Source organism: Amblyraja radiata, unplaced genomic scaffold (assembly GCF_010909765.2).
Source record: "Amblyraja radiata isolate CabotCenter1 unplaced genomic scaffold, sAmbRad1.1.pri S129, whole genome shotgun sequence".
Classification (NCBI taxonomy): Eukaryota; Metazoa; Chordata; class Chondrichthyes; order Rajiformes; family Rajidae; genus Amblyraja; species Amblyraja radiata.
In genome coordinates, this window is record NW_022630115.1 from 25909 (window position 1) to 97435 (window position 71527).

Genomic DNA, 71527 nt, shown 5'->3' on the forward strand with positions numbered 1-71527 from the left:
TCATTATTAAAACCATCTGGTCCCGGTGTCTTACCATTTTTCAGCGATTTTATTGTTTCACCTATTTCTTTAATTGTAATTTGAGCTCCTAATTCCTCTTGTTCCAAAAGGTCCAGTATTGGAAGATTACAATTATCTAGAATTTTTTTTATTTTACTATCTTCTATTTTAATTTTAGATGTATATAAGTTTTGGTAAAATTGGGCAAATCTATTATTAATATCTTTAGGTAGTATTAGTAATTCACCTTTCTCTGATTTAATTTTGGTTATAGTATTTTCCTTTTCTTGTTTTTTCAATTGGCGAGCTAAAAGCTTATGTGGTTTGTCACCAAACTCAAAATGTTCCTGTTTTGTAATTTGGAATAGTCTTATTACTCTTGCCGATAAAATTCGATTAAGTTTAAATTTCAGTAATATTATCTTATTGTGTTTATCTGTCGTGGAATCTTTGGCATTATCCAACTCTAACTGTCTGATTTCTTGTTCTAACAACAATTGTTCTGCCTTATTCTTTTTATTTTGAAAACTTTGATATGAAATTATAATTCCTCTCATAAATGCCTTAAAAGTTTCCCATAATAAAGAAGGCAAAGTACCTGGTATATCATTTGTATCGAAAAAAAGTTCAATTTGTTGTTTTAAATATTGATAGCCTTGCACGTCATTTAAAATATGTGTATTAAACCTCCAAAAAAAATTTTTACCCGGCATTCCCTCAAATTTTACTGAAAATGTCAACGGGGAGTGATCTGAGATACTACTAATGTGGTATGTTGGGTTGTTTGTATATGGCATTAATTTCATATCCACTAAAAAATAATAAATTCTTGAATAAGTTTTATGCACCGAAGAGTAAAACGAGTATTCCCTTCCAACTGGATTAGCAGATCTCCATACATCTATTATATTAGTATTTTTTATATATGTATTTAGAAGTTCGCTAGTTTTAGATTTTAAATTACTCTTCTTTTGTTTTGCTGATTTATCTAGATATGAATCTAAAACCCCCCTATTATCACATTTTGGTAATTAAACTCTGATATTATGTCAATAATTTTATCAAAAAATTGGGGGTTATCAAAATTCGGAGCATAAATATTTATCAAAGTTAGTGGGGTTGCATAAATTTCACCTGAAACTATAATATATCTTCCCTCTTTATCTGATATGGTATTCTTTAATTTAAAAGGAATACCTTTCCTAATAAGAATAGCTGTACCCCTAGATTTAGAAGTAAATGAGGAGTAGTATGTTTGGCCTATCCAATCGCCTTTAATCTTATTTGTGTTTGTTGTTTCATGTGTGTCTCCTGCAAAAACATTATGTCGCTTTTCAACGATTTTAGTTGGGCAAAAATTTTACCCCTCTTAATTGGTTCGTTGGCACCCCTTATATTCCAACTACAAAATGTAATTCCTCCATTCTTTATTTGTCTATCGTCTTGCATTGTAAATCAAGGTAATATTCCTGAATCATATGGTGCAATCAAATACCTCAGAATTTTAGGACTTGGGTGGTCATCCCGGTTTATTAGATTTATATTGCATCTCCTTCTTGTAAAGTGCCTTAGAAAAAGAAAAAAAGAATGTGATACACAATTACTTTCAAAAAAATTAAACAGATAAAAATCTTGATTGTAGAGATAGAGATAGATATATATATATAGAGAGAGAATGAGAGACAGTCAGAGAGAGGGAGAGAAAGAGACAGACAGAGAGAAAGCAAGAAACAGAGAGATACACACACAGACAGAAAGAGAGAGAGAAAGGGTGAGGGAGAGAGAGAGATAGCGACAGTGAGAGGGAGAGACAGACGGGGAAAGAGAAAGACAGAAAGAGGGGCGAGAGGGAGAGACAGAGAGAAAGAGAGGGAGAGAGAGACAGATAGACACACACAGACAGAGAGGCAGAGAGAGACAGGGAAACAGAGAGAGAAAGATAGAAAGAGAGAGATGGGGAGACACTGAGGCAGAGAGAGATAGAGGGCCGAGAGAGAGACACAGACAGAGAGAAAGACAGAATGTGAGCAAGATATAGAGGGAGAGAGAAACAGATAAACAGAGAAAGAGATAGAGAGGGAGAGAGAGAGTGAAAGAGACAGCGAGCGAGAGACAAAGAGAGAAAGAGACAAAACAGACAGAGACAAAGAGAGATGAGAGACAGAGAGATAAAGAGAGAGAGACAGCGAGAAAGATACAGAGAGAGAGAAAGACATAGAGAGAGACAGAAAAAGAGACAAAAAGAGAGAAAGAAGAGAGGGAGCAAGAGAGACAGAGAGAAAGAAAGAAAGAGACAGACATACACACACAGAGCTACACAGAGAGAGAGAGAGAGAGAGAAAGAATGAGAGGCAGAGTGAGAGACAGACAGACAGAGAGAATTGGGGAGAAAAAGAGAGAGCGAAACAGAGAGAAACAGACAGAGAGAGATGGAGAGAGAGAGCAAGGCATAGAGAGAGAGAGACAGAAAGACAGAGAGAGGGAGATAGAGAGACAGAGAGAGACACACACAGAGAGACAGAATGAGAAAGGCAGAGAGAGAGACAAACAGATAAACAGAGAAAGAGGGAGAGAGACAGAGAGACAAATAAGAGAGACAGAGAGAGAAAGAAAGAAAGAGACAGACACACACAGAGCTACAGAGAGAGAAAGAGAGGCAGTGAGAGACACAGAGAGAAACAGGGAAAGAGACAGTTGCAATCAATAAAGGGCTATAGGCCTATTGTTAGTTTATGTACAGGGACATATCTATCCATGCACTGTATACTTGTATTTATACTTATGCATCTTAAATATGTATGTCATGTTTTTGGCAATATAACAATGTATTTTTTTTATCATGCCAATAAAGTTTTTTAATTTAAATTGAAATTGAATTGACAGAGAGAGAGAGAGAGAGAGAGAGAGAGAGAGAGAGAGAGAGAGAGAGAGAGAGAGAGAGAGAGAGAGAGAGAGAGAGAGAGAGAGAGAGAGAGAGAGAGAGAGACAGACAGCGCGAGAGGCAGACAGAAAGTGAGATGGATAGAGAGACATAGAGAGAGGGAATAAGAGAGACAAAGAGAGAGAGAGAACCAGCGAGAGAGATAGAGAGAGACAGAGAGAGAACGAAAGAAAGAGAGAGAGACACAGAGACAGAGAGATTGAGAGGAGCAGTGAGAGACAGACAGAGAGAGAGAGAGATGGAGTGAGAGACACAGGGAGAAAGAGACAGACAAAGAGAGAGACAGAGAGAGAACGAAAGAAAGAGAGAGACACACAGAGACAGAATATCTGACTAAAATATTTGACAGTGTAATCCAGCCTATTGTGCTTTATGGTAGTGAAGTATGGGGTCCGCTCAGTCACCATAGTTATAGTAAATGGGAAAATCATACCACGGAAGCCCTGCATGCGGAATTTTGTCGGAACATCCTCCGTATCCAAAGGAAAACACCAACAAACGCATGTAGGGCGGAACTAGGCAGATACCCACTGATAATAAATATCCAGAAAAGAGCACTAAATTTTTGGAATCACCTTAAATCTAGGCCCCAGATACCCTCCAGTTTAAAGCCCTTCAAACACAAGAGGGGAACCCAGAAAAGAGTTCCCTGTGTCAGTAGGTACTGAGACTAACTACCCCTATTCAGTTAAAACCTATCCAGTTAAACCCTGACCGGCCCCAGATCAATACTGACCCCCAATCACCAGTTAGAGTGAACCAAGTTATCAAACAATGTAAAGAAACGTACTTGGAACATTGGGATAAAGAAACCAAAAGCCAAAGCAGATTAGAATGTTACTGTTCCCTAAAAAGAGATTATAAATTGGCAGACTATCTCTCAACTGTTAGAGACATAAAGCAGAGACAGACCCTCACCAAATACAGGGTAAGTGACCACTATTTGGCAGTTGAAAAAGGAAGACAGAAGAGATTCTGGCAACCAAGAGAAAACAGAATATGCGGCCACTGTTTGACAGATGAGGTTGAAACAGAGATGCACTTCCTCCTAAAATGCACAAAATTTGACAAAACAAGGAAAGCATACTTTGACAAACTCAGTGTGGCAACCCCTGACTTTAAAGAACTAGATGATACATCAAAACTAAGAATAATCTTTGGCGAAGGAAATACGGCACATCTTGGTGCACAATACGTAACAGCATGCCATAACCTGAGAGACGGTGAATGACCAACATGCACATATGTACGCACACACTAATCGACATTAACTAACACTAAGAAATTAATATTGAATTGCTAAAGTTGCTATTGTGTTGTACTGCTTACAGCTACTAGAACGTGTAGCAATCAATAAAGGGCTATAGGCCTATTGCAAGTTTATGTACTGCGATATATATATCCATGCACTGTATACTTGTATTTTTACTTATGCATTTCAAATATGTATGTCATGTTTTATACTTTGGCAATATAACAATGTTTTTTTATCATGCCAATAAAGTTTTTAAATTGAAATGAAATTGAGAATGAGAGAAGCAGTGAGAGAGACAGAGAAAGAGAAAGACAGAGAGAGGGAGAAAGCAGAGAGAGAGATACACACAGGGAGAGATAACGACAGAAAGAGAGAGAGGGGGAGAGCGAAGCAGAGAGAAAGAGAGGCAGATATACAGAGGGAGAGAGACAGGGAGAAAAAGAGAAACGGAGAGAGAGACAGTAAGAGACAGACAGAGAAAGAGAGAGAGGGAGAGGGAGAGAAAGCCAGAGACAGACACAGACAGAGACAGATAGAGAGGGACGTAGAGACCGAGAGAGAGGGGGACAGAGAGAAAGAGAGACAGACAGAGACAGAAAGGGAGAGAGAGAGAGATAACAAAGGGCACTATGAAGGCATGAGATGATTGGGCAACTTTCACAGGACAGAAGGAAACAAAACAGCAATACAGGCAGAAAAGATGAAGTATGAAGGAAAGCTGGCCAGGAATATAAAGAAGGACAGTAAAAGCTTCTTTAGATATGTTAAGGGGAAAAGAGAGGGAGAGGGGGAGCAGAGAGAGAGAGAGAGGGACAGAGAGAGGGGGGCAGAGAGAGAGGGACAGGGAGAGAGAGAGAGCAAGAGGGACAGGGAGCGAGAGAGCGAGAGGGACAGAGAGAGCGATAGAGAAAGAGAGAGGGGGGCAGAGAGAGAGAGAGACGCACGCACACAGAGACTTTCATAGGACAACAGAAGGAAACAAAACGGGCAATACGGGCTGAAAAGATAAAGTACGAAGGGAAGCTGGCCAGGAATATAAGGAAGGACAGTAAACGCTTCTTTAGATATATTTGGGTAAAAAGAGAGAGGGGGGGGCAGAGAGAGAGAGGGGGCAGAGGGACAGGGAGAGACAGAGAAGTGAGAGGGACAGAGAGACAGAGAAGGGAGAGAGGGACAGGGAGAGAGGGACAGAGAGAGACGGACAGAGAGAGAGGGACAGAGATATAGAGACTGGGACAGTGACCGAGAGGGACAGAGAGAGAGAGAGAGAGAGAGAATAGAGAGACATAGAGAGCGATCCAGAGAGAGGGACAGAGAGAGAGAGAGAGACAGAAAGAGACAGAGAGTGACAGAGAGAGAGGGGGGGACAGAGAGAGGGAGGGACAGATAGTGAGAGAGGGACAGAGAGCGAGGGACAGAGTGAGAGAGGTGGAGAGAGGGACAGATAGAGAGAGAGGGACAGAGTGTGCGGACAGAAAGAGAGGGAGAGAGAGCGAGAGATGGACAGAGAGAGAGAGGCAGGGACAGAGGGAGAGACGGACTGAGAGATAGTGAGAGAGAGAGGGACAGAGGGAGAGAGAGGGACAGAGAGAGAGAGCGAGGGTGGGGCAGAGAGAGAGATGGACAGAGAGAGATGCAGAGGGAGGGAGGGACAGAGAGACACAGAGAAATAGAGAGACACACAGGGAGACAGAGAGAGAGAGAGCTAGAGAAAGTGAGAGACACAGAGAGAGAGATAGGGAGAGATAAAGACAGAGAGAGAGAGACAGCGACAAAAAGAGAGTGAGCGATAGAAAGAATAAGCTGGAGTAATTGAGTGGGTCAGACAGCATCTGTGGAGAAAAGGAAAGGGTGACATTTTGGGTCGAGACCTTTCTTTAGTTTAGTTTAGTTTAGAGATGCAGCGCGGAAACGGGTCTTTCAGCCCGCGGAGTCCGCGCCGACCAGCGATCACCCCGTACACTAGCACTATCCTACGCACATTAGGGACAATTTAACAATTTTGTGGATGCCGATTAATCTACAATCCTGAAGTCTTTGAAATGTTGGAGGAAACCGGAGCACCCGGAGTAAACATCCACACAGGTCAAGGGGAGAACGTACAAACTCCACACAGACAGCACCCGTAGTCAGGATCGAGCCCGGGTCTGTACCGCTGCGCCACTGTGCCGTGCAGAATTATATAACGGTTTCCTCCGCCATAAACGCACCCAATATCTGTTAGTAATATCCTGTTTGCCAGTTTGTTGACCCTCTGTGTTCCGCTCCTGTAGGGTTTAGGAGCCGCCGCTGTGGATGGAGAGACGGGGCCATGAACGGCCATTGAGGTGCCGGTGAGCACCCCCATCTGCTCGGTGTGCCGCTGTGCTCGAGGGGCTTAACTTTGGTGCAGCACCACATGGCGGGGCACAACAAGGAGACGCGTTATGAGTGCGACGTGTGTGGCAAGGCCTGGCAGTACCCGAGCGAGCTGGAGACCCACCGGCGGGTGCACACGGGAGAACGCCCCTTTGACTGCTCCGAGTGCGGCAAGAGCTTCACCCGCTATGACCACCTGCAGCAGCACAACCGCATGCACTCCGACGAGAGGCCCTTCAACTGCTTGGAATGCGGCAAGAGCTTCACCCACTACAGCAACCTGCTGCGGCACAACCGCATGCACTTCAGCGAGAGGCCCTTCACCTGCTCCGATTGCAGCAAGAGCTTCAAGATGGCAAAACACCTGAAGGTGCACCGGCGGGTGCACACGGGCGAGAAGCCCTCTGGGTGCTCCACCTGTGGTAAGAGGTTTGCCCAGTTGTCAGAGCTGCAGAAGCACCGGCGGGTGCACAGCAGTGAGCAGCCCTTCACCTGCTCCGACTGCGGTAAAAGCTTCAAGTCGTCGCCGGACCTGAAGAGACCCATGTGCCTGCACACTGGGGAACTACCCTTCACCTGCAATGACTGCGGCAAGGGCTTCACCCACTCCAGCTAACTGCTGGTGCACCAGCGCACCCACACCGGCGAGCGTCCGTACACCTACGCTCAGAGCGGCAAGGACTTCACCCGCTCCAGCACCCTGCTGGTGCACCAGCGCACCCACACTGGCGAGCGTCCCTATACCTGTGCCAAGTGCGGCAAGGACTTCACCCGCTCCTCCAAGCTGCTGTCCCACCAGCGGGTGCACGCCGGCGACCGTCCTTTCCTCAGCCCGGTGTGTGGAGTGCGCTTCACCATGGCCTCCCACGCCCTGTCTCACCAGCACGTGCACACCAGTGGCCCGCCGTACGACTGCCCGTACTGTGGTGAGCAGTTTGACAGCTCGCGGGGGTTGCGGCAGCACCGGCGGACCCACGCCGGCGAGCAGCTGCTCCCACTGTGACAAGAGAGGACGGGGCTGCAGGAGCAGCAGCGGATACACACCGGAGAGAGACCCTTTGTGTGAACACGGGTTTCACCCGCATGTCTAGACTTTGGCAGCACCAGTGTACCCACAACGGTGAGCGTCCCTTGAGCCCGGTGAACCTGTCCTGTGATAAGGGCTTCACCCGCCTTGACCACCTGCTGGAGCACCGGCGAGTCCACACCGGCCAGCGCCCCTTCACCTGCCCGCTCTGTGGCAAGGCCTTTGCCCGCTCCTCCAGCCTGCTGGCACACCGCCACGTGGATAGATAGGCGCTGTTTAGGTAAACATAAAATGCTGGAAGGAATGGGTAACGTTTCGGGTCGAGACCCTCCTCAGTCTTGACCTGAAACGTCTCCCATTCGTTCTCTCCAGAGATACTGCCTGTCCCATTGAGTTACTCCAGCACTTTATGTCCTTTTTGTAAACCAGCATCTGCAGTTCCTTGTTTTTAAACCATTCTGGTTAACCATCTCTGCACCTTCCCCAAAGCCTCCACATCAGTCCTGTAATGGAGTGATCAGAACTGTATGCAATACTCCAAATGCTACCTGACCAATGTCCGGTTTCGGCCCGAAATGTTGCCTATTTCCGTCGCTCCATAGATGCTGGCGCGTCCGCTGAGTTTCTCCAGCACTTTTTGTCTACATTCGATTTTCCAGCATCTGCATTTCGTTCTTGAACACAATGTCCCTTAAAGCTGCACATATATATTCCACGCTCCTTCTCTACCCTTTTATCTCCTTATTTTCTCACGCCTGTCACTTACTCCACTCATCTGCCGATCACCCCCTCATCTGCTAACATCGTGTCAGTGTGAAGAAGGGTTCCGACCTGAAATGGCACCTACCCATGTTCTCCAGAGATGCTGCCTGACCCACTGAGTTACTCCAGCACTGTGAAATGTCACCTATCCATGTTCTCCACAGATGCTGCCTGACCCACTGAGCTACTCCAGCACTCTGTGTTAGAGCTAAAGAGTGATACAGAGTGGAAACAGGCCCTTTGGCCCAACTTGCCCGCAACGACCAACGACTAGTCCCAGCTGCACTAGTCCCGCCTGCTTGTATTTGGCCTCCAAATTTGTTCTATCCACTTACCTGTGTAACTGTTTCTTAAACATTGGGATATTCCCAGCCTCAACTACCTCCCCTGACAGCTTGTTCCATGCACTCACCACCCTTTGTGTGAAAAGGTTACCCCTCAGATTCCTATTAAATCTTTTCCTCTTCGCCATCAACCCATGTCCTCTGGTCCTCGACTCCCCCACTCTGAGCAATAGATTAGAAACATATAAAATAGGTGCAGGTGGAGGCCATTTGGCCCTTCGAGCCAGCACAGCCATTCATTGTGATCATGGCTGACCATCCACAATCAATAACCCGCGCCTGCCTTCTCCCCATAGCCCAGATTCTGTGCATCTAACTAAATTGTGTTCTGTGCAAGATTCCAGCATCATCAGAATTTTGTGTCTCCCTCACCTATATCCACCTATCACTTCTGAAGAAGGCACTCAACCCGAAACGTCACCATTCCTTCTCTCTAGAGATGCTGCCTGTCCCGCTGAGTTACTCCAGCATTCTGTGCCCACCTATCACTTGACAGGCTTTGTCCAGCCCCCATCTCTCTTTTCCAGCATCCTCCCCCCCCCCACCCCACCCTCTCCACTCAGTCTGAAGAAGGGTCCTGACTCAAAACGTCGTCTGTCCATTCCCTCTAAAGCGGTGGAGGAACACTGGGTCAGGCCGCATCTGTAGAGGGAAGGGAATCTAAGGCGACCACTCCCACCTCTCCTTTCCAACTTTCTCCACCCCCCACACCAAGCCGTCGGAAGAAGGGTCCTGACCTAGAATGTTGCCTGTCCATGCTCACCAGACGTGCAAATTACTCCAGGAGATATCTCTTTCTAAACCAGCATCGGCTGTTCCTTCTTTATATTTGTGAAGAAGAAAAAAATGGTTAAGTTGGTCTCTTGAACACTGAAAAGGGGGAATTTAATATGGGGAACAAGGAAATGGCAGATGAGCTGAACAGGTACTTTGGATCCATCTTCACTAAGGAGGACACAAATAATCTTCCAGATGTACCAGTGGCCAGAGGATCTAGGGTAGCGGAGGAACTGAAGGAAATCCACATTAGGCAGAAAATGGTGTTGGGTAGACTGATGGGACTGAAGGCTGATAAATCCCCAGGGTCTGATTGTCTGCATCCCAGGGTACTTAAGGAAGTGGCTCGAGAAAACCTGGACGCATTGGTGATCATTTTCCAATGTTCTATCTATTCAGGATCAGTTCCTGTGGATTGGAGGGTAGCTAATGTTATGCCACTATTTTAAGAAAGGTGGGAGAGAGAAAACAGGGAATTATAGACGTTAGCCCAGGGGTGGGGAACCTTTTCATGTTGGAATGTTGCATTGTTTTTTGTTTTTTTTTGGAAAATATTTTTTATTGGAGATAGGTACATAACCTAATTACATCATTACAGTCTTACATTTTTAAATTGATAATATTGTCAATTATTATTACATTGTCTCCAATACTTTTTGCCTTTTTTTTAAAAACTAGATAGAACTAAAGAGATAGATGAAGTAAAGAAAGAAAAGAAAGAGAAGAAAAACAAAAACAAAAACAAAAACAAAAAAACAAAAAAAAAGGGAAAAGATAGTTAAAGAAGAATGGAAAAATTTATTAAAAAAGACTTAATTCGAGATATATTCGTACATTTCAGAGTATAGTATTTCATCCATTCTTTATCCCGCGTGCTAGTCAGGTTCCTGTGCTGAACCATTCTGACCCTTTAAGTAATCAATAAAAGGAGACCATGTTCCAACGAATAATTCCTGTTTGTCCAACAGGGAAAATCTGATTCTTTCCACGTTTAAGGTCTCCGTCATTTCTATAATCCACATTTTAATTGTGGGGGCCGTAGGGCCTTTCCAAAATTTTAGAATTAATTTTTTTCCTGTTATTAAACTATAATCAATAAAGTTTCTTTGTGTTGTTCTAAGTGTTTGATTTAATTCTAATATTCCGAGTATTATTAATTTTGGATCTGGGTCCAATTGTGTGCTGGTATTAGATATTATACTAAAAATATTTACCCAGAATTTTTTAATTTTTATACAGTTTGCAAACATATGAGATAATGTAGCTTCTAAATGTTGACATTTATCACATATAGGTGAGATATGTTGAAAAATTTTATGTAATTTTGTTTTTGAATAATGTAACCTATGTATTACTTTAAATTGTATTAGAGAATGTCTGGCGTTTAGTGAACACTGATGTATGTGTTGCAAACTTTCTTCCCAAGTATCTTTCATTATTACTTGATTTAATTATTTTTCCCATGTTTGTCTGTGTAAGTCCGTCGAAGGAATGTCACTGTCTAATAAGATATTATATATATAAGATATTAATTTTTCTGTATTAGGATGTTTGTTCCAACATTCATCAAGAATTTCTGAATTTCTAATTCGAAAATTTTGGGAGTTCGATTTTACATAATCTCTAAGTTGAAGATATCTGAAATAATCATCTCCTCGAAGTCCATAAGTCTGTTGCAATTCCTGAAATGTCAGAAAAGTGCCTTCCTTGTAAAGTTGTCCCATATTTTTAATTCCATAATTCTTCCATTGTGTAAAACCCCCGTCCAACCATGAAGGCTTAAACAAAGGATTATTCACAATTGGAAGAAAAAGTGATAAATTATCTAATTTTAATGTCTTTTTTAATTGTTTCCAAATTCGTATAGCACTAAATATTATAGGGTTTTCCCTATAAATTTTTTTGTTTAATTTAGACGTAGCAAATAATATCGAACCGATATCAAAAGGTAAACAATCTTCCTTTTCCATTTTTAACCAGTCTGGTTGATGATCTATTTCTTCTAACCAGAAATTCATATTTTTAATGTTAACTGCCCAGAAATAAAACAAAAAATTGGGTAAAACCAAGCCTCCATTTATTTTTGATTTACACAAGTGTCTTTTGTTTATCCTATGATTCTTATAATCCCAGATAAAATCATTAACAATAGAGTCCAATTTAAAAAAAAAGTTTTTTGCCAGATATATCGGAATTGTCTGAAAAAGATATAATATTTGCGGTAAAAAAATCATTTTTATGGCATTGATTTTGCCTACCATTGAGATAGGAAGTGTTTTCCAGTATTGAATATTCTTATGTAGTTTGTTCAGTAATGGGGGGAAATTTGCTTTAAATAATGATGTATATATCTTAGTTACATAAATACCTAGATATTTAAATTTTTCATTTACTATTTTAAATGGAAATTGTTGTATTGTCTGTTTGTTATGTTCCCTTATTGGCATAATTTCACTTTTATTCCAATTTATTCTGTATCCTGAAAATGAACCAAATTGGGTTATTAGCTTTAATAAGTTTGGAATACTAATTTCTGGTTTTGTAATGTAAATTAATACATCATCTGCGTATAGAGAAATTTTATTCACTGTGTCCTTTGTGTTATACCCATGTATTTCCGGATGCCCCCTAACTCTTTCTGCCAGTGGCTCAATAGCAAGCGCAAATAATAATGGAGATAATGGGCATCCTTGTCTACAACCTCTAGATAGGCTAAATTTAGGTGACAACCTTTGGTTTGTAAATATTCTAGCCGTGGGATTTGTATATAACAGTTTTATCCATGTACAGAATTTCTCCCCTAGCTGCATATTTTCCATCACCGAAAATAAATAAGGCCATTCGACCTGATCAAATGCTTTTTCAGCGTCAAGTGAAATTATTGCTAGATCTTCATTAATAATTCTCTTGGAATATATAATATTAAATAATCTTCTTAGATTATAATATGAGTACCGTTTCTGAATAAAGCCTGTTTGGTCAGGGTGTATTAATTTATTCATCACTGTACTTAATCTATGCGCTAATATTTTAGTTAAAATTTTCTGATCTGTATTTAAAAGTGCAATTGCTCTGTATGATCCCGGGTCTTCCAGATCTTTATCAGCTTTAGGAATAAGTGTTATTATTGATTCATTTAAAGTGTCTGGAAGTTTCTGTTGAGTATATATATATACTCATACAGTCTTTGTAAACGTGGGCTAAGCAAATCATAATTTTTTTAATAAAATTCGGAACCTAAACCATCTGGTCCTACTGCTTTACCATTTTTTAAAGAGCCAATAGACTCCTCAATATCCTTTATCGTAATCTCCCTTTCTAATAATTCTCTATCGTTTGAATCTAAACCTTTTAAATTACATTTTATTAAAAAATCTGCTATTCCTTCTGATTGTGCTACGGTTTTAGTTGAATAAAGGTTATGATAGTATTGGAGAAATCTATCATTTATGTCCTTGGGCCTTTTTAATAATTCTCCTGTCTCTGTTCTAATTTTATGAATTGTTTTTTCCCCTTCCATTTTTCGTAACTGACGTGCTAATAGTTTTTGTGGTTTGTCTCCAAATTCAAAATGTAGTTGTTTGGTTTTTTGATAAAGTTTTATTACTTGTTCTGAATACATTTTATTTAATTTATATTTCAATACAGCAATTTAATTATGTTTTAAAGTAGATGGCATTCTCGCATTTTCTATATCTAGTTGCTTGATTTCAATTTCCAATGTTTGTTGCTTAATCCTGTTCTCTTTATTATAAAATGCTTGAGCAGAAATTAATGTACCTCGAACATATGCTTTAAACGTTTCCCACATAAGAGAAGTAGGTGTGTCAGGGTTGTCATTTACCTCAAAAAATATTTGAATCTGTTTAATAATATATTCCTGGCATGATCTTTCGTTCAAAATTTGTGGGTTAAATCTCCAATATGCTTGTTTCTCGGACATTCCATTTAATTTAATCATGAATGTTACAGGTGCGTGATCTGAGATTATAATGTTATGGTATTTTGAATTATAAATAAATGGGATAAACGTAGAGTCAACTAAAAAATAATCTATTCTTGAGTATGTTTTGTGTACTGGTGAGTAAAATGAATATTCCCGTCCAGTTGGGTTTTCTATTCTCCAGACATCCTTAATATTAGTGGTATTAATAAATGAATTTAGAAATACACTTGATTGAGATTTTACTTTTTTTTGCCTTGATGATCTATCTAAGTATGGATCTAATGTACAATTGAAGTCTCCTCCAATTATTAATTTATATTGTGTAAATTCAGGAATTTTTTTAAATGTTTTATTAAAAAACTTGGGGTTATCAAAATTAGGCCCATAAACATTAAGAAGAATCACTTTTTCTCCATTTAACTCTCCAACTAATATAATATATCTACCATATTGTTGAAGAGTTCTTAAAAGGTATTCCTTTACGAATTAGTATTGCAACTCCTCTGGACTTATGGGAAAAGGGGGAGTGATATGATTCAGCGATCCACTTAGCTTTAAGTCTATGTTGAGATTCCTTTTTAAGGTGTGTTTCTTGTAGAAATATTATATCTGTTTTGATTAAATTTAGATGTGCCAAAACTTTACCTCTCTTAATTGGTTCATTAATTCCCTTGACATTCCAACTACAAAATGTTATTCCCTGACCCCCTCTTATCATATTAACATCTTGCATATTGTTTCTAAGGTGGTCTATAACCGAGCAGAAGGTACAACACATAGAACCTGACCCTGCTCCCGAACCTCAAATAGATGACTTTAAAATCATATACATCGCTCTTCCGAACACATCTCCTTGTATTAGTCTTATTTTTCCATTCAAACTTTAAGTTATAAAAATATTTAAAGTGAAAAAAGTGATAGAGTTGGTTAGTATAGGGTGAAAGAAAAAGAACTACATCTACAATTAGTGTAGTTAGTGATAGCCACACTAACGTGGCTAGAATTCTAAAGACTTCCGTAGCCTTTGTAAAAAAAAAAATTTCCAGCTCCGTGCCCGAAGAAAAAAAAAAAAAAGATTATTTCTAACATTCAGATAACTTCTTTGGGAGTAACAAACTTATTTACATATCCATACATACACACACACGATATACACACATATATATATATATATATATATATATATATATATATATATATATATATATATATATATACATATATATATACATACCCATATGCATACATACAAAAGCACGTAACCCTGCAGAAAAGTTCAAAAACAGCAAAAATTCACAACGTTATTATTCTCACATATCATATTAATTTTTTCGCTAAATCTATAAATTTAATTTTAAATCGAAAAATAAAGAGAAAAACCGTTAAACTTTTTTAATGACGTAATCTAATTTACCTCTTGCATATCTTCCTATATAATATAAATATGTAATTCATTTCTACGTTAATCGAAGACTATTAATTATTAATCATTGTTATCAATCATATACAGTATTAAATTTTTATGAAAAATGTTAATGTTAATAATTTTAGTGGTAATATAGATATTTAATAAGTATTAGTTGTTACCTATATGGTTAGGCATGAATATACAGATAATAATATTGATTAATAAACAAAAATACAAAGATCACGGTTTTATCCAATGTCCTCCGTCCATTTCGGTTTCCGAATGTCCTTAAAGCTCTTAAAAGAACTTTAAAGGTCCTTTTAGATCTGGCTTGACTCCTAAGGAGTAATGTAAATTCTTCAGTCTATGGTCATGTTATTGACTTCTTGGGCATATTCCAGTGCTTTTTCATGGTCTGTAAAAAAGTGCTCCTTGGACTTGTAGAGGACTCTTAGTCTTGCGGGGTAAAACAAGCTGTATTTCAAATCAGGTACATTCTTCAGTATTCTCTTTGTCTCAGTGAACAGCGCTCTTTTCTTGAAGACTTCTGCCGGATAATCTCGGTAAATACTGAATCTCGCACCTTCAAAAAGGAGCTGTCCGCCTCGAACAATTTTCTTCATTATATCATCAAATTCATGATCCAATTGCACCTTTACGATAATTTGTCTTGGACGGGCATCATCTTGTGTACGACGTCCCTGCGCTCTATGAGCTCGACCGAGTGAAGGTTTGTGATCCAATTTTAAGGCTTTTTGTAATAGGTCTGCCACAAAATCCCGAGTGCCCATTTCCTTCTCACTTCCTTCTTTCACCCCTACAATTCTTAGATTCTTACGTCTTTGACGCCCCTCCAAATCAATACACTTATCATTTAATTTGATCACCATATCGGAGAGGCGTTGGTTTTCAATAAGGAGTCGACTTACAGTTTCCGCACTTGTCGTCACCGATTTCTCAAGTTCGGTTATCGCTGTTCTATGCTGATCAAGTATGTGATAAATGGGGTCCACCTCCGTTTTATCCTTCGTTTCCACCGAAACGAGCCTGGTTTCCAGCACTTCCATCTGATCCTTGATCTCTTCCTCCCTCGTCTTCTTCCAGATTTCCAGCATTTGTTGAACGGTAGAAAGCATTTCTGCTTTAAAATCTACCTTAAAAGAATCAAGTTCCTCTTTAAACTTCTCTCCAAAGGTTTTCATTTCGGCAGAGAGAAAGATTTTAAGATCCTCCATTTCAGACTTTTTCGGTTTCGTTTTCTTCGAAGGGTCTTCCTGGGCCGTCGTTGTAACTGAGGTCGAGGCCTCTGTAGGGCCTTCCTCTTCCTTCTGCTGTCTCCCTTTACCGGCTTTTTTTTGTGTCCCACGGGGGGGGGGGGTATGTTGTACCGACGACATACCTTAAAGTCGCGCGCCTGATGACGTCACGCAGGCAGCCGTTCAGATCGCGATCGCTGCAGGTAAGACCCGATTTTCTCCCGTTTTAAATTTCTTCGGCACGGAGCTAGTTGGCGCTGGACTCAAGCCTCCATGGCGCCACCGGAAGTCTGAATGTTGCATTGTTAGCTGTAATCTAATAAGGCCACATCCATGAAACTTCAATTAGATGTAGTTCAAAATGTATTTATTTTGTAAAAATCTAACTACTGTGTACTAACTTCAAGAAAATGAAAAAAATTGTTATTTCTAAAGTTAATTAACCTTTCAATGACTTTGTTGCGACTGCTTTTTGTGGGAAAGCATTTGAATATTTGGTTGTAACATGGAGTTACGCAGTTTCAGCTGATCTAGATGGGTATCCGTCATTTGTGAACTTAAGGGCATCTTGATTTGGGTTAGATAGAAGAACGTAGATTTGCAGTGGTTGAAAAGCAAGAAAGCATTTTTCGTGCATGTGCCGAAGATGTAGGTATTCTATTTTATTTTCCATATTTCTATCGGGTCTTTCAGCGTCCAATAAGGACTTTAAAATGTCATCTTCTGAGAGCTCAATCAATTCCATCTGTAGTTCTATAGCAGCCTTGGAGACAACAACTGGGTGAAGTTGAAATGCTAATTTGAATGCTAAAAAATGCTAATTTTGTTGAATCTTCTTTTACCCTTTGGTGTTTTAAATACGTTCATTTAAAGATTAAAATAAAAATAGTAAAAGACGAACAAAAACATATTAATAAAAATAAAAGGATTTGTTCTACAAATTTGTATTCATTCAAAAGGCCGCACTTAATGGCCTAGAAGGCCGCATGTGGCCTTAAGGCCGCAGGTTCCCTACCCCTGGATTAGCCTGACATCGATGGTGGGGAAGATGCTGGAGTCACTTATTTACAAAGGGGAAATCATGCTTGACTAATCTTCTGGAATTTCTTGAGGATGTAACTAGGAAAATGGACAAGGGAGAACCAGTGGATGTAGTGTACCTGGACTTTCAGAAAGCATTTGATAAGGTCCAACATAGGAGATTCATGAGCAAATTTAGGGTACAAGTTAGTGGGGGTAGAATGCTGACATGGATAGAAAATTGGTTGGCAGACAGGAAACAAAACGTAGGTATTAACGGGTCCCTTTCAGAATGGCAGGTAGTGATTAGGCTCGGTGCTGGGACCGCAGCTATCTACAATATACATCAATGATTTAGATGAAGGGATTCAAAGTAACATTAGCAAATTTGTAGATGACACAAAGCTGGGTGGCAGTGTGAACTATGAGGAGGATGCTATGGGAATGCAGGGTGACTTGGACAGGTTGGGCGAGTGGGCAGATGCAGTTTAATGTGGATAAATGTGAGGTTATCCACTTTTGTAGCGGAAACAGGAAGGCAGATTGTTATCTAAATGGTGTCAAGTTGGGAAAAGGGGAAGTACTACGGGATCTGGGGGTCCTTGTTCATCAGTCAATTAAAGTAAGCATGCAGGTACAGCAGGCTGTGAAGAAAGTGAATGGCTAATGGCCTTCATAACAAGAGGATTTGAGTATTGGAGCAAATAGGTCCTTCTGCAGTTGTACAGGGCCCTAGTGAGACCACTCCTGGAGTATTGTGTGCAGTTTTGGTCCCCTAATTTGAGGAAGGACATTCTTGCTATTGAGGGAGTGCAGCGTAGGTTAATTCGCGGGATGGCGGGATTGTCATATGCTGAGACAATGGAGCGGCTTGTATACTCTTGAGTTTAGAAGGATGAGAGGGTTTCTTATTGAAACATATAAGATTATTAAGGGTTTGGACATGCTAGAGGCAGCAAACATGTTCCCAATGTCGGGGGGAGTCCAGAAACAGGGCCCACAGTTTAAGAATAAGGGATAAGCCATTTTGAACGGAGATGAAAAAACAAATGTTTTCACTCGGAAAGTTGTGAGTCTGCGGAATTTTCAGCCTTAGGTGGAGGTCGGTTCTCTGGTTACCTTCAAGAGAGAGCTATATAGGGCTCTTAAAGATAGCGGAGTCAGGGGATATGTGGATAATGCAGGAATGGGGTACTGATTGGGGATGATCAGCCATGATCACATTGAATGGCGGTGCTGGCTCGAATGGCCTACTCCTGCACTTATTGTCTCTTGTCTAATGTCTAATGTATCTGGACTAGGCGTGCATTGCAGCCTACACGTGCGCTCGGTCCTCCAAGACAAGATCTTTATGTCCTGGGCCTCCTCCATTGCCAGAGTGAGGTGACACGCAAACTGGAGGAACAGCACCACATAGCTTACAGCCCAATGACACAAACATTGAATTCTCCAAATTAAGTAGACTGCCCCCTCCCAATCAAGTCCTGGAGTCTGTCCCAACCCCATCTCTTTTTTCCAGCTTTCTCCCCCGACTCCATCAGTCCAAAGAAGGGTCCAGACCCGACACGTCACTTGTCCATTCCCCTCCAAAGTGCCGGTAGAACTCAGCAGGTCAGCCATCCGTGGTGGGAAACGGATGGAGAAGTGTCCCTATTACAAGCTCTCCTTGGCCCTGTCAAGAATGCGGTGTCCATTCTTGGGATGGGATGCAAGGTGCGAGCTGACCAGTCATCGACAGCCCCCCTTCCCTTCCCTCGTGGGCCATCTCTTTGTCATTCCTCTGTCTTCTTCTTGCTGGATGACAAGCAGAACCATCTTGGCTTAACAGTAGATGTATCTTCTTCCTTTTGGCCTCTCGTTTCTGCAGGTATTTACAGCGGAATCAAAACTACTTCCCTTAGGTCTTGATCTTCCTTTTGTTTTAGTAAAGGTAGAACCTTTGACAGTTGCGATTGGTTTAGGATCTTGAATACTCCCATAGCGTAAATTTGACATGAACCGTACTTCCTTTTCTATGAAGTTTCCCAGATCAGGAAGCATGGCCTCTCCATTCTCATTTTCCTCTAGCAGACTAGCTTTATCCCTCCACATTTCTCTAAAGGGCCTATCCCACTGTACGAGGTAATTCAAGAGTTCTCCTGAGTTTCTCTTGATTCGAACTCGGAGAATTACGGTAATAGCCGCTCGTAGGTAGTCGGGGCTCTCGTGGACATTTTTCAACGTTGAAAAATCTTCACGAGCTTACCGTGTTTCCCGAGTACCTGCCGTTAGTGTTACGAGCCGCTAAGAGACGTCCCGAAATCCGACGTACCTGCTACGTACATTCTACTGTACTTACCATGAGTTTGATATTTTTTTAAACTCGGGAGTGCTCTTGAATTACCTCGTACAGTGAGACAGGCCCTTAAGTCAGTTTTAGAGTAATAATTTTCAGATTGCTAACAACATTCATATCTTGCAAGTCGTCTAAGAAGGTAGCCATTTCTATCATACTTCTAAGAAATATCGCAAACTCCCGCAATGCTTTCGAGTCTTCTGGCTGGATAGCTGTCCAAACATAGGCCTTCTGCATGAGGATGTATTTGGATCATGCAAGTTTAAAGGGACTTTTATGTAGTGTGTCGGCAGTGAGTTGCGACTGTGGCGGGTTCACCAGCCCCGACCACGTGTGTACAAACAGGGAAGATGATTGAACTTTATTACCTTCCATCACAGTGAGGAATGTGGATTCCGCTGTGATGGATGTTTATGTTAAATGTTCTTTTAGGTGGCTGTGCCTTGTTGCTTTTTACTCAGTATGGCTGTATGGTAACTCAAATATCATTGTACGGTAGCGCACCTGCTACCTCGGCCATGTGACTGTGGGAAGAGGTTTGTGTTCGCGCGTTTTCTGGACGATGCCCTCCCAGTCTAGTTTCCACCACCGCTGTGGTCAGACCCATTCAGTTGGTCATTGTTGAAATCCCGTTGATTTCACCGTTTACGTTAATAAACCTGTTTGAAACCAACTCTCGTCTCAACTCGCTACAGTACCTTAATTGATACATGTGACAATAAATTCCAACGAACTTGATAAGCTTTCCTCTATAATTATCAAACTCTAATCTTGGATATGTATTTGTTTTTGTGTGTCATGTTTGTGTGTAATCACATCTAATCGAAAAAACGATGTGCTATCGGTAAAAAAATTACGTATTCCGGCAGAGATTTTCTTCGTGAGACCAAAACAGCCTTATCTGAATAATTCATGCTTTAGTTCTCGAGTTATTGATGAAAATGTTCACAATTCCGATAAAACTTTGTAAATAAACGAGATGGTCTTGCTGATGACGTTACAATGGATCTGCTGCGTGCGGTCTGCGCTGTGTTCCACCCACTGTGTGTGACTGCGGTTGGAAGATGTTTCGTCTGAGTTTCCCCTCAGTTCTTGTCCGGGGAGGAAGGTGGCGGCACTGGCCTGTCGGGGCTAGGATGCGCGGGAGGAAGGATGAGGTTCGACTGAGGCTCGGAAGGCTGAGCTCACCTCCTCTGCCCCGAACTGCATTCGGTTCACCACGGAGAGGGAAGCGAGCAAACTCCACACGGACAGTGTCGGTGGTCGCTCTGCCCGGGGAAGGGCCATTCCGCCCCTCTCGTCCGTGCTACCCCGGGCATTTTGCAACACAATCTTGCACTTTTTTGCACTGGATATTGCATTGATTGCGTTTGTCATCACCGTATGTACACTGTTTGTTCTGGCGGCTGCGTGTGAACGGGAGCGTCAACACCTCCCGGTCGATCTGCAGAGTAACAAACTTACTCCCCCAAGCTTCCTAACTCCCATCCTTTACTCTCCCAAGTTGGCGACCACTGATTCACCTTACTCCCCCAAGCTGCCCACCTCCCATTCCCCTTACTCCCCCAAGCTGGCGACCTCTGATTCTCCAAATGCCGCACTTAAGAAACCTGAACGGAAACCTCTGGTGACCTTGCCCGCGACCCAAAGTTTCCATGAGGTCGCCGGAGGTTTTGGTCACTCGCCTGGAACGCCTCGAGCTGGATCGACCAAAGCGTGAGCTGCATCTACAGATCACACACACAAACACATCACGAAGGTGGGGGCCATGGAGAGCGGAGGAGCGCTGTCTGTGCGGTGAAGAGGAAGGTAAACGACTACCACAGAGCACCCTAAGTCCTTTAGAGAGGGCGGTTTCCATTCAGGTTTCCTAAGTGGGACAGGGGCATTACTCCCCCAAGCAGGCGACCTCCCATCTCTCATGCCCCCCAGACTGCCCACCTCCATACGTTATCCCCCAAGCTGGCTACATCCCATCCGGTACCCCTATAGGCGAGTACCTCCCATTCGGTAATCCCCGAAGCTGACTACCTCCCATTCCCTTTACTCCCCCAAGCTGGCTCCCACCGCACTGTCACGGGCTGTGGGTCGGCAGCGCACACACACACACGGGGCAGGGAGGAGCGGGGCCGCGACTCCGGGCAACGGACACAAGGGGCCATAAATCCAGCAACATACCAGTCAGGTGCTGCAGAGTTGGGGACAGTCTGGTCCCTCTGCCCACCCAGTCACTGACCGCGCTGCACCAGCACCAGGACCCCCCTACCAGGGTGATTCACCCACACCCCGACCCACACAGCGGAGTGATTCACTCCCCCCACCCACACATGGGGTGAATCACCCGGGTGCCGGCCTGTCTGTAGCCCCGCCGCCGCATTTCAGCCGCCAATCACCAAATGATATCGCCAAGTACAGGAACTATCTTTGAAGTAGTGGGGAGGTGTGCGACTGCCCTACGGCTACAGATATGCTTGGAGGTGTGAATAATTTCTTATACTTTCTGGAGATGGTTGGCATTTTCTTTCATTATTGATAGTACAACATGAATTCTGAAGTATTCCAAAGAGCACAGTAGTCAACGTTCGTCTCTTAAAGAAAGCAGACAGCAACAAACTTGTTAAAGGTAAACCAAAGTAATCTTTTAATCAATTTGCCAGACGGGAGTGGCTGGGGAGATCTACAAATAACACACGTTGCTCAGTGCTTCTCGGGCTCCACTCAAAGAACAAAGGAAAGTTAGAGTAATTATACATTTTCTTATTAATAAAAAACACCTTCTAAATCTGAGTGAAAGATCCGTAGCCTAAGGGAGACAAGGGAGGCTGGACCCATATATTTGCAATTTCGGCCTTTTACTCAAATCTTGGCACAGCTTCAGAACAGCTGCCCATTCCGGAAGGACAACAAACTCAATTTTGTTTTCAAATGACTTCCATCTTGGTTCCAGAATGGGCATCCGTCTGTGAACTAAAACAAGCTTGTAAGATGAAAGCCACTACCTTGTCCTTAGCTGGGACAGGCAGTTCAGACAGATATCTAATATGGTGCTGTGCCCAGACAATACATCTCTATGTTAATACGTTGTTTCAGTGATTAGTATAAACCAAGCTTCTAAGAGATTCCCAGAATTTATTCTGCTGGGAAAATTATCTTTTAAATTTGACTGTTTTCTGTTTTTCAGAAAATCTCCATTGTCCGCGAGAGCAAGAGAGAGGCTGTGTGTGAGACAGCAAGAGAGGGAGTGTGTGTGTGAGAGAGAGGGAGTGTGTGTGAGAGAGAGGGAGTGTGTGTGTGAGAGAGAGGGAGTGTGTGTGTGTGAGAAAGGGAGTGTGTGTGAGAGAGAGGGAGTGTGTGTGTGAGAGAGAGTGAGTGTGTGTGTGAGAGAGAGGGAGTGTGTGTGTGTGGGGGGGGGTGTGTGTGTGAGAGCGAGGGGGTGTGTGTGTGGCGAGCGGGCGTGTGTGTGTGGTGGGAGGAGTGGTGTGGTGCGAGAGGGAGTGTGTGGTGGAGCGGGCGTGTGTGTGTGAGGCGGGCGTGGTGTGTGTGCGCGAGGGGCGTGTGTGTGTGCGAGAGCGGGGTGTGTGTGTGCGCGAAAGGTTTGTGTGTGCGAGCGAGCGGGTGTGGTGAGAGAGACAAGAGGAGCGGAGTGTGTGTGTGCGTGTGAGAGGAGGGACAGAGAGAGGGTGTTTGTGTAAACATAGAAACTAGGGCGGATGAGCCATTCGTCCCTTCAAGCCCACACACCGCCATCATTGTGACATGCTGATTGTCCCCATCAAAGTAACCCGTGCCTCGCCTTCTCCCCATATCCCTTGACTCCAACCACTAGCCCCTAGACCTCTATCTAACACTCTCCTTAAATCCATCCGTGATTTGTGCCTCCACTGCCCGCTGTGGCAGGGAATTACACAAATTCCCAACTCTGGGTTAAAAAAGTTTTTTCTCACCAGTCTTAAATTGCCTCCCCATTATTCCAAGACTGTGGACCCCGGTTCTGGACTCGGCCAACATTGGGAACATTTTTTCTGCATCGGGCTAATCCAGTCATTTTTATAATGTTATACCTTTCTATAAGAACCCCTTTCATCCTTCCAAACTCCAGTGAATACAAGCATAGTCTTTTCAATCTTTCCTCATATGACAGTCCCGCCATCCCAGTGATCATTCTCGTGAACCTATAATGCACTGCCTGAATCACAATGATGTACTTCCCCAAATTAGGAGATCAAAACTGTACATAATACTCTGGACGTGGTCTTACCAGAGCCCAATACAGCTGCAGAAGTACCTCTTTATTCCTATACTGAAATCCTCTTGTTGTGAAGGCCAACATTCCATTAGCTTTCTTCACTGCCTGCTGTACCTGCACGCCAACTTTCAGTGACTGGTGTACAAGGACGCCCAGGTCTCGCTGTGAGAGATAGGAGGGGGGCACGAGAGGGTGGAATGCAGAGTATTTGTGTACGAATGGGGGGGGGGGGGTGAGAGTGGAGGGAGAGGGGAGAGGGAGGAATGTATATGTGCAGCTTTAAGGGACATTGGTCAGGTAGCATTTGGAGTATTGCATACAGTTCTGGTCACTTCATTACAGACAGGACTGATGTGGAGGCTTTGGGGAAGGTGCAGAGATGGTTAACCAGAATGGTTTAAAAACAAGGAACTGCAGATGCTTGTTTACAAAAAAAGACACAAAGTGCTGGAGTAGCTCAGCGGGACAGGCAGCATCTCAGGAGAGAAGGAATGGGTGATTGAAGAAACGACCCGAAACGTTACTCATTCCTTCCAGCATTTTGTGTTTACCTAAACAGCGCCTATCTATCCACGTGGCGTTGTGCCAACAGGCTGAAGGAGCTGGCAAAAGCCTTGCCACAGAGCGGGCAGGTGAATAGGCGCTGGCCGGTGTAGACTTGCCGGTGCTCCAGCAGGTGGTCAAGGCGGCTGAAGCACTTACCACAGGACGGACAGGGGAAGGGACGCTCACCGCTGTGTGTACGCCGGTGCTGCCACAGGCTGGACATGCGGGTGAAACCCTTGTCACACTCAGCGCACACAAAGGGTCTCTCTCCGGTGTGTATCCGCTGGTGCTCCCGCAGCCCCCGTGCTCTCTTGTCACAGTGGGAGCAGCTGCTCACCGCCGTGGGTCCGCCGGTGCTGCCGCAACCCCCGCGAGCTGTCAAACTCCTCACCGCAGTACGGGCAGTCGTAGGGCGGGCCACTGGTGTGCACGTGCTGGTGAGACAGGGCGTGGGAGGCCTTGGCAAAGCGCTCTCCACACACCGGGCTGGGGACGGGACGGTCGCCGGTGTGCACCCGCTGGTGGGACAGCAGCCGGGTGCAGTTGGTGAAGCCCTTGCCGCACCGGGCGCATGTGTAGGGCTGCTCGCCGGTGTGGGTACGCTGGTGCAACAGTAGGTGAGTGGAGCGGGTGAAGCCCTTGCTGCACTGGGCGCAGGTGTAGGGGCGCTCGCCGGTGTGGGTGCGCTGGTGCACCAGTAGTTTGCTGGACTGGGTGAAGCCCTTGCTGCACTGGGCGCAGGTGTAGGGACGCTCGCCAGTGTGGGTGCGCTGGTGCACCCGTAGGTTGCTGGACTGGGTGAAGCGCTTGCCGCACTGGGCGCATGTGTAGGGACGCTCGCCGGTGTGGGTGCGCTGGTGTAGCAGTAGTTTGCTGGACTGGGTGAAGCGCTTGCCGCACTGGGCGCATGTGTAGGGACGCTCGCCGGTGTGGGTGCGCTGGTGCAGCAGTAGGTGACTGGAGCGGGTGAAGCCCTTGCTGCACTGGGCGCAGGTGTAGGGGCGCTCGCCATTGTGGGTGCGCTGGTGCTCCAGCAGTCTGGTGGAGCGGGTGAAGCCCTTGCTGCACTGGGCGCAGGTGTAGGGGCGCTCGCCAGTGTGGGTGCGCTGGTGCAACAGCAGGCTGGCGGAGCGGGTGAAGCCCTTGCCGCACTGCGCGCAGGTGTAGGGGCGCTCGCCAGTGTGGGTGCGCTGGTGCTCCAGCAGGCTGGTGGAGCAGGTGAAGCCATTGCCACACTGGGCGCAGTTGAAGGGACGGTCGCTGGTGTGCACACGCTTGTGCCTCTTCAGCACTGGTGCCGACTTGAAGCCTTTGCCGCAATCGGAGCAGGTGAAGGGCCGCTCACTGCTGTGCACCCGCCGGTGCTCCCGCAGCCCCGACAACTGGGCAAAGCTCTTGCCGCAGGTGGAGCAGCCATGGGGCTTCTCACCCGTGTGTATCCGCCGGTGTCTCTTCAGCTCATTCGCCGTCTTGAAGCTCTTGCCGCAGTCGGAGCAGGTGAAGGGCCTCTCGCCGGAGTGCACGAGGTTGTGCCGCTGCAGCTTGCTACCGAAGGTGAAGCTCTTGCCGCACTCCAAGCAATCAAAGGGGCGTTCTCCCGTGTGCACCCGTCGGTGGGTCTCCAGCCGGCTCGGGCACTGCCAGGCCTTGCCACACACGTCACACTCATAGCGCTTCTCCTTGTTGTGCCCCATCATGTGGTCCTCCATCGAAGCTCAGCCCCTCGAAGGTCAGCCCACACACTGAGCGGGGGTGGGGCTCACAGGCACCCTGGCCGCGCTCAATGTCCGCTCACGTCCCTGTCTCTCCGTCCACAGCAACGGCTCCTAAACCCTGCAGGAGGGGAACACAGAGGGTCAACAAGCTGCCAAACAGGACATTACTAGCACATATTGGGTGCGTTTATGGCAGTGGAAACCGTTAAATAATTCTGCGTGGCACAGTGCCGCAGCGGTACAGTTGCTGCCTCACCGCCAGAGACCCGGGCTTGATCCTGACTACGGGTGCTGTCTGTGTGGAGTTTGTTCGTTCTCCCTTTGACCTGCGTGGGTTTTTATTCCGGGTGCTCCGGTTTCCTCCAACATTTCAAAGACGTTCCGGGTTGTAAATTAATCGGCCTCCACAAAATTGTTAAATTGTCCCCAATGTGCGTAGGATAGTGCTCGTGTACGAGGTGATCGCTGGTCGGCGCGGACCCCATGGGCCGAATGACCTGTTGTTTCCGCGCTGCATCTCTAAACTAAACTAAACCAAAGAAGGGTGTCGACCCAAAACGCCACCCATTCCTTCTCTCCACAGATGCTGCCTGACCTGCTGAGTTACTCCAGCACTTTGTGTCTATCTTCTCCACAGATGCTGCCTGACCCGCTGAGTCACTCCAGCACTTTGTGTCTATCTTCTCCACAGATGCTGCCTGACCCGCTGAGTTGCTCTAGCACTTTGTCAGAGAGTCATAGAGTGATACAGCGTTGGAAAGAGGTCCTTCGGCCCAACTCGTACCCGCACTCCTAGATCCCTCGGCTCCACACATTCCGCAAGGTTCAGAGTTGTACAGAGCCCTAGTGAGACCACACCTGGGGTATTGTGTACTGTTTTGGTCCCCTAATTTGAGAAAGGACATTCTTGCTATTGAGGGAGAGCAGCGTAGGTTTACAAGGTTAATTCCCAGGATGGCGGGACTGTCATATGCTGAGAGAATGGAGCGGCTCGGCTTGTAAGCTGGAGTTTAGAAGCATGAGAGGGTATCTTATTGAAACATATAAGATTGTTAAGGGATTGGATACGCTAGGGGCAGGAAACATGTTCCAGATGTTGGGGGAGTCCAGAACCAGGGGCCAAAGTTTAAGAATAAGGGGTAAGCCATTTAGAACGGAGACGAGGAAACACTTTTTCTCACGGAGAGTTGTGAGTCTGTGGAATTCTCTGCATCAGAGGGGGGTGGAGGCCGGTTCTCTGGATACATTCAAGAGAGAGCTAGATAGTCCTCTTAAAGATAACGGAGTCAAGGGATATGGGGAGAAGGCAGGAACGGGGTACTGAATTGGGATGATCAGCCATGATCACATTGAATGGCGGTGCTGGCTCAAAGGGCTAAATGGCCTACTCCTGCACCTATTGTCTATTGCACCAGCGCCCCGCCATACACAGTGAAGATCCTGCCCTGGTTTGACTTTCTAAACTGCAATACCCTCACCACCCTCAAACATTGTGACCTCTTCAGGGCTCTCGCTTACCTTTTTTTCCTTGTTGCCAGCCGGGCAACCTTGGCAGCTTTTTAGGTTGCCAATTGACAGTTTAGGTGGTCATTTAAGATGGCTTGCATGACGCGTACGATAATGTGCTCCGACAAAGTGCGTAGTTACCAGTGGGAATTATACTCAATGAAACATTCACATATTATTTCTGCTTCAAATAAAGTCGCAAACTAAACATTCACCAATCAAGACATGATATATCCCACAATGACATGCAGCAACATTATAAGGCAGTTTCTCAACTCTTTTTACACATTGTAATTAATGTAATTTCCATTATTTCTTTCCACTTCCAAACAAAAATGTGGTTGAATTATTCAGTGTATGATCAACCTGTGTCAATAAATCCTGGACCATGGTAACATATATGCGTACGTATAGTTGTGAATGTTGATCATTAAATAACTGATATTCCATATTAAGAGCATTAATTTGCCATTAAAATGAATTCTGTAATAACGTGTCAACATTAGCAGTGACAATCGAACACTGCGGTTTTAATGTGTCACGTGTTCACAATTTAATTAATCCATCTTTATGGATTAAAACAAATTATAACATTGGGAAATAAAACGTATTTTATTGCATTTCGTTATCAAACAGTCAATGTTCACTCTGAAGACATTTCCAGGACAATAGGGTCAGGGAGGGGTGTGTGTGTGATTCAGTGGGGTGGCTGGGGAGGGGTTAGAAGGCAGTCGGTCCAGAATGGATGCATTGAGGCAGGTGAATTAGTACATGTTGATTGGAGTAGGTAAAATTGTGAGGGGAGAGCACGGGGGAAGTCAGTGGTGTGGAATGGGGGGGGGGGGCTCAGTACGGGATGGATGAGGTAGACAAAAGTGCTGGAGAAACTTAGCGGGTGAGGCAGCATCTATGGAGCAAAGGAAATAGGCAACGTTTTGGGTCGAGACCCTTCTTCAGACGGTTCCCCCCATTCTTCTTGAATGGGAGGATCAGTACAGGATGGATGCGGGGGGAGATCAGCGCAGGATGAATGTGGGGGGGGGGGGAGCAGTACAGTGTCGATCGGAGGGTCTGTGCAGAATGAATGGGATTAACTACAGGATGAATGAGGGGAAGGTGCAGGGTAAATGGAGGGTGGGTCAGTACGGGATGAATGCGTGGATTAGTACAGGATGGATGGGGAATCAGTACAGGATGGATGGAGGAGAAATGCAGGGTGGACGGGAATGGGGTAAGTGCAGGGCGAATTGGAGAACCAGTGCATGATGGATGGGAGGGGGGGGGTGGTGGCAAGAGAATCATTGCGAGGTGGATAGGATGATCAGCGCAGGATGAATAGATTGGGGGAGGGGAGCACAAGGGATGTCAGAGGACTGAATGGAAGTGGGAATGGGGATCAGTGCGGGATGTAGAGGAGGGGTCCCAGGATAAGAGGGGGGGGTGGAGGGGGCGTACAAGAGAGAGAGAGTGAGAAGGGGGGCGAGGTGGGGAGGAAGGAGGGTCAGCGCTCCTCGGACAACATCGCCCCGCTGCCTTGGCCGTTGGGAACTCCTCGCCACCGGCTTCCTCCTCCGCCAGCCAACAACACGGTGCGGGGCCCAGCGGTGCTGCTCAAAGATCCAATAGCTGTAGGATCTATGGTGCAGCTGCTTCAGAAGTGTCGGAGCGAATGGCGGGTCCCGTACAGCAGCAGCAGCGGCCGCGACAGCGGCTCCAGCTCCTCCTCCTCCTGCTTGCAAACCCGCTAGCGGCGCTTTAAAAAAAACCCTCCCGCCCGCCGAGGCCTCCCCCTCCCTCCCTACCTCCTCCCGGTCTCGGCGTGCGGGAGGGTTTTTTTAAAGCGCCGCTCTCGGATTTGCAAGCAGCGGCCCTTATCAGGGCGGGCGGGGTGCGGGGGGAGGAGGAGATGAAGCCGCTGCTCGGGTCCCGTCATTCGCTACGACCCTTCGTCACCCCGCACTCAGTATCTTTCCCACGCAATACAGCCGCCACCGCCGACACAAAACATCGTGTTTCCTTTCTCCAGAGATGCTGCCTGACCCACGGAGTTACTCCAGTTTATTTTGTCCATCTTCGGTGCAAACCAGTATCTGGTTGCCAAGCGGGGCAAAATGACTCGGTGTTTAGGTTGCCCGGCGGCACTTTGGCTGGTCAGTGGCACCCGGGCAACCGTTAATTTCGAGCCTTGCCCTATAACAAGAGGAGTTGAGTATAGGGAGGTTGCACGGCAGTCGGGTCACGACCCATGACCCGTACTGTTGCTACGCTACACCAAATGGAGTACACACGATGAAATGCAGGTAAGCACTGACCATTGTTCCAAGGGTAGCAGGACCTTAAAACCCACCGAAATTGTCAATTTTGCGCTATAATAATTATGGAAATGGGGATAAGCGTGAGAGACATTTAGCCTCCTTCAGGAGGAGAAATGACGGTATATTTCTTCAACAGTAAGGCGTTATTTTGTTTTTTTCTTGATTCCTTTGGCATCTTAAAAGTTTCAGGTGATAAATCTGGCTGTAAAAAATTTAAATCGCCCATGGTTCTAGAGTGGGTTTTTACATACAAAAAGTAAACGCCTCTGGAGCAAAATTTACAGCCAGATTTATCACTTCTGAGACGTTTTAGATACCAAAGAAATCACGAAAAAGTACAAATAATGCAGTGAGCAAACGCGATAATTCCCAATATTTTCAATTTCGATATCTGTACGGCCAAATGTTCGCCAAGCCCTTTAGCTGTTGTTGTCCCTTCAGCTGTCGCTTCTCTTTACCTTCATTTCGCTTCACTTCTAGAATTCTGAAGTTGGGTACATGTCTCTCACACTTACCCCGACTTCCACAATGTTGGCGTTTTTTAACAGGTAAGAAAGTACGCGTTTCGTGTATTAAGAACATATACCGGAAGCTGCCTTGTCCTCCAGATGGATTGAGCGGCTCCGTGCGTCAAGCCCTATGACCCAGTGACCTTACATGCAACCCCCCTATAACAAGAGGAGTTGAGTCTAGGAGCGAAGAGATCCTTCTGCAGCTGTACAGGGCCCTGGTGAGGCCACACCTGGAGAACTGGGCGCAGTTGTGGACATTGTTGAGGAATTCTGGGAGATCTCTGACTAGTAACAACAACAACGGTTAAAGACTACAGTTCCCAGGGTGCATTGCGAGGAGGAGGAGCCAATGGGAGGCCGACCCACCCTCGCGTGACGTCACCCGCGGGCGCTGGGCGACGGCGGCCAATCGGAGCGGGCGGTGACGTAACCGGCAACCAATGGGCGGAGGACGACGCGATTACGTCACGACGCAGGGCCCTAGTAACCAAGATGGCGGCGGGAACGGCGACGGCGGTTGTGACGAAGTAGTATAATAATAAGGAGGAGGGGCAGCGGCGGCTCCTCCACGCGCTGGTCCCGCCCTCTCGCTCTACACTCACCGGGTGGAGACGGCCGCGTGTGAACTGAGCGGCTCCGTCAGCGGCTCCAAGGTCTTCGCCGCCATTGTTGTTCCTCCGCTCCCTCCCTCCCTCCACGTCCGGCCGCCTCGTCTCGCCCCCATCCACTTCCGGTCGCCCCCTGATTGGAGACAACGGACGTCAATCAATCAGCCCCGCGCTCCCTGATTGGATCAGAATGACGTCAGTCCAACTGGTTCGCACCCGATTGGATGAGGAGGACGCTCGTCACCGCCTCCCCTCTGTTGCCTGATTGGAGGCGACAGACGTCAGTCACCCGCTAGTCCAGGTCCCGCCCCCTCCCTCCTCCCCCATTGGATGATGAACAATGAGGAGCAACAGCGTCGTCACCGGCACCTCCCCCTCTATCCCCCCCCTCACACATACACTGTACACACACACACTGTATATACACACTCACACACACTGTATATACACACACACACACACACTGTACACACACACACACTATATACACACACTGTATATACACACACACACTATATACACACACACACACTATATACACACACACACTGTATATACACACACACACACACACACTGTATATACACACACACACTGTATATACACACACACACTGTATATACACACACTGTACACACACACACTGTATATACACACACTGTATATACACACACACACTGTATATACACACACACTGTATACACACACACACACACTATATATACACACACACTGTATACACACACACACACTATATACACACACACACTTATACACACACACACTGTATATACACACACACTGTATATACACACACTATACACACACACACTGTACACACACACACACTGTACACACACACACACACCCTGTATACACACACACACCCTGTATACACACACTATATACACACACTGTCTCTGTCCAGACACACCCTGTATACACACACACCACACACACACTGTCTCTGTCCATACACCCCCCCCCTCTCCACACACCCTCTCTCTCACCCCCTCTCTCTCTCCCCTCTCTTTCTCTGCCCCCTTTCTCTTCCTGTATGTCACTGTATGTCGTAGTCACTTGCGGGCGGAGCATCGGGGCAAATTCCTTGTATGTGAATACTTGGCCTACAAACTTATTCATTCATTCTCCCCCCTCATACACACCCTTCCCCTATCATACACACACTGTCTGTCGCAAACACTCCCTCTACCCCCCTCCCATTCACTCCCATACACACCACTCTCTCTGTTGCATACACCCCATCTCTCCTCCCATCTCTCCCCGCCCTCAGAGGCACCACTTCCCCTCATACACACCACTCCCCCCTTCATACACACAACTCCCCCCCAATACACAGCACTCCCCCCTCATACACACCCCTCCCCCTCACAAACCCCCCCCCCCACTCACACCCCTCTCTCCGCCCCTTATACACACCACTCCCCCCCCATACACAACTCCTCTCGCCCCTCACAACCCCCCCTCATACACACCCTCCCCATCATACACACACTGTCTCTGTCACAAATACACCCTCCCCCCCACTCACTCCCATACACACCACTCTCTCTGTCGCATGCACCCTTATCTCCTCCCATCTCTCCCCCCCTCATGCACACCCCTCCCCTTCATACACACCACACCCCCCTCATGCACACAACACCCCCCTCATACAACCCGCTCCCCCCTCATACACACCCCTCCCCCTCATGCACACCCCTCCCCCTCATACACACAACACCCCCCTCATACAAAACCCTCCCCCCCATACACACCCCTCCCCCTCATACACACAACTCCCCCACCCCATACAAACCCCTCCCCCACATACACACCCCTCCCCCACATATACACAACTCCCCCCTCATACACAACACTCCCCCCTCATACACACCCCTCCCCCCCATACACACACTATGTCGCAAACACACCCTGTCTCATACACCCCCTCTCTACTCTCCGCCCCCTCTATCTCTTTTTTTCTATTTCTATTTCTGTCTGTCTCTTGCGGGTGGAGCACCAATGTAAATTCCATGTATGTGAATACTTGGCCAATAAACTTCATTCTCCCTCCTCTCTTCCGGGCACTAACTCCCCCCTCCCTCTCTCTCCCCCTCGCTCTCCCCCTCTCTGTCCCCCTCTCTCTCTCCCCTTCTCTCTGTCCCTCTCTCTCTCTCTCCCCATATCTCGCTACCCTCTCTGTCTCTCGCTCACTCCCCGTCTCTCACCCGCCTCTCTCTCTATCTCTGCCTCTCTCTCTCTCTCTCTCTCTCTCTCTCTCTCTCTATCTCCCCTCTCTCTTTCCTCTCTCTCCCCCCTTTTTCTCCCCTGTCTCTCTCCTCCCCCTCTCTCTCTCAGCCCTCTCTCTCCCCGTCTCTCTCTCTCCCCCTCTCTCTGTCTCCGTCTCCCTCTCTCTCTGTCTCTCTCTCTCACTCTCTGTCTCTCACTCCCTCTCTCCCTCTCCCCTCTCTCTCTCCCCTATCTCTCCCTCTCCCCTCACTCTCTGCCCCTCTCTCTATCCCCTTCTCTCTCTCCCTTGAGTATAGGAGCAGGGAGGTTCTACTGCAGTTGTACAGGGCCTTGGTGAGACCACACCTGGAGTATTGCATACAGTTTTGGTTTCCTAATCTGAGGAAAGACATTCTTGCCATAGAGGGAGTACAGAGGAGGTTCACCAGACTGATTCCTATGATGTCAGGACTTTCAAATGTAGAAAGACTGGAGTGACTTGGCTTGTACTCGCTAGAATTTAGAAGATTGAGGTAGATTTAGAAGATTGAGGAAGATTTAAAAGATCTTAAAGAAACTTACAAAATTCTTAAGGGTTTGGACAGGCTAGATGCAGGAAGATTGTTCCCGATGTTGGGGAAGTCCAGCACAAGGGGTCACAGTTTATGGATAAAAGGAAGTATGAATCAGACAGTGGTGAATCTGTGGAATTCTCTGCCACAGAAGGTAATTGAGGCCAGTTCATTGGCTATATTTAAGAAAGACTTAGATGTGGCCCTTGTGGCTAAAGGGATCAGGGGGTATGGAGAGAAGGCAGGTACAGGATACTGAGTTGGATGATCAGCCATGATCATATTCAATGGACGTGCACTCGAAGGGCCGAATGGCCTCTACTCCTGCACCTATATTCTATGTTTCCCCCTCTCTCTCCCTCTCTCTCTCCCTCCTCTCTCCCCCTCTATCCATCTCTCTCCCTCCCCCACACCCTCTCTCCCTCCCCCTCTCTCTCCCCTTCACTCCCTCCCCTCTATCTCCCACTCACCCCCTCTCTCCGTCTCTCTCTCACCCCCTATGTCTCTCCTCCTCTTCCTCCCTTGCTCTCTCTTCCCACCTCTCTCTACGCCTCACTCACTCTCCCTGTCTCTCTCGCCCTCTCCCCTCTCCCCTCCATCTGTCCCTCCCTCCTCTCTCCTCCCCCCTCTCTCACCTTTCTCTCCCCTCTCTCCGCATCTCACTCTCTCCCCTCCTCTCTCACTTCTCTATCTCTCCTCTCTCCTCCCTCTCTCTCCCCATCTCTCTCTCCCCTTCTCGGCCCCTCTCGCTCTCTGCCCCTCTCTCCTCTCTCTCTCCTCCCACTTTCTCTCTCTCTCCCTGTCATAACTCTCACTCTCTCACTCCCTTCCTCTCTCCCACTCTCTCTCTCTCTCTCCCTCTCTGTCTCTCCCTCTCCATATTCCCATCCCTCTCTCTTTCTCTCCCCTTCTCTCTCTCCCCCTCTCTCTCCACTCTCCCTCCACCTCTCTCTCTCCCTCTCTTCCCCCCTCACTCTCTCTTCTCTCTCCCCTCTCTCTATCTCCCCCTCTCGCCCCCTCTCTCTCTCTCGCCACCTTCATTCTCTCCACCTCTCTCTCTTCCCCTATTTCTCTCTCCCTCTCTCTCCCCTACTCCCCCTCTCTCTCTCTGCTTCTCTCTCCCCCTCATTCTCTCTCTCTCTCCCTCCTCTCTCGCTTGCCCACTCTCTCGCCCGCACCGTCCCCCTTCCCTCTCTCCCCCCTCTATCTCTACCACTCTCCCTCTCTTTCCTCTCTCTCTCTCTCTCTTTCTCTTCACCTCTCCCCTATCTCTCCACCCTCTCTCTCCCTCATACACACCACTCCCCCCTCGTCTCTCTCTCCCATCTCTTTCTCTCGCCTCACTTCCCCCGCACTCTCTCTCCGCAATCTCTCTCCGTCTGTCCTTCTCTGCCTCTCTCCCCCAAGATCACTCTCCCCTTTCGCCCCCCCCTCTCTCCCTCCTCTCTCTCCCCTCTCACTCTTCCCCCTCTCTCCCCCTCTCGCACTCTTCCCCCTCTCTCCCCCTCTCTCTCCCTCACCGCATCACTCTCTCTCCCCCTCCCTTTCCACCTCTATTTCTTCCTCTCTTCTCCCCCTCTCCCCTATCTCTCTCGCTCTCAACCACTTCTCTCTCCCCACTCTTCCCCCTCTCTCTTCCTGCGTCTCTACCTCCCCGTCCCTCTCTCCCCACTCACCCCCCCTCTCTCTCTAACCTCTCGCTCCCCCTGCTCTCTCCCCCCATTTCTATCGCCATCCTCCCCTCTCCCATCTCTCTCCCCCCTCATCTTTCATCATTTCCTCTCTCCTCGGTCCTCTCTCTCTTTCCCTTCTCTCTCCTCTCTCTCTATTCTCTCCCCCCTCCACTTTCACTCTCATCCCCTTCTCGCTATCCCATATTTCTCCCCCCCCTCTCTCTCGGTTCCTCTCCTTTCTCATCTCCCTCCATCGCTCTCCCACCTCTATCGTCTTCCCCCTTGCTCATCTCCCACCTCCTTCCTCTCACCCCTCTTCTCCCCATTCTCTCTCAGCTCACCCTCTCTCTCCTCACCAATCTCTCTCTCCCCGTATCTCTCTCACCCTGTTTCTCTCTCTCTCTCCTCTCTCTATTCCCCCTCTCGCTCCCCCACTCCCTCTCGCTCCCCCTCTCTCTTTCTTCCCCCGCTCTCTCTCCCCCATCTCTCTCTCCCTGTCTCTCTCTCCTCGTCTCTCTCTCTCCCTGTCTCTCCCCGTCTCTCTCTCTCTCTCAATTATTTTTTTTTAATTTAAAACTTTATTGGCATGATAAATACATTGTTATATTGACAAAGTATAAAACATGACACACATGTTTAAAATGCATAAATATAAATACAAGTCTACAGTGCATGGATAGATATGTCCCTGTACATAAACTCGCAATAGGCCTATAGCCCTTTATTGATGCTACACGTTCTTGCAGCTGTAAGCAGTACAACACAAAAGCAAGTTTAGTAATTCAATATTAAATACTTAGTGTTAGTTAATGTCAATTAGTGTGTGCGTACATATGTGCATGTTGGTCATTCACCGTCTCTCAGGTTATGGCATGCTGTTACGTATTGTGCACCAAGATGTGCCGTATTTCCTTCACCAAGGATTATTCTTAGTTTTGATGTATCATCTAGTTCTTTAAAATCAGGGGTTGCCACACTGAGTTTGACAAAGTATGCTTTCCTTGTTTTGTCAAAATCTTTGCATTTTAGGAGGAAGTGCACCTCTGTTTCAACCTCATCTGTCAAACAGTGGCCGCATATTCTGTTTTCTCTTGGTTGCCAGAATCTCTTCTGTCTTCCTTTTTCAACTGCCAAATAGTGGTCACTTAACCTGTATTTGGTGAGGGTCTGTCTCTGCTTTATGTCTCTAACAGTTGAGAGATAGTCTGCCAATTTATAATCTCTTTTTAGGGCACGGTAACATTCTAATCTGCTTTGGCTTTTGGTTTCTTTATCCCAATGTTCCAAGTACGTTTCTTTACATTGTTTGATAATTTGGTTCACTCTAACTGGTGATTGGGGGTCAGTATTGATCTGGGGCCGGTCAGGGTTTAACTGGATAGGGTTTAACTGAATAGGGGTAGTTAGTCTCAGTACCAACTGACACAGGGAACTCTTTTCTGGGTCCCCCTTTTGTGTTTGAAGGGCTTTTAACTGGAGGGTATCTGGGGCCTAGATTAAAGGTGATTCCAAAAATGTTGTGCTCTTTTCTGGATATTTATTATCAGTGGGTATCTGCCTAGTTCCACCCTACATGCGTTTGTTGGTGTTTTCCTTTGGATACGGAGGATGTTCCGACAAAATTCCGCCTGCAGGGCCTCCGTTGTATGTTTTTCCCATTTACTATAACTATGGTGACTGAGCGGACCCCATACTTCACTACCATAAAGCACAATAGGCTGGATTACACTGTCAAATATTTAAAACCAGATTTTATTTGGAATTTGGATGTTGTAGAATCTTCTTTTTATTGCATACAGAGCTCTTCGAGCTTTCTCTTTCAGTGCCATATTGAAGCTCCCTGATGTTGAGACGGTTAGACCAAGGTAAGTATAGCTCATAGTGTGTTTGATAACAATACCATTGAGAGTAAATTTGTATTTATCTTCCTGACATCTGGGTCTTTTCTGAAAAATCATGATGTTGGTTTTCTTTAGATTTACTGCCAGGCCCCATTTTGGCAGTACAGGTACTCATCAAGTAGGTCCAACTGTTGCTGCAGTCCCTGTTCTGTGGGGGACAGCAGAACCAAGTCATCCGCATAAACAGGGACTTTACCTCTCCGTCCAGAAGACAAAGGCCCGGCGCTGTGCTCTGGTCCAACTTTACTGCCAAATCGTTGATATATACATTAAACAGTGTCGGGCTCAGATTGCAGCCTTGCCGGACGCCTCTTCTCTGGGCGAAGAGATCAGTGCGTTTGTCCCCAATTTTAACGCCACATTTATTATTCAGATACATTGATTTGATAAGGTCATATACCTTTCCTCTTCCCCTCTCTCTATCTCTCTCTCTGTCTCTATCTATTTCTCTCTCTCTGTCTCTCTCTCTCTGTATCGGTCTCTCTCTCTCTCTTTCTCTCTCTATCTCTCTCTCTGTCTCTATCTCTCTCTCTGTCCCTCTCTCTCCCTCCCTCTCTCTCTCTGTATTGACTCTAGAAGTTGGGAGGTCACGTTGCTGTTGTACAAGACGTTGGTGAGGTTGCATTTAGAGCATTGCATTCAGTTCTGTGCACCGTGTTACAGGAAAGATGTCGTTGAGCTTGTAAAGGGCGCGGAGAAGATTTACAAAAATGTTGCCAGGACTCGAGGGGCCTGAACTACAGGGAGAGGTTGGGGCAGGCTTGGACTCTATTCCTTGGAGCGCAGGCGGATGAGGGGTGATCTTATAGAGGTGTACAAAATCACCAGGGAAATAGATCGGGTAGACGCACAGAGTCTCTTGCCCAGAGTAGGGGAATCGAGGACCTGAGGACATGTGTTCAAGGTGAGTGAGGCGGGGGTGGGAAAAATTTAATAGGAATCTGAGGAGCAACTTTTCCACACAGAGGGTGGTGGGTGTACGGAACAAGCTGCCGGAGGAGGTAGTTGAGGCTGGGACTATCGCTACACTAGGACAGGTACATGGATAGGACAAGTTTGGAGGGATATGGGCCAAACGCTGGTGGTTCGTGTAGATGGGGCATGTTGGTCAGGGTGGAACTAGTGTAGATGGGGCATGTTGGTCGGGGTGGGACTAGTGTAGATGGGGCATGTTGGTCGGGGTGGGACTAGTGTAGATGGGGCATGTTGGTCGGGGTGGGACTAGTGTAGATGGGGCATGTTGGTCGGGGTGGGACTAGTGTAGATGGGGCATGTTGGCCGGGGAGGGAATGTTGGGCTGAAGAGCTTGTTTCCGCACTGTATCTCTCTCTCTCTCTCTCTCTCTCTCTCTCTCTCTCTCTCTCTCTCTCTCTTTCTCTCTCATTCTGTCTGGCCGTCTCTTTCCGCCCCCCCCCCCCCCCACACACTGAAGTCACAACAGCTTCCAATTTTCAGCCGGTTTCCTTTATTGAGTCTTTCTCTCTCTCTCTCTCTCTCTCTGACTCCCTCTATCTCTCCCTCTCTATATATCACCCTCTCTCTCTGTCTCTCTCTTTCTTCCTGTCTCTCCCTCTCTGTCTGTCTCTGCCTGTTTCTCTCTCTCTCACTCTCTGTCTCTCTGTCTGTCTGTCTGTCTCTCTCTCTGTCACTCTTTGTCTCTGTCTCTCTCTGTCTCTCCCCCCTGTCTCCTTCTCTCTCTCTCTCTCTCTCCCTCTCCCTCTCTCTCTCTCTCTCACTCTCCCTCACTCTCCCTCTCTCTCTCTCTCTCTCTCTCTCTCTCTCTCTCTCTTTCTCTGGGACAGAGGGTTTGGGTGAACATAGACCCATTCCTGCCAACCGTGGGCCTAACTGCAGATAGATACATAACGTACTCAACACATAGGACAGGAAAGAGAAATGATCTACAAATAGAAACGCCATTGGCCAGGACAGATATTTATAAGGCCTCGTTCTTTGTAAGAACCGCAATGGAATGGAATAAACGAGACAACAATTTGCCAAAATATATTTCTCAATGCTCACAGTGGGTGCCCAATCAGGATTGTTGACATCATTCCATGCTGCAGGCTTGTCTGTTATTAGATGATAAATAAATAAATAGGTAGTTTGGGTGATTGTGCAGGCTTTAAACAAGAAACATTGAGAAATATATTTTGGCAAATAATAAAATGTCCTGATTTTGTCAAATTAACAGCTGACAATTATCCCATTCCTTAGCTTGCATCTGAGTAAAATTTATTTCAAAACGCATTGATAGTTTACGATTATTTAAATGGTAAATGGAGCTTCAGAAGCGTTTTCATTTTGCATGTTAAAACCCACCTGAGAACCATGGGCGATTTTGCAATTTTACTGACGGATTTTTCACTTTTAAAACTTTTCATATAACAAATGAATAAAGATAAAAAGTCAATAATGCCTTACTTTTGATGAAATGCAGCGAGCAAACGCGATAATTCCCGATATTTTCGATCTTTATATCTCCACGGCAAATGTCCGCTAAACACTTCCGCTGTTTTTGCACCTTCAGCTCCCTCTTGAATTTACCTTAGTTTTTATCTTTCTTCTGGACTGTAAAGTTAGGTAGCTGTGCCTCACGCTCACCCCGACTGGCACAGTAATTTACAGCTCAAAAACTGGCAGTTTTCGCGGTTTTTAACGGGTGTGAAAGTGCGTGTTTTCAGCATCACTAACATGTACCGGAAGTGACGCTTGTACCCCAGTTAAATTTTGCGGTCACGTGGGTGAGGATCTACGCTCCAGTGACCTTTCGTGAAATCACCCTATAAACAAAAAGCACTGTACCCTTAGCTCACTGTAACTTTAGCCAGAAAGCAGAAATGCTAACCTGAGGTTGCACCCAATCAGCTGCTTCCGCTAGTCTGCTTCCATCAATCAGCGGCTTCCGCCAGAACCCTCCCTATGGAGTGTGGAACGTTACAGACTTTGGTAAAAAAAGCCCCGACCCTCCCCCACTCGCTCCAACGGTCCCGGGCCTCTGTAAAAGCAAGCCCCGTGCCCGATTTATATACTCACCGCCCTGACCCTCCTCCACTCTCTCCAACGGTCCCGGGCCTCTGTAAAAGCAAGCCCCGCACTCGATTCACAGGAACATTCATGGCCACAATGTGTAGCTCTCATCCTCTCTCTCTCTCTCTCCAAAGTAGACACAGAGAGAGAGAGGGAGAGGGAGAGATTCTCTCAACATCTCTCTTTCTCTCCTCTCCTCCCTTCTCTCTCTCTCTCCCCCTCTCCCTCCCTCTCCATCTCACTCTCTCCCTCCCCGTCATTCTTTCTCTATATCTCTCTTCCCCCTCTCTCACACTCCCTGTCTCACTCTCTCCCTCTCCACAGGAGAGAGGGAGAGGGAGAGAGAGAGAGAGAGAGAGAGAGAGAGAGAGAGAGAGAGAGAGAGAGAGGGGGGGAGGGAGAGATTCCCCTCATTTTCCTCTCCTCTCCTCCCCCCTCTCTCTCTCCTCCCCTCTCCACTCCTCCCTCTCCTCCCCTCTCTCTCTCTCCTCTCCTCTTCCCCATCCCTCTCTCTCTCTCTCTCAGTCCCTCTCTTGTCCGCGTTGGAGATAGTGAGAGAGAGACAGAGAGATGAGAGGGAGATGGAGACATCAATGTAGACAGAGAGAGGGAGACGGGGATAGATAGACAGACAGAGATAGAGGGGTGGGGGGAGAGGGAGAAATTCACATCATTTTCCTCTCCTCTCCCTCTCTCCCTCGCTCCTCCTCTCCTCTCCTCTCATCTCCTCCCCTCCCCTCTCCCTCCCTCCATCGCTCTCTCTCTTCCTCCCCTCTCACCCCTCTCTCTCTCTCTCTCTCTCTCACCGTCTCCCCTTCTCTCTCTCTGTCTCTCTTGTCCGCGTTGGAGATAGAGAGAAATTTAAAATAATAAAATCGAACCTGCCTCCACCACTTCCACTGGAAGCTCATTCCACACAGCTACCACTCACTGAGTAAAGAAGTCCCCCCTCGTATTACCCCTAAACTTCTGTCCCTTAATTCTCAAGACGTGTCCTCTTGTTTGAATCTTCCCTACTCTCAATGGGAAAAGCTTATCCACGTCAACTCTGTCTATCCCTCTCATCATTTTAAATACCTCTATCAAGTCCCCCCTTAACCTTCTGCGCTCCAAAGAATAAATACCTAACTTATTCAACCTTTCTCTGTAACTTAGTTGCTGAAACCCAGGCAACATTCTAGTAAATCTCCTCTGTACTCTCTCTATTTTGTTGACATCCTTCCTATAAGAAGGCGACCAAAATTGTACACCATACTCCAGAATTGGCCTCACCAATGCCTTGTATAATTTTAACATTATATCCCAACTTCTACACTCAATGCTCTGATTTATAAAGGCCAGCACACCAAAAGCTTTCTTTACCACCCTATCGATATATTTGCAATGTCAGCCTTATTCTCAAATCTTGGCACAGCTTCAGTACAGCTGCCCATTCCGGAAGGACAAGTAACTCTATTTTGTTTTCAAATGACTTCCATCTTGGTTCCAGAATGGGCATCTGTCTGTGAACTAAAACAAGCTTGTAAGACTTGGATGAAAGCCACTACCTTGTCCTTAGCTGGTGTTCTCAGCCGACGAGTACTGCGCCCGTCTGGTGATGTAGCCCTCACACTAAGAGGCCGGATGCTGCCCTCAACAGCGCCCTGCGGACTGTCTCCGGATGCCTACGAGCCACCCCAGAAAAACCAACTGGCCGTCCTCGCTGGCATCGCCCCAGCCAACTTCAGACGAGAAGCAGCCACGCTGGCCCTCTCTCGAAAGGCACAGACCGGTGAATCCCACAACCTCCATCATAGAAACATAGAAAATAGGTGCAGGAGTAGGCCATTCGGCCCTTCGAGCCTGCACCGCCATTCAATATGATCATGGCTGATCAACCAACTAAGTATCCTGTACCTGCCTTCTCTCCATACCCCCTGATCCCTTTAGGTACCACATCTAACTCCCTCTTAAATATAGCCAATGAACTGGCCTCAACTACCTTCTGTGGCAGAGAATTCCAGAGATTCACCACTCTCTGTGTGAAAAATGTTTTCCTCATCTCGGTCCTAAAAGATTTCCCCCTCATCCTTAAACTGTAACCCCTTGTTCTGGACTTCCCCAACATCGGGAACAATCTTCCTGCATCTAGCGTGTCCAACACCTTAAGAATTTTGTAAGTTTCTGTAAGATCCCCCCTCAATCTTCTAAATTCTAGCGAGTACAAGCCGAGTCTATCCAGTCTTTCTTCATATGAAAGTCCTGACATCCCAGGAATCAGTCTGGTGAACCTTCTCTGTACTCCCTCTACGGCAAGAATGTCTTTCCTCAGATTAGGAGACCAAAACTGCAAGCAATACTCCAGGTGTGGTCTCACCAAGACCCTGTACAACTGCAGTAGAACCTCCCTGCTCCTAGACTCAAATCCTTTTGCTATGAATGCTAACATACCATTCGCCTTTTTCACATTGTTAATACATTGTTTCAATGATTAGTATAAACCAAGCTTCTAAGATTTTCCCAGACTTTATTCTGCTGGGGAAATTATCTTTTAAATTTGACTGCTTTCTGTTTTTCAGCAAATCTCCATGTTTAATTTAACGAACCAAACTTGACCAAATTAAACTCTTTCACAGTGAGGTCAGGATAAACTTGCTTTATTTTTTACGTAAGGCACAAATGCGCCAAAACTCTCTTTAAAAAAACACTTTAAAATGCCTACGAAGGAACTGCAGATGCTGGAAAATCAAAGGTAGACAAATATGCTGGAGAAACTCAGCAGGTGAGGCAGTATTTATGGAGCGATGGAAATAGGCAACGTTTCGGGTCGAAACCCTTCTTCACACTGATGTGAGGCTGGGGGAGGCGGGAAGAAGAAAGGGAGAGATGGAGCCAGTGGGCTGAGGGAGAGCTGAGAAGGGGAGGAGAAAGTAGGGACTACCTGAAATTGGAGAAGTCAATGCCGCTGGGGTGCAAACTGCCCAAGCGAAATATGAGGTGCTGCTCCTCCAATATACGGTGGTCCTCACTCTGGCCATGGAGGAGGCCCAGGACAGAAAGGTCGGTTTCGGAATGGGAGGAGGAGTTAAAGTGCTGAGCCACTGGGAGATCAGGTTGGTTATTGCAAACCGAGCGGAGGTGTTTGGTGCGTGTTTGAAAGTGTGAGAGCGTGTGTGAGATAGAGCATATGTGAGTGTGCATGTGTGCGTGAGATGAGTGTGAGGGACCGTGTGTGTGTGTGAGAGAGAGAGAACGTGTGTGAGAATGTGTGTCTGAGGGAGATTGCGTGTGTGAGAGAGCAAGAGAGGGAGTGTGTTTGTGTGTGTGAGAGAGAGGGTGTGTGTGAGAGGGAATGTGTGAGAGAGACTGTGTGTGTGTGAGAGAGGGAGTGTGTGTGTGAGAGGGAGTGTGTGTGTGAGAGAGAGGGAGTGTGTGAGAGGGAATGTGTGAGAGAGACTGCGTGTGTGTGAGAGAGGGTGTGTGAGAGGGTGTGTGTGAGTGAGAGAGGGCGTGTGTGTGTGAGGGAGAGTGTGTGTGTGTGTGAGAGACTGTGTGTGTGTGTGAGAGAGAGACTGTGTGTGTGAGAGCAAGAGAGGGAGTGTGTGTGAGAGAGAGAGGGAGGGGGTTTGTGTGAGAGAGAGAGAGAGTATGTGTAAGAGAGAGAGAGAGAGAGAGGGGGGAGGGAGTGTGTGATAGGGAGAGAGGGAGCGGGTGTGAGAGAACAAGAGGGAGAACAAGTGAGAGAGGATGTGTGTGTGTGCATGTGAGAGGGACAGAGAGAGGGGGTGTGTGAGAGACGGAGCGAGAGAGAGAGTGTGTAATAGAGTGGAAGGGGGCACAAGAGGGTGGAGTGGAGAGAATTTGTGTACGAGTGGGGTGGGGGGAGAGTGTGGGAAGAGGGGAGAGAGAGGAATGTATATGTGCAGCTTTATGGGACATTGGTCAGGTAGCATTTAGAGTATTGCATACAGTTCTGGTCACTCCATTACAGGACTGATGTGGAGGCTTTGGGGAAGGTGCAGAGATGGTTAACCAGAATGGTTTAAAAACAAGGAACTGCAGGTGCCGCTTTACAAAAAAGGACACAAAGTGCTGGAGTAACTCAGCGGGACAGGCAGCATCTCTGGAGAGAATGAATGGGTGACTGAAGAAACGACCCGAAACTTTACCCATTCCTTCCAGCATTTTGTTTCTACCTAAACAGCGCCTATCTATCCACGTGGCGGTGTGCCAGCTGGCTGGAGCAGGCAAAGGCCTTGCCACAGAGCGGGCAGGTGAAGGGGCACTGGCCGGTGTGGACTTTCCGGTGCTCCAGCAGGTGGTCAAGGCGGGTGAAGCCCTTACCACAGGACGGGCAATGGAAGGGACGCTCACCGCTGTGGGTACGCCGGTGCTGCCACAGGCTGGACATGCGGGTGATTCCCTTGCCATACTCAGCGCACACAAAGTGTCTCTCTCCGGTGTGTATCCTCTGGTGCTCCCGTAGCCCCCGTGCTCTCTTGTCGCAGTGGGAGAAGCTGCTCGCTGGCGTGGGTCCGCCGGTGCTGCCTCAACCCCCGCGAGCTGTCAAACGACTCACCGCAGTACGGGCATTCGTAGTGCTGGCCACTGGTGTACACGTGCTGGTGAGACAGGGCATGGGAGGCCATGGTGAAGCGCTCTCCACACACCGGGCTGGGAACCGGATGGTCGCAGGCGTGCACTCGCTGATGGGACAGCAGATAGGTGGAGCAGGTGAAGCCCTTGCCGCACTGGGCGCAGGTGTAGGGGCGCTCGCCGGTGTGGTTGCGCAAGTGCACCAGCAGGTTGCCGGAGTGGGTGAAGCCCTTGCAGCAGTGAGCGCAGGTGTAGGGGCGCTCGCCGGTGTGGGTGCGCTGGTGCACCAGCAGGTTGGCGTACTGGGTGAAGCCGTTGCCACACTGGGTGCAGGTGTAGGGGCGCTCGCCAGTGTGGGTGCGCTGGTGCACCAGCAGGTTGCTGGACTGGGTGAAGCCCTTGCCGCAGTCGTTGCAGGTGTAGGGTCGTTCCCCGGTGTGCACGCGCCTGTGCAGCTTCAGCTCTGACGACGACTTGAAGCCTTTGCCGCAGTTGGAGCAGGTGAAGGGTCGCTCACCGCTGTGCACCCGCCGGTGATCCCGCAGCCCCGACAACTGGGCAAAGTTCTTGCCACAAGTGGAGCAGCAATAGGGCTTCTCGCCCGTGTGCACCCGCCAGTGTCTCTTCAGGCGATTCGCCATCTTGAAGCTCTTGCCGCAGTCGGAGCAGGTGAAGGGTCTCTCGACAGAGTGCACGCGGTTGTGCCGCTGCAGGTGGTTATAGCAGGTGAAGCTCTTGCCGCACTCCGAGCAGTTGAAGGGGCGTTCTCCCGTGTGCACCCGCCGGTGGATCTCCAGCTCGCTCGGGCGCCGCCAGGCTTTGCCACACACGTCACACTCATAACGCTTCTCCTTGTTGTGATCCGTCATGTGCTCCTCCATCGAAGTTCAGACCCTCGAAGCTCAGCCCGCACACCGAGCAGATGGGGGGGGGGGGGCTCACCGGTACCCTGGCCACCCTCAATGGCCGCTCACGTCCCCGTCTCTCCGTCCACAGTAATGGCTCCAAAACCCTGCAGGAGGGGAACACAGAAGGTCAACAAACTGGCAAACAGGACATTACTAGCACATATTGGGTGCGTTTATGGCGGAAGAAACCATTATATAATTCTGCGCGGCACATTGGCGCAGCGGTACAGTTGCTGCCTCACCGCCAGAGACCCGGGCTCGATCCTGACTACGGGTGCTGTCTGTGTGGAGTTTGTACCTTCTCCCCTTGACCTGCGTGGGTTTTCACTCCGGGTGTTCCGGTTTCCTCCAACATTTCAAAGACATTCAGGGTTGTAGATTAATCAGCCTCCACAAAATTGTTAAATTATCCCTAATGTGCGTAGGATAGTGCTAGTGTACGGGGTGATCGCTGGTCGGCGCAGACTCCGAAAGACCTGTTTCCGCGCTGCATCTCTAAACTAAACTAAAGCAAAGAAGGGTCTCGACCCAAAATGTCACCCATTCCTTCTCTCCAGATGCTGCCTGTCCCGCTGTTACTCCAGCACTTTCTGTCTATCTTCTCCACAGATGCTGCCTGACATGCTGAGTTACTCCAGCACTCTCTCTCTCTCTCTCTCTGTATGTTTCTCGCTCTCTTTCTCTGTCTCTCCCTTTCTCTCTGTCCCTCTCTTGTCTCGCTCTCTGTAACTATCTCGCTTTCTCCCTCTATCTATCTCACTGTCTCTCTCTCTCTTTCTCTCTCTCTCTCTCTCTCTATCTGTCTCTCTCTCTCTCTCTCTCTCTCTCTCTCTCTCTCTCTCTCTCTCTCTCTCTATCTCTCGCTCTGTCCCTCCCTCTCTCTCTCCATCTCTCTGCATCTCTGTCTCTCTCTCTGTCTCTATCTTTCTGTCTCTCTCTCTCTCTCTGTCTTTCTTTCTTTCTGTCTCTCTGTGTCTGCATCTCTTTCTCTGTCTCTGTGTCTCCCACTCTCAGTCTCTCACTCTCTGTTTCTCTCTGTCTCTCTCTCTCTCTCTGTCCCTCAGTCTCTCTCTCCCTGTCCCTGTATGTCTCTGTCTCTCTCATTCTCTCTCTGTCTCTTTCTCACATACTCTCTCTGTCATTCCAACTCTTTCTCTCTCCCTCATTCTCTCCCTCTCCCTCTCTCTCTTTCTCTCTCTCTCTGTCACTCCCTCTATCTCCCCCTCACTCTCCCTCTCTCTCTTCATCTCACTCTCTCTGTCTCTCACCCTCTCTCTGTGTCTCTATCTCTGTCTATATCTGTCCCCCCTCTCTCCCACTGTTTCTCCTTTGCCACTATCTCTGTATCTCTCCGTCTCTCACTGTCTATCTCTGTCTCTGTCCCTCTCTGTTTCTCACCGTCTCTCTCTCTCTCCGTCTCTCTATGTCTCTTTCTTTCATTCCGTATCTCTCTCTATCTCTCTATCTTTCTCCTCTCCCTCTCCGTTTCTCTCTGTCTGTCTGTCTCTCTCTCTGGTTCTCTGTTTCCGTCTTTCTTTCTCTCTCTCTCTCTCTCTCTCTCTCTCTCTCTATCTCTCTGCTCGTCTCTTCTTCTCGCTGTCTCTCTCATGACTATTCCTCTCTCTACTCTATCTTCTCCTCTCTCTCCTCTCTCTCTCTCTCTCTTCCTCTCTCTCTCTATCTCTCTCTCTCTCTTCTCTATCCTCTCTATCTCTCTCTGTCCTCTCCTCTCTTCCTTCAGTCTCTCACTATGTCTCTCTCTCTTTCTGACTCTTTCTCTTCTGTCTCTGTGTCTTTCTCTGTCTCACTGTCTGTATCTGTCTATCCGTTTTATCTCTCTCCCTGTGTCTCTCTCGCTCACTCTCTCTCTCTGTCACCCCCTCTATATCCATCTCTCTCTACTCTCTCTGTCTCTTTCTTCTGCTATCTATCTCTCTCTCTCTCTCTCTCTCTCTCTCTCTCTCTCTGTCCCTCGCTCTGTCTATCTCTCTCTCAATTAAATTCAATTCAATGTAAAAACTTTATTGGCATGATAAAAAAAACCTTGTTATATTGCCAAAGTATAAAACATGACATACATATTTAAAATGCATAAGTATAAATACAAGTCTACAGTGCATGGATAGATATGTCCCTGTACATAAACTCGCAATAGGCCTATAGCCCATTATTGATGCTACACGTTCTTGTAGCTGCAGCAGTACAACACAATAGCAAGTTTAGCGATTCAATGTTCATTTCTTAGTGTCAGTTAATGTTAATTAGTATCTGTCTCTGGTCTCTGTCTCTCTCTCCCTCTCTATCTCTCACTGTATCTCTCTGTCCGTTCACTCTGCCTCTCTCTCTGTTTTTCTGTCTCTCCATCTCTCTCTCTGTCTGTCTCTCTATCTGTCTCAGTCTCTGTTTCTCTCTTTCTCTCTCTGTCTGTCTCTCTCCCTCTCGCTGCCTCTCTCTCTGTCTCTCCACTCTCTGTCTCTGGCCTCTGTCTGTCTCTCCTTTTCTCTGTCTCTCTCCGGCTCTTTCTGTGCGTCTCTCTCTCTGTCTCTCTGTCCCTCTCTCTGTCTCTCTCTCTCTCTGTCTCTGTCTCTCTCCCTCTCACTCTGTCTCTCTCCCTCTCTCTCTCTCCGTCTCACTCTCTGTCCGTCTCACTCTCCATCTCTCTCTCTATCTCAATGTCTCTGTCTCTCTCACTCTCTCTCACTCTCTCTCTGTCTCTCATATTTCTCTATCTCTGTCTCTCTTTCACTCTCTCGGTCTCTCTCTCGCTGCCTCCCTCTCTCCCACTGTCTCTCTTTCTGTCTCTCTCTCACACACTGACCGTCTCTCTGTCTCTGTCTCTATCTCCGTCTCTCTATCCCTCTCTGGGTCCCTCTCCGTCTCTATCTCCGTCTCTCTCTCCATCTCTCTCTCCGTCTCTCTCTGTCTCTCTTTCTCTGTTTCTCTGTCTATCTGTATCTCTCTCTCTATCTCTCTCTGTCTTTCTTTCTCTCGCTCTGCCTCTCTCTCTATCTGTCTCTGTCTCTCTCTTTCTGCCTGTCACTGTCCCTCTCTCTGACTCGCTGTCACTTTCTCCCTCTCTCTCTCTCTTTCTCTCTCTCTCTCTCTCTCTCTGTGTCTCCCTCTGTCTCTCTCCGACTCTCTCTATCTCTGTCTCTCTCTCTCCGTTTCTCTGTCTCTATCACTCTCAATCTCTCTCTGCCTCACTCTATTTCTCCCTGTCTCTCTCTATATATATATCACTCACTCTCTATGTCTCTGTCTCTCCCTGTCTCTCTCTCTCTCTTTACCCTCACTCTCTGCCTGTCTTTCTGCCTCTCTCTCTACCTCTATCTGTCTCTCTCTCTCTGTCCCTCTCTGTCACTCCCTCCATCTCCCTATCTCTCCGTCTCTCTCTTTGCCTCTCTCTATATCTCTCCCTCTCTGTATCTCTCTGTCACTCCCTCGCTCTCCCTCTCTGTGTCCCTCTCTCACACTCTCTCTCTTCTCACTCTCTCTCCCCCCTCTCTCTCTCCCTCTCTTCTCTCTACCTCACTCTCCCTCTCTCTGTGTCTCTCTCTGTTCACCTATGTCTCTCTCTCTCTCTCCCTCACACTCTCTCCCTCACTCTCTCTCTCTCTCTCTCTCTCTGTCTATCACTCTCTCTCTCCCCCCTGCTATGCATCCCTCTCTCTCTCTCTCTCTCTCTCTATCTGCCTCTCTCTCTCTCACTCCGTCTCTCAACGACTGTCTTTCTCAGTCTCTCTCTCTCTCTCCCTCTCTGTTTCTCTGTCCCACTTTGTCTCACTCCCTTTCTCTCCATCTCTCTCTCTCTCTGTCTGTCTGTGTCTCTCTCGCCGTCTCTCTGTCTCTATCTCCATCTCTCTCTCTCTCACTCTCCCCGTTTCTCTCACTCTCTATCTCTCACTTTCTTTCTCTATCTCTCTCTCTCTGTCACTCTCCCTGTTTCTCTGTCTCCCTATATCTCTGTCTCCCTCTTTCTCTCTGCCTCCTCTCTCTTTCTTTCTCTCTCTCTCTCTCTTTGCCTCTCTCACTCTCTCTCTCTCTCTGACTCAATTTCTCTCTGTCTTTCTCTCCATCTCTCTCTCTTTCTCTCCATCTCATTCTCTGTCTCTCTCTCTGTCCCTCTCTCTTCCCACCTCTCTCTCCATCTCTATATCTCCGTCTCTCTCTCTTACTCTCTCTGTCTCACACTCTATGTCTCTCATATTTCTCATCTCAGTCTCTCCCTCTCTCTCTCTCTCCCTTTGCACATCTCACTGTCTCTCTCTGTGTCTCTTTCTGTCTGTCTCTCTGTCTCTCTCTCTCTCTCTCTCTCTCTCTCTCTCTCTCTGTCTCTCTCTCTGTCCCTCTCTCTCTGACTCTCTCTCTTTCAAGGGAAATTGGACACTTGGTTCGGAAAAAGAGGGAGATCTACAATAATTATAGGCAGCATGGAGTAAATGAGGCGCTTGGGGAGTATTAAGAATGTAAAAAGAATCTTAAGAAAGAAATTAGAAAAGCTAAAGAAGATATGAGGTTGCTTTGGCCAGTAAATCCAAAGTAAATCCAAAGGGTTTCTACAGCTATATTAATAGCAAAAGGATAACGAGGGATAAAATTGGTCCATTGGAGAGACGGAGTGGACAGCTATCTGCAGAGCCAAAAGAGATGGGGGAGATATTGAACAATTTATTTTCTTCGGTATTCACCAAGGAGAAGGATATTAAATTATGTGAGGTTAGGGAAACTAGTAGAGTAGCTATGGAAACTATGAGATTCAATGAAAAGGAAGTACTGACACTTTTGAAAAATATAAAAGTGGATAAGTCTCCAGGTCCTGACAGGATATTCCCGAGGACGTTGAGGGAAGTTAGTGTAGAAATAGCAGGGGCTATGACAGAAATATTTCAAATGTCATTAGAAATGGTAATAATGCCGGAGGATTGGCGTACTGCGCATGTTGTTCCATTGTTTAAAAAGGGTTCTAAGAGTAAACCTAGCAATTATAGACCTGTTAGTTTGACTTCAGTGGTGGGCAAATTAATGGAAAGGATACTTAGAGATAATATATATAATCATCTGGATAAACAGGGTCTGATTGGGAACAGTCAACATGGATTTGTGCCTAGAAAGTCATGTTTGACTAAACTTCTTGAATTTTTTGAAGAGGTTACAAGGGAATTTGATGAGGGTAAAGCGGTGGATGTTGTCTATATGGACTTCAGTAAGGCCTTTGACAAGGTTCCACATGGAAGGTTGGTTAAGAAGATTTAATTGTTGGGTATTAATAGTGGAGTAGCAAGATGGATTCAACAGTGGCTGAATGGGAGATGCCAGAGAGTAATGGTGGATACTGTTTGTCAGGTTGGAGGCCGGTGACTAGTGGGGTGCCTCAGGGATCTGTGTTGGGTCCACTGGTGTTTGACATGTACATCAATTATATGGATGATGGTGTGGTAAATTGGATTAGTAAGTATGCAGATGATACTAAGATAGGCGGTGTTGTAGATAATGAAGTAAATTTTCAAAGTCTACAGAGAGATTTAGGCCATTTGGATGAGTGGGCTGAAAGATGGCAGATAGAGTTTAATGCTGATAAGTGTGAAGTGCTACATCTTGGCAGGACAAATCAAAATAGGACGTACATGGTAAATGGTAGCGAATTGAGGAATGCAGTTGAACAGAGGGATCTAGGAATAACTGTGCATAGTTCCCTGAAGGTGGAATCTCATGTAGATACTGTGGTAAAGAAAGCTTTTGGTGTGCTGGCCTTTATAAATCAGAGCATTGAGTATAGAAGTTGGGATGTAATGTTAAATTTGTACAATGCATTGGTGAGGCCAATTCTGGAGTATGGTGTACAATTTTGGTCGCCAAATTATAGGAAGGATGTCAACAAATTAGATAGATTACAGAGGAGATTTGCTAGAATGTTGCCTGGGTTTCAGCAACTAAGTTACAGAGAAAGGTTGAACAAATTAGGTCTTTATTCTTTGGAGTGCAGAAGGTTAAGGGGGGATTTCATAGAGGTCTTTAAATTGATGAGAGGGATAGACAGTTGATGTGGATAAGCTTTTCCCATTGAGAGTAGGGAAGATTCAAACAAGAGGACATGACTTGAGAATTAAGGGACAGAAGTTTAGGGGTAACATGAGGGGGAACTTCTTTACTCAGAGAGTGGTGGCTGTGTGGAATGAGCTTCCAGTGAAGGTGGTGGAGGCCGGTTCGATTTTATCATTTAAAAATAAATTGGATTGGTATATGGACGGGAAAGGAATGGAGGGTTATGGTCTGAGTGCAGGTTGATGGGACTAGGGGAAAATAAGTGTTCGGCACGGACTAGAAGGGCCGAGATGGCCTGTTTTCCGTGCTATAATTGTTATATGGTTAGCTCTCTCTCTATCCCTCTCCCAGTCTCTCTCTGCCCCTCTCTCTGTCTCTCACTCTCTCTGTCTTTCTTTCTTTCTCTCCTCTCTGTGTGTCGCTCTCTCTCTTCCTCTCTGTCTCTCTCTCTCTCTCTCTCTGCCCCTCCATCTCAGTGTGTCTCTTTCTCTGTCTATCTCGCTCTTTCTGCCTCTCTCTCTGTCTCCCTCTCTCTCTCTGAGTCTCTCTCCGTCTCTCACTCTCTGTCTCTCTCCCTGTCTCTCACTCCATCTCTCTCTCTGTCTCCCTCTCTCATTCCATCTCTCTCCGTCTCTCTCTGTATCTCTCTCTCTCGCTCGCTCTCTCTCTCTGTGTCTCTCTCTGTCTCTCTTTCTCTATGTGTGTGTCTCTCTCTCTCTCTCTCTCTCTGTTTCTCTGTATTTTCTTTCTCTCTCTCTCACTCTGTTTGTCTCTTTGTGTCTCTTAATGTCTCTCTCTCTCGTTCTCTCGCTCTCGATCTCTCTCTGTCTCTCTCTGTGTCTCATAATGTCTCTCTCGCTCTCTCTCTCTCTCTCTCTCTCTCTGTGTCTCCCTCTCTGTCTCTTGCTCTCTCTGTCTGTCTATCTCTGTGTCTCATTCTCTCGCTCTCTTTCTCCCTCTCTCTGTCTATACCTCCCTCTCTCTCTCTCACTGTATTTATCTCCCTCTGTCTTTCTCTCTCTCTGCCTCTCTCTCTCTCTCTGTCTCTCTCTCTCTGTCTTGGTCCCCCTCTCTCTCTCTCTCGCTCTGTCTCTTGCTGTCTCTCTCCCTCTCTTTCTGTCTTTCTCGCTCCCCCCTCTCTCTCTCTCTCTCTCTCTGTCTCTCTGCCACTCTGTCACTCTGTCTCTCTCTCCCCGTCTCTGTCTCTCTCCGTCTGTCTCTGTGTCCCACTATCTCTCTCACTCTCTCTGTCTGTATTGTGTCTTGAAGTTGGGAGGTCACATTGCAGTTGTACAAGACGTTGGTGAGGCTGCATTTAGAGTATTGCATTCAGTTCTGGGCACCGTGTTACAGGAAAGACGTTGAGCTTGGAAAGGGCGCGGAGAAGATTTACAAGGATGTTGCCGGGACTCGAGGGGCCTGAGCTACAGGGAGTGGTTGGGGCAGGGCTGGGACTTTATTCCTTGGAGCGCAGGAGGATGAGCGGTGATCTTATTGAGGTTTATAAAATCACCAGGGGAATAGATCGGGTAGACGCACAGAGTCCCTTGCCCTGAGTAAGGGAATCGAGGACCCGAGAACATGTGTTCAAGGTGAGTGAGGCGGGTGTGGGAAAAATGGAATAGGGATCTCAGGGGCAACTTTTCCACACAGAGGGTGGTGGGTGTATGGAACGAGCTGCCGGAGGAGGTGGTTGAGGCTGGGACTATTGCAACACTTGGACAGGTACATGGATAGAACAAGTTTGGAGGGATATGGGCAAAATGCTGGCGGGTGGGACTAGTGTAGATGGGGTATGTTGGTCGGGGTGGGACTAGTGTAGATGGGGCATGTTGGTCGGAGTGGGATTAGTGTAGATGGGGCATGTTGGTCGGGGTGGGACTAGTGTAAATGGGGCATGTTGGTCGGGGTGGGAATAGTGTAGATGGGGCATGTTGGTCGGGGTGGGACTAGTGTAGATGGGGCATGTTGGTCGGGGTGGGACTAGTGTAAATGGGGCATGTTAGTCGGGGTGGGACTAGTGTAGATGGGGCATGTTGGTCGGGGTGGGACTAGTGTAGATGGGGCATGTTGGTCGGGGTGGGACTAGTGTAGATGGGGCATGTTGGTCGGGGTGGGACTAGTGTAGATGGGGCATGTTGGTCGGGGTGGGACTAGTGTAGATGAAGCATGTTGGTCGGGGTGGGACTAGTGTAGATGGGGCATGTTGGTCGGGGTGGGACTAGTGTAGATGGGGCATGTTGGTCGGGGTGGGACTAGTGTAGATGGGGCATGTTGGTCGGGGTGGGACTAGTGTAGATGGGGCATGTTGGTGGGGGTGGGACTAATGTAGATGGGGCATGTTGGTCGTGGGTGGGACTAGTGTAGATGGGGCATGTTGGTCGTGGGTGGGACTAGTGTAGATGGGGCATTTGGGCCGGTGTGGGAAAGTTGGGCTGAAGAGCTTGTTTCCGCACTGTATCTCTCTCTCTCTCTCTGTCTGTCTGTGTCCCTCTCTGTCTCTTTCTCGCTCTCTCTCTCCCCTCACTGCAGTCACACCAGCTTCTAATTTCAGCCGGTTTCCTTTACTGTGTCTATCTCTGTCTCTCTCTTTCTCTCTCCGCCTCTCTCTGTCTATATCTCTCTCTCTCTTTCTCTCTGTCTCTCTCTTTCTCTGACTCTCCCTCTATATATCTATATATCACACTGTCTCTCTCTCTCTCTCTTACTGTCTCTCTGTCTCTATTTCTCTCTCTGTTTCTCTCTCCCTCTCTCTCTCTGTCTCTCTGTCTCTCTCTCCCTCTGTCTCTCTCTCCCTCTCTGGGACAGAGGATTTGGGTGAACATAGACCCATTCCTGCCAACCGTGGGCCTAACTGCAGATAGATACATAACGTACTCAACACATAGAACAGGAAAGAGAAATGATCTGCAAATAGAAACGCCATTGGCCAGGACAGATATTTATAAGGACACGTTCTTTGTAAGAACCGCAATGGAATGGAATAAACGAGACAACAATGTCGTCTAAATGTTTAAGAAGGAACTGCAGATGCTGGAAAATCGAAGGTAGACACAAAATGCTGGAGTAACTCAGCGGGTGAGGCAGCATCTATGGAGCGAAGGAATAGGTGACGATTCGGGTCGAGACCCTTCTTCAGACTCAAGAACCATTTCCTTCACTCCATAGATGCTGCCTCACACGCTGAGTTTCTCCAGCATTTTTGTCTAACAACAAGTCAAATCACCTTCACTGGACAATAGACAACAGGTGCAGGAGGAGGCCATTCGGCCCTTCGAGCCAGCACCGCCATTCAATGGCTGATCATCCCCAATCAGTACCCCGTTCCTGCCTTCTCCCCATATCCCCTGACTCCGCTATCTTTAAGAGCCCTATCTAGCTCTCTCTTGAAAAAAACATCCAGAGAACCGGCCTCCACCGCCTTCTGAGGCAGAAAATCCCACAGACTCACAACTCTCTGGGTGGAAAAGTTTCTCCTCATCTCAGTCCTAAATGCCCACAGATTCACCACTCTCTGGGTGGAAAAGTTTCTCATCTCCGTTCTAAATGGCCGACGCCTTATTCTTAAACTGTGGCCCCTGGTTCCGGACTCCCCCAACATCAGGAACATGTTTCCTGCCTCTAGCGTGTCCAAACCCATAACAATCTTATATGTTTCAATACGATGCCCTCTCATCCTTCTAAACTCCAGAATGTACAAGCCCAGCCGCTCCATTCTCTCAGCATATGACAGTCCCGCCATCCCGGGAATTAACCTGGTGAACCTACGCTGGGCTCCCTCAATAGTAAGAATGTCCTTCCTCAAATTAGGAGACCAAAACTGTACACAATACTCCAGGTGTGGTCTCACCAGGGCCCTGTACAACTGCAGAAGGACCTGTTTGCTCCTATACTCAACTCCTCTGGTTATGAAGGCCAACAGGCCAAAACTGCACACAATACTCCAGGTGTGGTCTCACCAGGGATGGAGGGAGAGGGAGAGAGAGAGGGGCAGATGGGTGAGACAGAGGGAGAGAGAGAGGGAGGGAGAGAGAGAGAGGGAGGGAGAGAGAGAGAGGGAAAGGGGGAGAGAGAGGGGGGGAGGGAGCTAGGGGGAGAGAGAAAGGGGGTGAGAGAGGGAGAGGGAGCTAGGGGGAGAAAGGGAGAGAGAGAGGGGGAGAGAGAAAGGGGGTGAGTGGGGGAGAAAGAAGGGGTGAAAGAAGGGGAGGGAGATGGTGAAGGAGAGAGAGAGAGAGAGGGAAAGGGATGGAGAGAGAGGGGGGAGATGGAGAGAGGGGGAACTGCCTGCCAGCGCCTGTGCATGCTCCCCCTGCTGCATTAAAGAGAACGCATGCATCACTGGCTGCATTGCTACCTCTCCCGCTGCATCGCAGAGCTTTTATCCTCACCTGATTCACACAGCTGCATTCCCGCACCACTTCCGGTTGGGTGGCGAACCTCTCGTCGTAAAAGGCGCCTCCGGCAGGAAGGGGGACGATTTAGAGCGGCGCACCGGCCCTGGGAAAGTGGGACGGCGGGTCTCAGGCGTCCGGGTGGAGGGCGAAACGCCGAATGTTGGTTCCGGGTGGTGCTTTGGTGCATTGAGGGTGGGATGGAGAAGAAAAGGGAGGAGCAGAAGGAGGGAGGGAGAAAGAGAGAAGGAGAGAGAGAGAGAGAGGGAATGAGTGTGAGAGAAAGTTTGGGAGAGTTTTGAAAAGTTTTCAGAAACTTTTGAGAAAGTTTTTACGAAGTTTTGGAGAAATTGAGAGAGAGGGAGAGAGAGTGTGAGAGAAAGAAAGGGATGAGGGAGGGAGAGAGAAGTATTCACCTCCCTCCCTCTCTGGCATCACGGTGGCCCAGCGGTAGAGTTGCCGCCTCACGGAGCCAGAGACCAGGGTTCCATCATTTGGCAACCTGAAAAGCTGCCTAGGTTGTCCGTACACAAAAATGCTGGTGAAACTCAGCGGGTGCAGCAGCATCTATGGAGCGAAGGAAATAAGAGACGTTTCGGGCCGAAACCCTTCTTCAGACTGAACGGGTCTGAAGAAGGGTTTCGGTCCGAAACATCACCTATTTCCATCGCTCCATAGATGCTGCTGCACCCGCTGAGTTTCTCCAGCATTTTTGTGTACCTTCAATCTTCCAGCATCTGCAGTTCCTTCTTGAACACTTTGCCTAGGTTGTCCGGCTGGCAACAGGGAAAAAATGGTAAGCGAGAGCCCTGGGGGGGAGCGGGGGATTGGACTTACGTAGACGTGATTGTACGGATCTACAGCTTCACCTTCTCCCCATTAACATCGACCGTCTGAATCTTGAAATCCACTCCGATAGTAGTGATGTAGCTACCTGTAAGAGTGAGAGACATAGAGAGAGAGACAGAGAGCGGGAGAGACGGAGAGATGGAGAGAGAGAGAGAGACAAAGAGCGAGAGAAAGACAGAGAGAGGCGAAACAGAGAGGGGGAGGGAAACAGAGAGACGGAAGGAGAGGTAGAGGGAGAGAAGGGAGAGAAGGGTGGTGGGGAGAGAGAGGTGGGGAAAGAGATGTTCAAACCCTTCGGGAAACAGACCCTCTCTCTCCGCTCTCTCCTCACACCATCTTTCTCTCTCTCCTTCTCTGTATCGATCTATCTATCTCCCTCCCTCTTCCTCTCTCTCACCGTTCGGTGCGGGATCGGCTCCATCTTGGGCGGCGGCGATACGTCATATCCGGGCTGCAACCTGCGGGGAACGAGCCGGGACTGTGCGCGACGTCATTTCCGGGCTCATGCCCCCTCTCTCTCCCTCCCCCTCTCGAGAAACTTCGGGGCGGCCTCAGCCCGGAAATGACGCATCTGTCGCGGCCAAGATGGAGCCGATCCGCACTGAACGGTGAGAGGGAGGGAGATGGAGAGAGGGTAGAGAGAGAGAGAGGGTAGAGAGACAGATATAGGAACGGTGGAGAGAGAGAGGGAGAGGGAGAGTGGGGAGGAGTCGGACCCCGGTTGATTGAGGAGCGGGTTGATCGCCGCTCACGGAGTTTGGCTGTGGATTGAGTGCAGCTGCAGGGAGGGACCGCGCCGGTCCGGAGGTTGGGAGAGAGAGAGAGGAGACACTGAGTAGTAATAGTAGGGAGATATTGTATCGGGGTATCGGCCGACGGCCTGTATAGGTCCGGTAAACGGTGCTCTGGCAATATTCCCTGCTGTTACACAATGACAGGAGAGAGTGGGTCTAGTGGTATGGAGGCCAGTGGAGGAGAGGATAATGAAGGAAATGTTGAGAAGGAGTGTGAAACCGTGGGGACACGGGGTAGCCCCAGGAAGAGCAGCCGTAAAAGAAGGAAAAGCAATATTGGTGGATCGGAGAGTGAAGACAAGGAACCAGAAAAGGAAATTTCGTTAAATGTAGTGGTGAGGTTTGAAGGAGAAGGAGGAGTAAAGAAGATAGAACCAATGAAGCTGACAAAAATAATCAGAGCCCAGGTTGGGGAAGTAAAGTATGCAAGAGTGCTGGAAGATGGAAACATGCTAATAGGGTGCAACAGTGAGGCTCAAGTTGAAAAGGCAATGAAAATGAACAAGATTGACAAAATCAAAATAATCAAAGTAGTGAGAGTGGGAGAACGGAGGAGGGCAGGGTGTAAAGGGGTTATCTATGGAATCCCTCTCAAAGTCAATATGAGTGAACTGGTTCAGGAACTCAGAAAGAAATGTGAATTAATTATGAATGCCAAAAGAATGACCAAAGGAGCAAAGAAAGAGGAAACTGAGTCAGTCCTGCTTGAATTCAAGACAGAATCCCTTCCAAAAGTGGTCCATTTTGGATGCATGCGATATAGTGTAAGAGAGTTCATGCCCAAACCAATGAGGTGCTTCAAATGTCAGAAATTTGGGCATATAGCTAAAATGTGCAAGGGGGCGAGGAAATGCGCAAGGTGTAGTGGGGACCATGAATATGGTCAGTGTGGAGAGGGGGTCATACCAAAGTGCTGTAATTGTGGAGGAGAGCATAGTGTGGCTTACAGGGGCTGTGAGGTGATGAAACGTGAAGCTGAAGTACAAAACATAAGAGTGAAGGAAAAGGTCTCCTATGCAGAGGCAGCAAAAAAGGCTGACCCTACAAAACAGATGAATGAAAGAAGGATCAGGAGGGAGCAAGATGTGGGCATAATGGAAACAATAAAAGAAAAAGAAAGAGTATATGGAAAGAAAAGAAAAACCTGGTTATATTTATAGCAGGAGTAATAAATGCGACAGCAGAAGTAAAATCCAAAACAGAAAGGATCCAATCATTGTAAAGGCTGCAGTCCACCACTTGGGCATGGCAGGATTGAAGTGGGAGGAAATACATGATGGTCTCAGTATCCAGGCGAGCCAAGAGTCAACATGTGTGGGTTAATAATATTAATGTTAATCCTACAATGGAATGCAAGAAGCTTGTTAGCCAATGGGCAAGACTTTAAGCAATTCATAGACAGTAGGAAGGAAAAAACAGATGTCGTATGTATCCAGGAAACATGGTTGAAACCAAGTTTAGATTTTGTTCTATATGATTATGTTGCAGTGAGATGTGATAGGGGAAATGGGGGAGGAGGGGGTTGCGCCACTTTCATTAAAAAAGGGATACCATACAAGGTATTAGGAATTGGGCAGGAACAGGAATATGTGGTAATAGAAGTGTGGTCTGAGAGGAGGAAAATAGTGGTAATAAATTACTATAATCCATGTAAGCGATTAGAGGTCAATAAGTTACAGGAAGTAGAAGGCCAGAGCAAATCTAATGTTATTTGGTGTGGGGACTTTAACGCACATAATACATTATGGGGCAGTGGAAAGTCAGATAATAATGGACAGGTAATTGAGGAATTATTAAATGATGGTAATCTAGTATGTCTAAATGATGGAAAGAAGACCAGGGTAGATGTTAGGACAGGGAAGGAGTCTGTGTTGGACCTTAGGTACACAAAATTGCTGGGGAAACTCAGCGGGTGCAGCAGCATCTATGGAGCGAAGGAAATAGGCGACGTTTCGGGCCGAAACCCTTCTTCAGACTGATGGGGGGGTGGGAGATAGAAGGAAAAGGGGAGGAGGGGGAGGAGCCCGAGGGCGGGCGGATGGGAGGGTGGGAGGAGACAGCTAGAGGGTTAAGGAAGGGGAGGAGACAGCAAGGGCTAGCAAAATTGGGAGAATTCAATGTTAATGCCATACAGACGCAAGGTCCCAGACGGAATATGAGGTGCTGTTCCTCCAATTTCCGCTGTTGCTCACTCTGGCAATGGAGGAGACCCAGGACAGAGAGGTCGGATTGGGAATGGGAGGGGGAGTTGAAGTGCTGAGCCACCGGGAGTTCAGGTAGGTTATTGCGGACTGAGCGGAGGTGTTCGGCGAAATGATCGCCCAACCTACGCTTGGTCTCCCCGATGTAAATCAGCTGACATCTAGAGCAGCGGATGTAGTAGATGAGGTTGGAGGAGATACAGGTGAACCTTTGTCGCACCTGGAACGACTGCTTGGGTCCTTGAATGGAGTCGAGGGGGAGGTGAAGGGACAGGTGTTGCATTTCTTGCGGTTGCAACGGTAAGTGCCCGGGGAGGGGGTGGTGCGGGAGGGAGGGGAAGAATTGACGAGGGAGTTGCGGAGGGAGCGGTCTTTGCGGAAGGCAGACATGGGGGGAGATTGGAAGATGTGGCGAGTGGTGGGGTCACGTTGGAGGTGGCGGAAATGGCGGAGGATTATGTGTTGTATTTGGCGGCTAGTGGGGTGAAAGGTGAGGACCAGAGGGACTCTGCCCTTGTTGCGAGTGCGGGGATGGGGAGAGAGAGCAGTGTTACGGGGTATGGATGAGACCCTGGTGTGAGCCTCATCTATGGTGGCGGAGGGGAATCCCCGTTCCCTGAAGAACGAGGACATTTCCGATGCCCTGGTGTGGAATGTTTCATCCTGGGAACAGATGCGGCGTAGGCGGAGGAATTGGGAGTAGGGGATGGAGTCTTTACAGGGGGCAGGGTGGGAAGACGTGTAGTCCAGATAGCCATGTGAGTCAGTGGGTTTGTAATGTATGTCGGTCAGGAGTCTGTCCCCTGCGATGGAGATGGTGAGGTCAAGGAATGGTAGGGAAGTGTCGGAAATCGTCCAGGTGTATTGGAATGCCGGATGGAAGTTGGTGGTGAAGTGGATGAAGTCAGTCAGTTGTGTGTAGGTGCAGGAGGTGGCCCCAAAGCAGTCGTCAATGTAACGGAGGTAGAGGTCGGGGATGGGGCCCTGGTACGTCTCGAACAAGGATTGTTCAACGTACCCGACAAAGTGTTGGACCTTACACTTGTGTTGCACCTTACACTTGTTTCTAATAGGATTGCTGCTAAATGTAACTGGGAAGTATATGAAAAGGGTACCATAGGAAGTGATCATCATCCTGTGCTATGCAAAATAAATATTACTTTAACTATGAGTAAAGAAAACAGAAGTGGTCGATGGGTGTTTGGAAAGGCTAATTGGGAGAAATTTAAGGAGGAAAGTGATAGATATGTAAAACCGATACAAGAAGAGACAGATATAGAAAACTTTGAGAATAAATTGTCAGAGGGTATCAAAAGAGCAGCATTAGTTTCCATACCTAAAAGTAAAGGAAGATCAAAAAGGAAAAGGAAAGCTGTGCCATGGTGGGACAATAAATGTAAAGAGGCAGTGGTGAATAGAAACAGAGCATTCAGATTATTAAAAAGAACTCATAACTACCAACACATGATTAATTACAAACAGGCTCAGGCAATTGTAAGGAGGACTATAAGACAAACAAAAAGAGCATATTGGAGGAAGTATTGTGATTCAATTGGAAACACAACACAGGTAGGGGAGATATGGGGGATGATTAAAAAAAATGGAAGGTGATAAAAGGGAGTGGAGTTATCCTATCCTAACAAATGGAGATCAAAATGTAGTCTCAAATAAAGACAAAGCAGAAATAATGGTTAACACTTTTAGTAGGGTTCACAGCTCCCACAACTTATCAGATGAAGGAAGAAGAGGTAGGGAAAGAACAAGAGAGGAAAATGTTGAGGCCTTACAAAGGAAAGGTATCACAGAGGACAAGTACAATATTCCATTTAATTTGGGGGAGCTAAAGAGAGCTCTGGCCAAGTGTAAGAACTCAGCCCCAGGGAAGGATGATATTTGCTACATAATGATAAAGCATCTAAGTGAGGAGGGACTCCAAAATATACTTGCACTATATAACAAGGTGTGGGAAGAAGGGCGAATACCGGAGAGGTGGAAGGACGCAATCATTGCGCCTATTAGGAAACCAGGGAAAGATGCAAGTAATCCAGTAAATTATAGACCTATAGCTTTAACAGCACACATGTGTAAACTGATGGAAAGAATGGTAAATGAAAGATTAATGCATCTAATGGAAGAAAACGGTATAGTGGCTAATTATCAGAGTGGCTTTAGAAAAGGGAGAGGTACTAATGATCCAGTTCTGTGCTTGGAAGATGATATAAGGAAAGCACAAGTTAAAAAAGAATCTGTAGTTACTGTATTTTTTGATGTAGAGAAGGCTTATGATATGTTGTGGAGAGAAGGTCTTCTAATAAAGCTGCATTTAATGGGAGTAGGAGGAAATATTTTTAACTGGATAATGGATTTTCTTAACGGTAGAAGTATCCAAGTTAAAATAGGGTCAGACATCTCTAGTAAATGTGTAGTCGAGAATGGAACTCCCCAAGGAAGTGCGATAAGCCCGATCCTATTCTCAATCATGATCAATGATATATTTGCAAACATTCAACCAGAGATGGGGCGATCGCTCTTTGCAGATGATGGCAGCCTATGGAGAAGGGGGAGGAATATAGATTTTATCGTGGGTAAAATGCAGCAAGGGATAGCCCAGGTGGAAGAGTGGGGAGTGAAATGGGGTTTCAAACTCTATAGAGAAGACAAAGACAATGGTTTTCACAAGGAGGGAAATTAAAGAGGATGTCCAGTTAAAACTATACGGCAACAATTTGGAAAGAGTAAAAGATTTCCGTTTCCTGGGAGTCCATTTTGACTCCAGATTAACATGGAGGGTCCACATTACAAAAATAATTGGAAAATGCAAAAAAGCCATCAATGTAATGAGATGCTTAGCAGGTTTAGAGTGGGGAGCAGATATATTATCTCTTAAACATATCTATGTATCACTGATCAGATCCAGACTAGAGTATGGCAGTATAGCTTATGGATCAGCATCTAAGTCAGTGTTGTCCGAGTTGGACAAAGTCCAAGCGGAAGCTCTAAGAATCTGTATAGGAGGTGTGCGGACGTCACCTGTATGTGCACTACAGGTGGAAACTGGGGAGATGCCGTTGAGACTGCGCCGCAGACAACTAATGGCTAATTACTGGCTAAGCCTTAAGGGTCATGGAGAGAACCACCCAACAAAACAGGTAGTACAGGAGTGCTGGGAGAGAGGGGTGGCTCAGTCTGGAAGCTTCGGCTGGGTTGGAGGAGGTGTGGCAAGGGACATGGAAGTAGAGGACAAAGAGTTCTGCCCTGCAGTATTGTGGCCATCTGTCCCAATATGGTTACTGAACATCCCAAAAGTTGATCTGGAGATATGGGAGGCAAAAAGGAGGGAAAAAAATTCGGACTTAAAAACAGAATACCATAACCATATATATAATAGATACAGGGAACACCTCTTAATCTTCACAGATGGATCAAAGGACCCAGTAGCTGAAACAACAGGGGCAGCTGTGGTAGTGCAAGGGATGAATGTTGAGATTTGCAAAAGAACAAATAACTATTTGGCAGTGTATACAGTGGAACTGTACGCTATTTTGATGGCAGTTCGGTGGATAGAACAGGTGCAACCATTCAAAGTATTAATATGTAGCGACTCATTGTCTGCAATCCAGAGTATTGGGTCTGGTGCATCCCATAGGCGGCCTGACCTAGTGTATGAAATTCTACTACTATTAAGCCAAGTAACAAGGAAGGGCAGTGACGTGACTTTGTTGTGGGTCCCAGCACACATTGGTGTGCTAGGAAATGAAAAAGTGGATAAATTAGCAAAAGAGGCCGTTAAAAAAGAGAACATAGAGGTAAACTTACAATTATCCAAATCTGAAGGAAAACACATTGTGTGGAAGAAAATAATGTGCAGGGAGCCTGGTGGGGGTTCACATTCTTTGGGGGTGGGGAGGAGGGGGAGGGAGCAAAGAGCGGTAAGGGGCAGGAGGCGGCAGGGGTAAGGGGCAGGGAGCCACAGGGAGGAGGTCACATTGTTTGGGGGTGGGGAGGGTGTTGCAGTTTAGGAAGTCAAACCAGGGCAGGGTCTTCACTGTGAATGGCGGGTCGCTGGGGCAATAGACAAAGGACAATAGGTGCAAGTATAGGCCATTCGGCCCTTTGAGCCAGCACCGCCATTCAATGTGATCATGGTTGATCATCCCCAATCAGTTCCCCGTTCCTGCCTTCTCCCCATATCCCTTGACTCCACGATCTTTAAGAGCCCTATCTAGCTCTCTCTTGAAAGTATCCACAGAACCGGCCTCTGAGGCAGAGAGGTCCACAAACTCACAACTCTGTGTGAAAAAGTGTTTCCATGTCTCTGTTCTAAATGGCTTACCCCTTATTCTTAAACTGTGTGGCCCCCGGTTCTGGACTCCCCCAACATCGGGAACATGTTTCCTGCCTCTAGCGTGTCCAAACCCTTAACAATCTTATATGGTTCAATAGGATCCCATCTCATCCTTCTAAACTCCAGAGTGTACAAGCCCAGCCTCTCCATTCTCTCAGCTTATGACAGTCCCACACACCCCGGGAATTAACCTGGTGAACCTACGCTGCTCTCCCTCAATAGCAAGAATGTCCTTCCTCAAATTAGGTGACCAAAACTGCACACAATACTCCAGGTGTGGTCTCATTAGGACTCCGAACTCTGAGCCTTGCGGAATGTGTAGAGCCGCGGGATCTAGGAGTGCGGGTACGAGTTGGGCCGAAGGTCCTCTTTCCAACACTGTATCACTCCATGACTCTATGACAAAGTGCTGGAGTAACTCAGCGGGTCAGGCAGCATCTGTGGAGAAGATAGACACAAAGTGCTGGAGTAACTCAGCAGGTCAGGCAGCATCTGTGGAGAGAGGAATGGGTGGCGTTTTGGGTTGACACCCTTCTTTGGTTTAGATCAGTTTAGAGATGCAGCGCGGAAACAACAGGTCTTTCGGCCCATGGGGTCCGCGCCGACCAGCGATCACCCCGTACACTAGCACTATCCTACGCACATTGGGGACAATTTAGCTATTTTGTGGAGGCCAATTAATTTACAACTGTACCGCTGCGCCAGTGTGCAGCGCAGAATTATATAATGGTTTCCCCCGCCATAAACGCACCCAATATGTGCTAGGAATGTCCTGTTTGCCTGCTTGTTGACCCTCAGTGTTCCCCTCCCGCAGGGTTTAGGAGCCGTTGATGTGGACGGAGAGACAGGAACGTGAGCGGCCATTGAGGGCGGCCAGGGTGCCGGTGAGCCCCCCATCTGCTCGGTGTGCGGGCCGGGCTTCAAGGGCTGATCTTCGATGGAGGACAACATGACGGGGCACAACAAGCGTTATGAGTGCGACGTATGTGGCAAGGCCTGGCAGAGCCCTAGCAAGCTGGAGACCCACCGGCTGGTGCACACGGGAGAACGCCCCTTCAACTGCATAGAGTGCGGCAAGAGCTTCAAGAGGGCGGATGTGCTGAAGGCCCACCGGCGGGTGCACACGGGCGAGAAGCCCTATTGCTGCTCCACATGCGGCGAGAGCTTTACCCAGTTGTCGGGGCTGCGGGAGCACCAGCGGGTGCACAGCAGTGAGCGGCCCTTCACCTGCTCCGACTGCGGCAAAGGCTTCAAGTCGTCCAAGGAACTGAAGGTGCACAGGCGCGTGCACACCGGGGAACGCCCCTACACATGCAGCGAATGCGGCAAGGGCTTCACCCAGTCCAGCGGCCTGCTGGTGCACCAGCACACCCACACTGGCGAGCGCCCCTACACCTGCGCCCAGTGCGGTAAGGGCTTCACCCACCCCAGCAACTTGCTGAGGCACCAGCGTACCCACACTGGCGAGCGCCCCTACACCTGCGCCCAGTGCGGCAAGGGCTTCACCCAATCCAGCAACCTGGTGCTGCATCAGCGCACCCACACCGGCGAGCACCCCTTCACCTGCGCCCAGTGCGGCAAGGGCTTCACCCACCCCAGCAACTTGCTGAGGCACCAGCGAACCCACACCGGCGAGCGCCCCTACACCTGCGCCCAGTGTGGCAAGAGCTTCACCCAGTCTAGTCACCTGCTGGTGCACCAGCGCACCCACACCGGCGAGCGTCCCTTCACCTGCGCCCAGTGCGGCAAGGGCTTCACCCGCTCCTCGAAGCTGCTGTCCCACCAGCAGGTGCACGCCGGCGACCGTCCCGTCCCCAGCCCGGTGTGTGGAAAGCGCTTTGCCATGGCTTCCCACGCCCTGTCTCACCAGCGTGTGCACACCAGTGGCCCGCCCTACGACTGCCCGTACTGTGGTGAGTCGTTTGACAGTTCACGGGGGTTGCGGCAGCACCGGCGGACCCACGCCGGCGAGCAGCTGCTCCCACTGTGACAAGAGAACACGGGGGCTGCGGGAACACCAGCGGATACACACCGGAGAGAGAGCATATGTGTGCGCTGATTGTGGCAAGGGTTTCACCCGCATGTCGACCCTATGGCAGCACCGGCGTACCCACAGCGGTGAGCGTCCCTTCCACTGCCCGTCCTGTGGTAAGGATTTCACCCGCCTTGACCACCTTCTGGTCCACCGGTGAGGCCACACCGGGCCAGCACCCCTTCACCTGCCCGCTCTATGGCAAAGCCTTTGCCCGCTCCTCCAGCCTGCTGGCACACCGCCACGTGGATATATAGGCGCTGTTTAGGTAGACACAAAATACTGGAAGGAATGGGTAACATTTCGGATCGTTTCTTCAGTCACCAATTCCATCTCTCCAGAGATGCTGCCTGTCCCGCTGAGCTACTCCAGCATTTTGTGTCCTTTTTTGTAAACCAGCATCTGCAGTTCCTTGTTTATAAACCATTCTGGTTAACTATCTCTGCACCTTCCCCAAAGCTTCCACATCAGTCCTGTAATGGAGTGACCAGAAATGTATGCAATACTCCAAATGCTACCTGACCAATGTCCCATAAAGCTGCACAGATACATTCCTCTCTCTCCTCTTCTTCCACTCTCCCCCACTCGTACACAAATTCTCTCCATTCCACCCTCTCGTGCCGCCTTCCTCTCGCTCACACACTCCCTTACTCGCTCAGTCTCTCTAGCACACTCCCTCTCTCGCTCCCTGTCTCTCACACACACAGTCCCGCTCTCTCACACACAAAAAACACTCCCTCTATCTCACACTAACAACACGCCCCCCTCTGTCTCTCTCTCTCTCACACACACACACACACACAGTCCCTCCCTCTCTCAAACACACTCCCTCTCTCCTCAACACATGCACATTCTCTCTCTCTCACACGCTATCACACACTTTCTCTCACACTCACGCACACACGCCGAACACCTCGGTTCGCAATAACCAACCTGATCTCCCGGTGGATCAGCACTTGAACTCCCCCTCCCATTGCGAATCCGATCTTTCTGTCCTCAGCCTCCTCCATGGCCAGAGTGAGGTCCACCATAAATTGGAGGAGCAGCACCTCATATTTCACTTGGGCAGTTTGCACCCCAGCGGTATGAACATTGACTTTTCTAATTTCAGGTAGACCCTACTTTCTCCTCCCCTTCCCAGCTCTCCCTCAGCCCACTGGCTCCACCTCTTCCTTTCTTCTTCCCGCCTCCCCCACCTTCACATCAGTCTGAAGAAGCAAGTTTATCCTGACCTCAATGTGAACGAGTTGTCCTTCAGGAATGGGCAGCTGTACTGAAGCTGTGCCAAGATTTGAGAATAAGGCTGACAATTGTAAATATATGTGTCCAGCCTCCCTTGTTTCCCTTAGGCTACGGATCTTTCACTCAGATTTAGAAGGTGTTTTCTTGATAAGAAAATGTATCATTACTCTAAATTTCCTTTGTTTTTTGAGTGGAGCCCGTGAAGCACGGAGCAACGTGTGTACTCTTTGTAGATCTCGCCACTCCCGTCTGGCAGATTGATTAAAAGATTGCTTTGGTTTACCTTTAACAATTTTGTTGCTGTCTGCTTTCTTTCAGAGACGAACTTTGACAACTGTGCTCTTTGGAATTCATAATTCAGGTTGTGCTATCAATAACGAAAGAAAATGCCAACCATCTCCAGAAATTATAAGAAATTATTCTCGCCTCCATGCATATCTGTAGCCGTAGGGCAGTCGCACACCTCCCCACTACATCAAAGACAGTTCCTGTACTTGGCAACATCGTTTGGTGTTTGGCAGCTGAAACGCGGCGGCGGGGCTACAGACAGCCCGGCACCCGGGTGATTCACCCCATGTGGGGGGGTTCAATCACCCCATGTGTGGGTCGCGGGAGTAAATCACTCCGCTGTGCGGGTGGGGGTGAATCACCCTGGTAGGGGGGTCCTCATGCTGGCGCAGCACGGTCAGTGACTCTGGGTGGGTGGACGGACCAGACTGTCCCCAACTCTTCTGCAGTTGACAGGAACGTTACCGGGTTTATGGCCCCGTGTGTCCGCTGCCCGGAGCCGCGGCCCAGCTCCACCCGTCCCCGTGTGTGTGTGCGCTGCCGACACATAGCCCGTGACAGTGTGGTGGGAGCCTGCTTGGGGGAGTAAGGGATGGGAGGGCTTGGGGGGGAGGTGCAAGGGGAACGGGCGGTGGCCAACTTGGGTGGGTAAGGGGGATGGGCGGTAGCCTGGTTGGGGGAGTAAGGGGATGGGAGGTGCCCAGCTTGGGGGAATAAGGGGAATGGGAGGTGGCCAGCTTGGGGGAGTAAGGGGTTTGGGAGGGAGCCAGCTTGGGGGAGTAAGGGGAATGGGAGGGAGCCAGCTTGGGGGAGTAAGGGGGGTGGGAGGTGGCCTGCTTGGGGGAGTAAGGGGGATGAGAGGTGGCCAGCTTGGGGGAGTAAGGGGGATGGGAGGTGGCCAGCTTGGGGGAGTAAGGGGGATGGGAGGGAGCCAGTTTGGGGGAGTAAGGGGGTTGGGAGGTGGCCAGCTTGGGGAAGTAAGGGGAATCGGAGGGAGCCAGCTTGGGGGAGTAAGGGGGATGGGAGGTGGCCAGCTTGGGGGAGTAAGGGGGATGGGCGGTAGCCAGCTTGGGAGAGTAAGGGGGATGGGAGGTGGCCAGCTTGGGGAGTAAGGGGGTTGGGAGGTGGCCAGCTTGTGGGAATCGGAGGGAGCCAGCTTGTGGGAATCGGAGGGAGCCAGCTTGGGGGAGTAAGGGACAGGTGGCACTGACAACCCCGCGACGCCATTGCTGCCACGAGGAGCAGCACCAAAACTCACCGCCTTCCTAACCGATCTCGGACCTGGACCACCGAGGATGCCGCTGTCATGGACCTTCCCGCATGACCTCACCCGTGGTCGTTGCCGCCTTTGCTGCCTCGCTGGGGCCGCCGATCCTCGCTGCCTTCCCATTCATCCGCTGACCGGCACTTGCAACACTTCGCCCGCGTGCCATTCCACTCCCCGCGGGCCTCGACCAGACCTGGAGTCTCCACACTGCAGACTCTCACACCACGTGATCTGCCTGCACTGGGACCTAATGCTCCCCCTCCTCCCACAGGGATCCTCAATAGACAAAAGATGCAGGAGTAGGCCATTCGGCCCTTTGAGCCAGCACCGCAATTTTCCCGTTCCTGCCCTCACCCCAAATCCCTTGACTCCCTTAAGAGCCCTATCTAGCTCTCTCCTGAAAGTATCCAGAGAATCGCCTTCTGAGGCAGAGAATTCCACAGACTCGCCATTCTCTGTGTGAAAAAGTGTGTCTTCATACCCGTTCTAACCCTTATTCTGAAACTGTGGCCCCTGGTTCTGGAGTCCCGCAATATCGGGAACATGTTTCCTGCCTCTTGCGTGTACAAACCCTTAATAATCTTTTGTGTTTCAATAGCATACCTTCTCATCCTTCTTTTTTATATTTTTATTATATTTTTATTAGAAGTAGACATACTATAGAGTATAGTTACATATTATAGTAAAAATACTTTTCATATACATCAGCCATACATTATTAAAATTTTCAATTGTCGATTACTTCTGCTTCAAGTGTTTTTTTTAATATAGAAAAAGAGAGAAAGGGGGAATAAAAGTTACAAATATCAAAAAAACAAAAAAGGTGGAATGGATTACTTATAATACGTCATTGGAGATAGGTTCGTCGATTATAAAGTATGACTTTTCATCTAATCCTGAGTTCAAGTTTCAGTTGGGTTTTCGTGCCGGGCCAATCTACCCCGTCAGATAATTAATGAATGGAGCCCATATTTTATCAAAAAGTTCTTGGTTGTCCATTAAGACAAGTCTATTTCTTTCTTGATATAGGGTCTCCGACATTTCCACAATCCACATTTTAATTGTGGGGGTTGCAGGGCCTTTCCAAAATTTTAATATTTTTTCCCAGTTATTATACTGTAGTCGAGGAAATTTATTTGGCTTGTTGTGAGTGTTAAACTTTGCACTGATATTCCAAGTATTATTAATTTTGAGTTTGGATCCAGTTTTGTATTAATAACTTCTGAAATTATTTCAAAAATATCAGTCCAGAAATCCTTAATTTTTACACAATTTGCAAACGTATGTGTTAAATTAGCCTCTAGATGTAGACATTTATCACAAATAGGAGAGATTTGTGGGAAGATTCTATTTAGTTTTATTTTGGAGTAGTGTAATCTATGTAAGATTTTAAATTGTATTAAAGTATGTCTGGCATCTAACGAACATTGATGCATATTTTGTAAACTTTCGTCCCACACATCTTTCGTTATAGGGTGACATAATTAATTTTCCCATGTGTGTCTATATGGTTCCGTCGGTTGTACCTCGTTGTTTAGGAGGGTGTTATGAATATAAGCTATTAATTTTTCAGTGTTTGGATGCTTGTTCAAACATTCATCAAGGATTTCTGGTTCGCTAGTCCTGTAGACTTGTGTATTAGATTTAACATAATCTCTAATTTGTAGATATCTGAAGAAATTATTTGAGTGCAGTCCATGATTCTGTTGTAACTCTTGAAATGAAAGATAAAGATTTCCCATAAAGATGTCCAATCGTTTTAATTCCATAATTTTTCCATTGTGTGAAACCCTTATCCAAAATGGATGGCTTGAATAAAGGATTATTTACAATGGGAAAGCATAGTGTTATATTATTCAATTTTAAAACTGTTTAAAAATTGTTTCCAAATTCGTATTCCACTATGTATTATGGGATTTTCCTTATAGGTTTTTTGTGCAGTTTTGTGGGAGCAAATATGATCGGACCAATTTCAAAAGGTACACAGTCTTCCTTTTCCATCCTTAACCAATCTGGTTGTTGATTCATTTCTTCCAGCTAGAAATTCATGTTTTTAATATGGACTGCCCAGAAATAAAACAAGAAATTTGGCAAAGCCAAACCTCCATTTATCTTTGACTTACAAACCCTTAACAATCCTATATGTTTCAATAAGATCCTCTCTCATCCTTCTAAACTCCAGAGTGTACAAGCCCAGCCGTTCCATTCTCACAGCATATGACAGTCTCGCTATCCCGGGAATTAACCTTGTGAACCTATGATGCACTCCCACAATAACAAGAATGACTTTCCTCAAATTAGGGGACCA

The 71527-nt window shown here is 47.6% G+C and overlaps 2 protein-coding genes across 2 annotated transcripts; one reads left to right on the top strand and one right to left on the bottom strand.

Annotated features, from left to right (window-relative positions):
• Positions 1 to 24237: 24237 nt before the first annotated feature.
• LOC116969226 (oocyte zinc finger protein XlCOF6-like) lies at positions 24238 to 45850 on the bottom strand. The gene is made up of 5 exons (XM_033016124.1): positions 45640 to 45850; positions 44699 to 45471; positions 30872 to 31010; positions 24763 to 25792; positions 24238 to 24527 (listed from the first exon to the last, which is right to left on the bottom strand). The coding sequence occupies exons 1-5, from the start codon at positions 45739 to 45741 to the stop codon at positions 24238 to 24240; spliced, it is 2334 nt and encodes a 777-aa protein (XP_032872015.1). The 5' UTR covers positions 45742 to 45850.
• A 19531-nt stretch (positions 45851 to 65381) lies between these two features.
• Positions 65382 to 66194, top strand: LOC116969225 (zinc finger protein 239-like; the record flags this gene model as incomplete). The annotated part of the gene is made up of 1 exon (XM_033016123.1): positions 65382 to 66194. A coding segment is annotated over one exon (813 nt), but the record flags the coding sequence as incomplete, so codon positions are not given.
• Positions 66195 to 71527: the final 5333 nt, after the last annotated feature.

Excerpts from the sequence above, each read along its gene's own strand:
- LOC116969226 (XM_033016124.1), bottom strand. The coding sequence starts at position 45,741 with ATGGAGGAGCACATGACGGATCACAACAAGGAGAAGCGTTATGAGTGT. Across the intron at positions 45,472-45,639 it reads AGCTGGAGATCCACCGGCGG|GTGCACACGGGCGAGAAGCC; the intron begins GTGCACACGGGA and ends AGACACTGGCGG. Across the intron at positions 25,793-30,871 it reads CACGCGGCCGTCTCCACCCG|TGCGGCAAGAGCTTCACCTT; the intron begins GTGAGTGTAGAG and ends GATTGCTTGGAG.